The 56,750-nt window shown below is 42.1% G+C and overlaps 1 protein-coding gene across 1 annotated transcript; it reads right to left on the bottom strand.

Annotated features, from left to right (window-relative positions):
- Positions 1-10,104: 10,104 nt before the first annotated feature.
- Positions 10,105-49,890, bottom strand: LOC119649443 (clavesin-1). Its single transcript, XM_038051594.1, has 4 exons — positions 49,741-49,890; positions 16,523-17,139; positions 16,348-16,464; positions 10,105-10,555 (listed from the first exon to the last, which is right to left on the bottom strand). Coding segments are annotated over exons 1-4 (990 nt in total). The 5' UTR covers positions 49,742-49,890; the 3' UTR covers positions 10,105-10,300.
- Between the last annotated feature and the right edge of the window lie 6,860 nt (positions 49,891-56,750).

The following is a 56,750-nucleotide window of genomic DNA, read 5'->3' as shown; positions in this document are numbered from 1 at the left end:
CCGTAAAGCAGACCGGATTGCGTTGCACACATGAGAAGACCTCTCCTGGTAGTTGTAGAACCCCCAATTTTTGCCATCATCCGACTTACGGCTAAAATTTGTGATGCAGCCTTATCCGCTGCTGTCTTCATTTACTCAGAAAAAATCATCTTTAAGCCGAGCGTCTAGCGTCTAGCCGAGACTCTTCTAGCATGTCGTGCGTTAGCAGATTATCGTTGAAATCATTCCAAACATGTGGCACTACGATGGATCACTGCGCTACTCTCACCGTGATCTCCATTCTTCGAAGCCTCATAAACCAGGGAATGGATAGTTCCTCATTATCTGCAAGGGGTATTCTAGCGCATTCCCATTTTTCGAAATTGAAGGTATTTTTAACATCAACCGTTATAAAAAGCCCTATTTTTTAAAATCAACAGTAATGGACCCCAGCTCGTTGAAACGCAATCACGGCCCATACGACAACATCCTTTAAGATAAGTTCCCCAACGCACGCATCACTTCGGCAAGTCTACTCCGATCGTGTCAAAAGTACACAGACAGGAATTCAGGGTCTCAGCTACCCGTTGAATGCGATCCATTTGTCGGCGAGTCTTCTTTTAACTAATCTTTCCCTCATTATTCGGGTGTTTACCTTTTCCCGATCATTTAAATGCTAAGCCAAACGGCGGAGCCTATGACGCTAGGTCCCAGTTCTAAAGTACATGTGTGGATTTAAGATAGTGCCCGCTTCAGCTCCTCCAACCCCTCCTACATAGTATCCTCCAGTGCGATTCTACCCATCCGATGCGCTTCTTTGCAGTTTAGGCCCCGAAATGTTAGCATGGATCCGGTGTTTAAAACTACTAACCCTGTTCTCGCCACCATTTTCAGGATCCGCAGCTCCGAATCCAAGACAGCCTCCCCCAGACCATCAACGCTGCTTGGAGGATTCGACATTTCATTCGGTGTTTGGTAGACAGTGAAAACTATTATCCAACCCCGAAGTCGGGCACCTTCCCAAACACAGAAGGCAGTGATAACTGACAAGCCGAGCGACTACGTGGCTACGTTCTTGTTCCGGTACTGTTCACTAATAAGCATGGAATCAGCTCTTATTCCTTCAGCGAAATCCACTAGCAACTCGTGAGAGGTTGCGGTGTGGTTGCATGTTAGTTTGTAGGATGCGTACCATATAAACTACATCCTACCCTTTTCCATTTCTGCCCTGACGACCGAATAGCAACCTTATCCCTGCGGCATGTTGCCATCCTATTTGCTCCCCGATAATTTGTAGAGAGTTACCCTTAGTCAAGGCACTTATGCCCATAGTTTAAACACGTAGGTCGGTAAGCTCCACCACAACGAGTTTTATGTCTCGAGAGTTCGGAGAAGTGATTCCTATCCGGATGTTGGTTGCCTCTCACATTCACGTTAAATGGCCTCTTTCATTTGGGTCCTTTTCGATATGGAAGACACTTCGTTAGCTTGATCATAAGCTGCACTATAAAATGTATCTCGCTGAGTACTTCTCCTATCCTTCGGTTGGTTTAATGAGCAAAATTGCTGATCTAGTTTCGCTTAGTCACCTAGTCTTTCCTTTTTACTCCACCATTTGTACCCGCCTTAACTTTAGACAGACGGTTTTCATTCCATGTAGCGGGTTATTTCTTCTTATCTTTTTTAAATTAATATCGGCTCAATGTCTATCCATCTGTCTGTCTGTCACACGCACTTTTTTCATAATTGAGTTTAAGGGGGGTCCTTATAAGTGCAAAAGGGGGGTGTCAATTTCACTGATTATAGCCATGTTGGGTATCAAATGAAAGGCCTCGATTAGTACTTTCCAAAGGCACTCTAATTTTGGAGGGTCAAAATTGATTCTCTCAACCGAAAATTTTTACATAAACTCAAAATTATTTCTTCCGTGTAAATTTACTGCAACCCAAAATACTATATATCTCTTTAAGGTGAGCAGTTTGACATTCTAAATATATACATACATTACAGGCTGTTGATGGGATAGTTCTGCACTCAAATGTACTCACAACAAACAAAACCTTTCATACCGTGAAGGATTCACGACTTGTTTGAATACTAGAGACTTTTTAGGTGTAATTTCTTGAGATGCGTCTTCCTCTTTTCACTTTTCCCCAGTTCGCTCTACAATGGATTAGTGGCGGTCTGTTTGGCATTTACGGTGTTATCAACGGGAAGTACGACCGCTACTGCTTTTCGCACGTCTTCTGTTGCTATCCATATCCGCCTGTTGAAGGGAAGGCAATCCAGCACTGTTCCAATTCCATCACCCCGCTTTCTACGCCTTTACGGTCGTTTTTCAGGAGCAAGTTGTAGGTACCACACTCGCTTCACAATTGCATGCATTTTCTGATAAGCCGTTCCTCGTCAGCTCTGCCAGTCAAGAATGTACGTCTACGCTTGACTTCCCCGGACCTCGCGCTCATATCGGCACTCGCTCGAAGGGACAGTCCAATAATATCGGTTCAAATCATACTACCTGACCAGAGTCCTGAAGAGACCACAACTGACACCTTGACAATGCTTCGTGGACTGCAGTAGAAAGTTGTCGACGGTTCCGGAGATTCCTAGGATGTGCCAACGTGTACCGCTCACTCGCGGTTTGCTATTCACAGAGGGTAGTACCTAGGACGTAGGGCTAATGGAAACTAGAGAACTAAAGGTATTTACTACGAGACCTTTTTTTTTTTTTGGGAGTAGGGTAGATGAATGCGTTTACGCATAGAGTGTTGGACTCCCGCAACACCACGCTGGCGGACTACCAACTAACCACCTCCCTGTCATCAGAGAACTAGCCTGGAACCGTTTGACACATTACTTCGGGCTAGTCCTCCCGCTCTCCCGGCTTTGGGAGCCTTTAAGTCAGGGAATTCCTTTCACCAACGGGAGGGGAGGGGAGGAAGGGAGTTGTTGTTAGTTCAGGGAACCCCTTACCGTCCGATCCCTCCGCCGGTCGAGTTCAATCTTCTTCGCAATAAGAAGAGCCCGAACATAATGCGCAATACGATTCCAGCTGCCAGCGCTCTTCAGCATCTCTCTGTTGTCTAGAGAGAGCTCCCCTGTGTCTGCATACAGCTGCTGGCGTTCAACGTCGTCCGCCACTCCATTGCAGAATACACAATCAGGAGATTGCGTCTTCCCAAACCCATGCAGGTAAGACTGAAAACCTCCAAGCCCACTTAGAAGTTGGTGAAGGAAGTAATCAATCTCACCGTGCGTTCTGTTCAACCATGGGTCTAATTTGTCGATGAGCCGCGCAGCCCACCTGTCCCTTGGCTCATTTTGCCAAGAAAGTTGCCACTCGGTAAGGGTGCGTTGACGTTCTTCACAGGTAACCACCTCTCTTAAGTTTTCGCCCTTACGGCGGTAGATAGCTTTGCACTCCTTGGCAAGGACGGCAACGGGGATCACCTCCGCGATCACCATCACAGCCAGTTCAGAAACGATGCGATAAGCAGACGCCACTCGCAAAGCTCCCCGCCTCTGCACTTGAGCAAGGCGTTTACAATGCACTTCCTTGTCAAGGGCATCAGCCCATACCTCCGCACCGTAGAGAAGAACCGACTGCGTTGCTCCCATGAGGAGACGTCTCCTAGTTGATATAGGGCACCCGACATTCGCCATTAACAGACTCAAGGCTGCGACTCCAGCTGCAACCCTGTCCGCTCCTGCTTTGATTTGCTCGAAGAAGCTCATCTTCGAGTCGAGCATTAAATCAAGGTATTTAATCGCTGGTTTTGACTCTATAATCAATTCGCCGATCAATATGGGACGCAAGGTCGGGATTCTCCTTCTGGTCAGGATGACTACTTCGGTTTTTTCCAGCGCAAGGTTGAAACCGTGAACAGTCATCCATCCACTTACCCGTTGCATCAATATGCCAAGTCTGCTTTGCGCCTGTTCAACAATGCGTCCGGCACCACGCGCGACTCTTCGGGCATATTGAGTTTCAGCAGATTATCGTGCTACTCCCGACGTGATTTCCATCGTCCTTCGGACCTCTAGCGTCTCATAGAGCAAGGAGCGATCTTTCAGATAATCCCTCAATATCCGCAAGAGGTAGCTTGGCACGTGAAAGGAGTTCGCTAGTGTGCCTAGCATACTCGTATCTTTCCTTCTTACGAAATTGGAGGCATTTCTGACATCAAGCGTTATGAGGAGCACTATCCGTCAAGATCGGCGCCTGTGTGCCCCGGCTTGATTAACCGTATCTACGACCTACATAACAGCATCCGCTGTAGATTTCCCTGTTCTAAACCCGAACTGCCTTGCGGATAAGTCCCCGGCAGCACGGATCGCTTCAGCGAGTCTACCCCTAATGAGCTTCTCGAGCACATTTCCGGCGGTCTCAAGCATACACAGCGGTCGGTATGCAGACGGGAGCTCCGGGTCTCCTTTACCCTTACTGATCAACGCGAGTCTGGCCACTTTCCAGCGACAAGTAAAAATGTCCTCCTTCAAGCAGTCGTTGAACACTTCAAGCAGCAATTTTGGCCGTTGGCGGAACACCAGTTTGTAAACTTCCACCGGGATGCCATCAGGACCTGGCGCCTTTCTGTTTTTCATAGTGAGAACCGCTTCTTCGAACTCTCTCATTGTGAAAAGGGAGCAATCCACGACGCTTTCCGCGCTATTTACATCAACCTGACTAGGTTTGCAGACGGCCTGTTATTAATTATTAGAAGACGGAAGTGAAAAAAAGGTTGACAACACAACGAATGGCTAACCTTAGAAACACATAACATAGCCTAGTAAAAGAGGAGTTGAAGCTTCTAAAAAAAAACTGGAAAGAGCTGAAACACTTTCCCAGAAATCAGCAACAGTGCCGCATAGGTAAAGACAGTATATAATCGTCGAATGTAAGAGCATCGATGAGTTGACTACTAAAGGCAGATTTGGTAAATCCCTGGAAAGAGAATTAAAACTGAAAGCCCTACGTGTACCGGAGGAGGCAGCACAAACTGGTACCGGCAGACAATGTGAAAGTATGCCGTGTTACTGGTACTGAATTACGGACCAGGTAACATTAAAGGATGCTGCAGTCGTCTTGCCTTAACAAACCCCTGTAGAGGTGCGGACATCACTAATCGTATGGGAATTATGGAGATGAGACGTGGATGATGACCAAACAACTCGCAATGTTATGAGCGTGTGGAGAAGATACCTTTCAAATATTATGAAAGGCTGTAAGGTAGGATCCATAAGAACGAATTGGAGAGATCTACTGACGCTATACTCTTCGTAGGAATAATAGAATAATAATTGAATATAGGGAGATTCTTAACTCTCTAATGATGGATATTAGAGGATGCAGTCCCAACACAATGATGTTGTAGTTCTTCTACTGGATAGTCGAATGACAAACTAGTGTAGTGATGTCTTAGACAATTCCTTCCAGAATACTACTAGAAAGGTTTATCGTAACTGGGAGTTGTGAGTCAATGTGCTGTTCTGAAGTGAACATGATAAATACTTCTCTCCGCTGGCCTCAATCAGGAATTTGTGCTACCTTTGAAGCGGATGCGACCATTGTAAGGTTACAGCGGAAATCGAGACAGCAACATATAAATGTTCCAAAAGCAAAAAAACGTTAGTTTTCTCGCAGATGCTACAATCTTAAAACAGTCATCAACTGAATTCCCGCTTATCGCAATAAGTGCTGACTTTCTTATCTCCCCGTCATTTTTCACGCTTCATTGGGGTTGACTCCGTGTCGCTTTTTGATTCCTATAACTTTGAGTCATTGAGTTACATTGTAGAGATAGATACAAACAAGGGAATAAAACTATCTCCTCTATCGCTACCCATTTCACCCACATACCCACAACAGTCACTTGCCAAACTCCCCGGCACTCGGCTTCAGCTCCCCCCACCCCGACACTTTGATAATTCAGAATCGATTACAAGCCCATTATCATCGATATAGTCTGCTATTTACTGAAGGAAAAATCAAAGGAAAACACCCAAAGCATTTATTTAATTAATATTTCTTGTTTATCGATAGCGAACAAATGTACAATGAAATTGTACAATAGTTGATAAATATTGTTGGAGGCGGAATTTGTAGGAAATTCATTTCTAAAAGATTCTGGGCTGTTCGTACATTCGGTGTCGCTCTTCTTGCTGACCATATTTTCCTTGTATAAATATTTGTAATTGGACAATATAAGTCATGTTGGTGGTCACGAAATTCATCAAGGGAATCATGAAATGTCTTCCAAAATTTCCGCGATGTAAAATTTGTGTAACAAGACAAGAATTTTTTCAAAGGACAATTGAAATTATACCGACAAAGTCTGTATTTTAATTAATGAATCTAAGGTGGACTCAAACGATAAAATATATAATTTAGAAGCACTGAAGTTACATAGATTTCTTCGAGAGTTTGCAGAAAAGACCACTAGAATCGGGATGGGATGTATTTTTCCTATCAGGTATCTCCTTCCACCCAGTCTGCCAAGTCAATCATTATTAGAACGTCCTTCCCCAGCTCGTGATGTTGAAAACGATGCAATTTATGTCGTTCCAAGTTTCATTCACCAAAAGCATTTTGTGGACGAATATTCCTGTGCTCCTGGTAGAGATTCTTCAGTGAGTAACGTAGTCCCTCTGGCTATCCCGTGGTATTATTTATCACGGTGGCGATCAAATTGTCTACCATGTGATTGCGAGCTTTCTTTCCGATCAGCTCTTCCTTTTTCCCTTGCGGCCCTCCCATAACATACCTACTTACAAGTGTATCTTCTTCTCTTTCTTCAGCCTTTGTCCCGTTAACAAGCGGAGTCCGCTCGTCTTGATCGGTTTCGCCATTTGACTCTATCAAATGCCTAATCTAGATGCAATCGCGAGGCTTTCAAATCCCCGCACAGCGTATCAAGACACCGTTGTTTCGGCCGGCCTCTTGGTCGTTTATCATCTACTTCGATGTTCAGATCAATCTTGGCAAGTGAATTCTAGTTAGCTCAGTATAACCCCATATCGATCCCGGATGTCATTCATTTCGGATATGAAAGTCCTGGGGGTTTAACGTGAGTACCTGCCGTGTAAGCATAATCCCACGCTTGAGCTCCGAGAAGCTCCGCCCGCGATGTAGGCATAACCACAACCACTTGAAAGGAACGACAGAATCTTTGATGCCAGCAGTTTTTCAAATATTTTGATGAAGTAGGAAGCTAGCTTATTGTGCTACTTGCGTCGGATCTTTTCCCGATTTTGTGACCGTAATTATAAAAGAGGTTCTCCACATGTTCGGGAAGCGACCAATCCGTGTCGTCGTGTTGAAAATCTCAATCAGATGCTTGACAGCATGGAGGGCGAGTTCTTTAACTATTTTGCCAGTAATTTGGTCGTGGCCACATGCTTTTTAGGATCGAGTTTTCTGAATTTTTAACTCTGAAGCGGAGGTTGGTTTTAGCAGATGAGGGTGAGCATCGCAGAAGTTGAATTTTGTTTTTCATTGGATTGGGGGTAAAAACATTTTCTAATTGAGTCGCCTGTGCAGCACTTTTTTCAGCATCACTCCGGAGCAACTAATCAGACTGAGACACCGGCTATCCTGCAAATACACTCAACGTATTAAAGCGCCGGGAATTTTTAGTTATACCATAAGACAACGTATTGATGGTCACTAGCTATTCAACATAGTTAGATCTTTCGCTCTCCTTTGATGGCCTCTAACTACTCTGATGCAAAGTTTTGTCACAACCAATTCTTAAATACACTGTTTCAGGGTTAACCTTTACAGTGCCTTTACCAATCATCCACCTCTCTGAATGTCAAACCTCAGCTTCCAGAACCCAAAACCCATTCGCACTCCGAACCTGTGTTCTAACAAACCTAGAACTCGACCGATCGCCGATTAATATTTTGTAAAGTAAATTAAACTTCTAAGGTGTGTTTCGTCTATGCTAGCGCTAGTCATGCTTGGTTTTATCAACTGCAGCTCATTTTTGTCTGTTCAGTAAACAGGCTAAAAGTTCAATAACATGCCCGAAGTGCACGTCTCATGAGATGTGGAGAGAAATGGTGAAAACGTCCCCGGTCCATAAATTAGGATATTGAATTGAATTCCTCCCCAGGCCCAGATTATAGGAAGATGAAGCTAACCTACCGCGTATTAGGTGGGAGTGGGTCTCCTGGTAGATGAGATCTGTAAAAAATAAGAATGAATCTACCCAAAAAAACACAAATTGTGGAAGTGTTTCAAGAACATAATAACCAATGAAGGGACTGTGACTGACCCCCTATTGAGAAACGAAATTAGCCACGGCATGACGAAATGAATCACCACTTGACACAATTACTGACCGAACATGATGGTGACAGCTGTTTCTCTTCCGATTGAAATTGGAAGGTTCGCCGTTTCGCACTGAATGCGGTGGTGACCCGGAAAGGCAGAGCATGTCATATTCTACTGTCCATGGTGTAACCCAGACAAAAACCTAGGTAGGAGATGCACTAAAAGTTATCGAAGAAGTGCTTAAATCAGTGAAAAATTGTGGCATGATTAATGCGTCGGGGATGGCCCTCTCTCCACCCTCTCTAGTCAAGTCTGGGAAGGTTAGTTGTTCAAAATGCAATCTTCCTCGCAAAGCAAACTTCTTTGCGGCAGTTCCACGCGGATAGAGGAGGGGGAGATTGATATTAAGTTTAACGGGTGTAAATCCTACATACTGCTGCAACCTGGTGCAGCAACACCTTTCTAAGATCCCCATATCCATTTTGAAAAAAAGTCGGGAAACCAGAAGCTGAACTCTTTAGGAATGAAAGATTTTGTGTATTGACCATCCATTAGACCATCCACGTCTAAATGACACTGACACTCAAAGTCTAACAATGCAAGAATTTTGCACAAAAGTGATAAATTTGACCTATTATAACTTTGTTAGTAATAGTGCTATTTCCACCAAACTTAGTAGTCTCATGCATGCATGCATAGTATACCTATATTACTGCTGATGATTCTATGGTAAACTTAATAGGTAATTTCTAAAAAATATACTTATAATAAATGTGGTAATATACTATCGTTAACTTTATTTAAATAGGTATAGATATAGAAAATATTTTGAGATACCATGGTACCATGTGTATGGAGCCCCATTTGAGTTGGGTAGTTTCTGAGAACAGATCATTGAAGTAACGGACCGCTTTCTGCCCCCGCACTCCTCTCCTTTGCAATCAATGTCAAAGCTAATACCGGATTCCGAAAGTACTAATCGAGACTATTAATTTGATATCCCATACCTTCCACACACTTCTTTTCACCTTTTGTGTGCTTAAACGCAATGCGGAACTATGTTACTCACTGCATGCAATGGAATTCACAGGTCCCAACCTGCTTCCAAATTTCGTATGATTAGGATTAACCGTTTCTGAGATAAGTATGACAGATAGACAGATTGGCAGACAGATGGGCGGACAGACAGTAAACCGATTTTAAAAAGTTTTGTTTTCCAAAAAAACTTAAAAAAAATACAATTAGCACATAGATAGACCAACTTAAAAAAAAGTAACTCCCAAAATGTTCATGTCAGTCCAATTCAGTTGTAATCCACCAAAGGATTGTCTAATGTACCACAAAAATGACCTAAATATAAAACAATAGAAAATTTTTTTAAATATATTTTATTTCACTAAAAATTTACAAATATTTAAACAACAGAAAATCCCATCAAGAAGAACAGGATCACAGATCTGGTAACTTATTCCACCTAAGGCCGGCACAATTTTACTGTACGGAAATACAATTAAAAATAGAGGCTACACTATATTCACAACAATCAAACTGAGCAGCTACAATTAACAAGATAACTATTGTATATGCGAAAATGTATCTTTTTGAATAGATGCCAGCTATTGCAAAGTACACAACAATGCATGCATTCCAAAGTGCTCGGCTTTCAATAAAGTACAAGTGGAAATTTAGAAGAAAGTCTTAACGTAAATTAGTCTAGAAAGTAAGCTTCCGTATACTAATTGCAAATAACACAATCAACTATTCAATACAACAAGTGAGAGAGAGATAATAATTAAATCTTAAAAGCACCACTGCAAATAACGCAATAATAATTTGACTTTAAAAGGTTTTCCTCGTCTTCAAACAAAATCATTTATCCCAAATTTGATTGAACTTACAAGCGAAACAATATCCCTGTTGCAACGAAACAATTTCAAAAAGGTCTAAACTAAAACAAAAAACAAAAATTGAGAATCAAAAATAAAACTTCAAAATTGTCCTAATTATAATTTCTAAACTTAAACAAGGAAGCCCCATGCCCGCTTAGTCGACTTCCAATTTACGAAAACTTCCAACGATTCCTACATCCATATCAGCATCACTGTTTCCACCGAAGTTTGCAGATTCTTTGGTTACCTCAATTTGCATGTCGTCCAGAGCCAGGATGGCTGCACGTCTCTGCTTGAGCTTCTGTTTGAATTCGGCGATCATTTCACTCAATGGAATAGTACCCCCGTATTCAAGTGGGAGAATAGCGGGGTCAAATTTGGATTTGAGTTCTTCGACGCTTTTGTGGAGCTGGAAAATGTAAAAGTGACATATTTAGTGAAGAAATAATGAATGTGAATCAAATTTTCCTTAGCTATAATACCTACTATCGGTTTAACTAAGCTGCCCTATTTGTGACCCCACATTATTGTGCCCCCTTAAAAACAATACCTTACTAACCTCAGTTAGAAAACTCGGTTTACCCAGGACTCAGAGGTTCCTATGAGGCCCGGAATGGAAATTTCAATGTAATAAAAAGACCCACCTAAATTTCACCCCAGACCCGTGTAATTTTCACCCCGAACCCCGCTTTCTTTATCGTATTCACCCGAATTTTCTCACCACGACCCTAGCTGTGCCAATAAAAATAATAAAATGCTGCAATGACACAGTGATCATATAAAAGTCACCTGACCAGGACTACCAGGTGCCCCATCGTAAATATCGTTCCACCCCGGGAGACCCGAAAGACTAGCGCACGCTTGTGGTCATACACATTTACATCAGGAGATGTTCCTGGGAACGTAGAGGCAAATTAAAACTGGAACTTTTGAGCTCAAAGTCTGCTCTTATAATTTTAAAATTTTGGCATGATAACAACTGACGATTAACTTCATTTGCGAAAAGTTCAGCCTGGTAGCTTCGCAAGCTGAGTATAATAGACGCAGATCTCTCAAACCAGGTTTAAAGAAAAAGAGGATAAAAATCATACACGATACCTCTACAAGGCTGAACAAACCACCTGGCCAAAACTTTTAACTTAAAAAAAGCGTCGGTTTCTACGTCGTGGTTGTCTCTCAATCGGAGAGTTATCGTACTTGGAATTGAGGAGGAGGGATGAAACCAAAGGAAGGGAAAAGAAAAGAAATAAAAGAAAAAATTTCTGTGTCGACATGGGCCTAACATGTGGCTGGAACCCAGGTGGAGTTTGGTTTCATCGTTGACAATATATGTCAAACTCGGAGGTCATTTGCGATCCTTAGCACTCTCGTAATACTGGGAACAGCATTCCCGGGACTGCCGAGTAAGCAGTTCTGACTCCCTAGCTGTAATTATCTGCAGTATTGCCTACAACATCGCTACAAAGAAGGTATATAAACAAAAATCACCTAAGTATCCAGTTCACAACTTTTGCTGAATGTAATGATAACTCCATGCTGAAACAGATGGAAAACCATTACTCGTCAACTAGACGTTCTAAAATATCTGCAATAACCACGGTTAAGCTCTTGAGTGTTTAATGTAGGTACCTGTCGTGAAGACTTAATCCTACAGTCCTCTTCAGACACGGATTGATTTTATGACCACAATCAGAGCCCCGCTAAGACAAGCAATAACGGTACCAGTCTATACGAAGTGCATGGCTTACCTATGTAGCATTCATTCTGGTGGATGCAAGAATTACCTAAATCTCTACCGAACTATGGAGTACGGCACCCGTGTTGATACGCAACAGCACGTCGAGGCCCGAAGGTCTCTTCTCGCTTGAGCACAACCACAACCACCATGAAGCTCCCACTAGGGGGGCCAACCACAAACAACCGAGCTGAATTCACATACAACGGGAGTTCACCCGAAATATGAATGTCCCTGGTAAGGTTTCGGGACCAAATTGCCACTTGAGATGAGTCCCCGTTCAGACTCGGGTCTGATCGCTCTGATTGGGCCTTTGGAGCATTCGCCTACTGCATCACGTCTCCCGGTGCCACCACTATAGAGGTTCTCCTCGACCACTTGGTTTTGGTTCAGCCGACAGGATTGCAGCCCCGTCTTCCTCACCGCCACCTCTGAGCACCTGCAATAACCACAGAGAACTTGCAACAGATTTGTGGATGGAATGGAGGGCAACAAGGCTAAGAATTTGAAAAGAATTCTTAGCGAAATTCTTAAGCTGGCCGATTGAATCGTAGGGAGGAAAACATGGGCTGAGTAAATTATCATCCACTCCCTCATCCCCTACCCCATCAAAAAAACTGCATGATTGATCTAATTTCTCCCCAAGTTTCTCTTCTCCGGATCCCCGAAAGAACTCCGGGTTGTGGGGGAATGTCCCTCCGACCGACCTAGTTACATGGCTTGGGGCATAAGACCCACCATCACGGTCTCAGCGTGTTAGGTCATAATGACAAATGATTACCTTCACTTGCCTGCTTGTTATAAACAAAACTATGAAGGACAATACTTTTAACACTTGACTTGGAAAGGTGAAGCCAGGACTCAAAAGCGAAAATCTTCAAAAGGCGCTGACCTGGTCACGTCACTCTGTGGAATTTTTCCCCACTAATACCACGATCGCCACCTGCCCCTTCGGCAAGTGGATATCCCATAAGGAATTATATCACGAGCGAGAGTTAGTCCCCACTGCCTTGGTAGGGATCAATCTGTGTCCACTGACGCCTTCCTGAGCATTTTCATCGCTCTTGCCCTTTACTTATAAATCTCTCCCTTTCAACGTTCTTCGTCTGTGTCTAAGGAAAATGGACTTCACGTTGCATGCATATGCTCATTAACTCGTCTGCCAAGATGTCGATCCGCAATATTCCCGGGACAACCTCAGACCGTTCTGAAGGCAGAATATACCCTTAGTAGTATTCTAGTAATCAAAGGCCCACAAGTATACCGCGGCTCGCTTACATTTGGCATCATCCTTGACGGAGCCAAACTTTCTACTAATGCTTTGTTGTAAACATAGTGTCTGAAACTGAGCTTAGTCTCTATCATCATCAAGTAATTGATGGCCGGCATGAAAATAATGATGTGATTCCCAATTTTCGTACGAATCTAATTTCGCTTACAGCACTGGGTGATAAGGACTACTTGCGTTTTTTATTCCGCAAGTGTCAGGCTAAAGCTTTCCAACCATGTGTAAATAGCACTGATTGCTTGGGACGAGCTCAACAATTCAATATCTTCAAGAGCAGTAGTTCATGTAAAAAGCTTTGCAGGAGATCCACAGAAAAAGATTACTCCAGAGGGGCGCCATCGGCACCATAAAGAGAAAACCTTCTTTTTCTGCAAAATACCTGTCGATAAGAACAGCGTGATAGGTGGGAGTACCAATCGTCACCGGAGATTTCCCTATTAGGCTCTAACTCTCCAAACTGAACGCATTTGCAATGTCCATGTTTAAACACTGGCCCAATTTATTGACGGTACTACACTTTCCATGAGTCACGTTATCTACAAAGCTAAGAAACAATTTGGTAGCAGCCATTTCAATGGTACAGGAAATATCCCCTCGGTCATACACGCTTCGAGCAATTTAGCGATCATTATACCCTTGATTTCACAGTGAGTTTTAGTGCCTATTTTTCCTCTACAGGAATTGCTGCCACATTCAGAGATCCTCGGAAGCTTTCAATGATTTTCAACAAGAGAGTAGAGTATGCCATCTAAGGGGATGAACGGTCTCTGAGTCATCCATCACAACTTTATAGGTGTTCGCCTTCAAAGTTTTGTCCACCTTCAAGCAGAAATCCTTAAACAATGTCTCTTACCTCTTTAGATAGTCAGACTGAAGTTTTCACGGGCTTCTTGTGCATATCGGTCCTAACTACTGCTCCCTGATCCACAAACTGATCAGCTAATTTTCGCACCAGCAGTTAGATCTTCCATTGGAGAATTATGCATCTTTCTTATCACGGACGAGTTATATCTTCTGTCGATGCATTGTATCATATGGAGAGCTCATTCCGTTGAGACGCCAGCTTCATTTGGTTAGTTTTAAGGACCACACAAAGCTACTGTCCGGTTGACTCCTGGCACATTGTATCACTTGCTGAGCGGCATTTGAAGCTTAATGAAGTCTATTATCCCAGATGGCAGACAACCCATACCATTCTATGAATCGACACCTCTTTTGAGTTTAAAGTATTAATTAAGCACAGTTTGAAGGATATATTTTAACCATATCAGGAAATGAAATTACTTCTCCTAGAATTTCAATGAATAGTCTCTCTTTTTAAGGTTTTATGTAAAACAAAACCGTATTGAAATCGATTTACTGCCTGTCTGTCTGTTTGTCCGTCACACGCATTTTTCTCGGAGACGATTTTAGTGATTCACACAAAATTTGGTGAAAAAGCGGGAACTGTGAACGCTCACGCAGACAGTGAGTTACACAATTCTGTGTCGAAGTTAAGGTGGGGGCCTCCATACATGCAAAAGAGGGGTGTACATTTTTTTTTCATCAAATATGGTTATGTGGGGTATGAAATGAAAGGTCTCGATTAATACTTTCCGAAGCCGATGTTAATTTTGGGATTTATTGGAAAGGTTGGGAGTGCGGGGATCGAAAGTTATCATTTCTTCAACGGACCCATTCTCAGAAACTACTCAACCGAACAATCTGAAAAAAAAATCAAGAGGCTCCCACTATATAATGCCTAGGTTTCGAAATACTCTCCATACCGATATCTGGTTAAATAAAGTTAATACCGGTACCCTATCTGCGTCCTACAATACACGAACGACCTGATCTACTATACCTCCACCAAATCTCCATTTCAAATAGCACGGCTCCGAAGCTAAGAGCGTAAAGTCCGCCACTATTCCAATACCTTCGAAAATGAAAGTACGACTTTTGCCAATCTCCCCGCATTGATTCCATCCTAGTTCGTCATGTCCTCAAATTCTTCACCAAGTGTCAATCTCCCGCTGATTACCCAAACCGTGCAATCGGAAATCGTTGAAGACAACTTTCTTCGAACTACTATGTTCCCACAATTTCTCCTAACACTCCAATCTAAAAAACACCCCCAATTAGAGTAGACTTCTGCACAGGTAACTACTCCCAATACCAATTTTATAACCCCTCGCATCAGCTTCTAATCTCAAAACCTCTTTCGCTGCCCCCATTCTTCCCATAACCTCGAAACTGGAAATTTAACGAGGACATTTACCAGATCTTTGCAGATTTTGAACAATATAGATCTTGAGATTCTGTATAAAATCATGCTCGACTTTGAAATTCCATCAAAAATAGTACGAATGAAGAATCTGACCATGGAGAACATGGAATCGCAGGCCAACATAACAACAGATTCAAGTTTGAAGCAAGGCGATGATTTCGTTTCCACTCTCTTCAATATAGCGCTAGAGTTTGTCCTCCCAAAAATTCCATACGTGAAGAGTAAAGTTCAATGCATACGACCCAAAGAAAGCCACTTAAAAGACGGGAGCATATGATATATGACCACAACAAGTTGCTGTTAGTATTGAACAATTGGAAAACGCAATAAACGACCCGAAAGCAAAGTATTCTAATAGGCAAGACTCGATTGGAGCAGCCACGTCATTGATGATAACCATCAACTCAGGACTAATTCAATCAATTAAAAACTCTGCTTTGGTCACTGTAGGCCAAAATAAAGCAGTTAGCGGTTAAAATTTGTAGGCATAATATGTTCCCGGATTGATAATTTATGGTCACGCTTTTCCCAAAGTAAAGGTGATACCCCATCTGATAAGTCTTTAACCAGATCGGCAGTCACAATCTTTATAGCAAGTGGATTACAGAGTGTCTATTAGGGGAGACAGTTTCTGTTTAATTGAGGCGCTCCTTCATCAAGTTGATGCGGACCTAGCACTCCCTCAATCCTTAAAAGTAAAAACAAAGAAAAGGTTTCACCCTTGACTCCTTGAGAAGCTTAATGAATCACATAAAACCGTTATCGTTTTGATGCCAAAATTGAATTTATAAAGTTGAGGATATAATATCCCAGAAACCCAACTGTTTTAATAAATTTCGATATTTTGCAATAAAATTTGGGAACTTTTAAAATGTCAGAGTTGCTACTTTCAAATACTTCCTAAATACTTACAATGATTCTCTTCTTGAGTTTATCACTTAAACAGGAAATTCCGAATTCGATTACTTTGTTAGCGTATTGTGGGATGTTAATGAAATGCGTTTCCTTATGACGCATTGGTGTTGAATTCTGTAAAAAGTAACAAATTGAGTAAAAAGTTCCAATCTCTACCAATTGTACAAATTACCTGTATACACTTAACAATATTCCTTAAATCCGTAATAGACCACAAACTAACAAATCCCATATTCATTCCCGACTCATCATTCACGTAAACATACCCAGCCACCTGTGACTCCTCATCATCCAACAACGCTTCACAGACCAGTGAATGCATCCGCGCCATTTGCGCCGAGGTAAACTTGTAAGGATCAAACTTTCCAGCAACCGAGATGATAACTTGTCTCCCCTGTTCATCACGTTGAGGTAGGGGTACCAAGTAACCATTATCGAAAATTTCCTCCAAAGCAGGATCCTCAATGTCCAACCTCCTGAACCAGTCCGGATACAATTGACGAATCGTTAGATATCTTTCGAGCATTTCACATGCTGCAGGAACAGAGAATTTTTTGGTACGTAGAAAACGTAGTAGGAACACTGCGTCCGTCCGACATTTTTTAATGTGCGGATGTTTTGAGATCCATTCACGTAATTGGGCAAGAGCCTGTTTACGAATATTATCATCTTCATGGAGTTCTTCTTTTGCGACCTTTTTCATTTCTGAGCTAAGTTTACAAACGTAGGGATCATAGTCTTCGGGGGTGGTTGACAGGTTGAAGGGACGAATTGTTTCTGTTTCCAACACTGAAAATAGAAAATGAAAAAATTACGAGTCAAATAAGAGTAACTATTAATTTCGTATGCTATGGTTCAACCAGATTTCCCAGAATATCTGGGACACTCCATCGTTGAATTTTGAAATATTTAATCCAAAAAAGCGTTAGGTGCTAAAGACGCCTTTAAAAGGATGCTTCTTAATCTAGTAGAAAGGTATAATACTCCAATCAAGTTCAGCTGCGTTGGAAGTACCACGAGTTTGGTGTCAGAATTGAATGGCGAACACTTTCCAAGATTCATCACGAAATCACTCAAACCAACTCTCCTTTAGTATAACTTTAAGATTATAGAACTTCGCGTATAGAATCATCGTCACCAAATTTGAGTTAATGACGTGAAAAAATTTTAGAATCATAAAGGATGCAGTTTAAGGAGCTGAGGCATACAGTCACCGATCTCGATTAGTAGTGCACCTCATAACACAATGTCAGAAATGTCTTTCATTCCATAAGATGGAAAACCACACCAAGCACACCACAAAATTCATTCCACGTGCCGGGCTATCTCTTGCGGACATTGAGGAATTATCAGAGAAGCTGCTTCTTAGTCTATGAAAGGATGAAGGCCAGGTCGAGATTATCACAGGGATCAATCTCTCGAATTCTGGAACGCTTCCTACTCGACATTTCAGAAGAGTCGTGCCCGGTCGATCTGCAGATGATGCTGTGACATTTGTGACCGGACGCACTGTTCATCAAGCCTAAAGCAGATTTGACATATTGATGCTTCGGGTAAACGGACAGATGAGTGCTGATAGTCTCGGAAAAAGGCGAATTAGTCCTCCTGACTATGAGTAAAAGAAAATCCCGTCCCTGGTTGGCGATCGGCGAGTTGACTGTAGAGTAAAAACCAATTTGAAGACTAGCTATTTTGAGCAAATCAAACCAGGAGCCTACAAAGCTGATAGACTGATGCTCTTGAAAAAAATATATATCATAAGTGCCTTGCGCAAGTATAGAGAGGGGACTTTGCGGGTGACCGCTGCCTAATGTTCTCTTTCAGAACTGACTCTGATAGTGATGGTTAAAGAGACCCCCGTTATTCTTCTCGTTAGGGAACGTAAAGTTATCTACAAGCGCAAGGGAGAAGACACAAGGCCGCTAGTTGCTCGAGGTTTATCAGAGACTTAAGTGGTTGAGTCGATTGATTATTGATTTTTCCTTTAACTGCTTCTAATCGGACATTAAGGTTTTCAGTTTTAACTGCACAAAATTGGGAAGGCCAGATCCCCTGACTGTGTATTCTGCAATCTGGTGGTGGATGACACAAATCACCTTGTGGAAGGTGGAATGCGATTTGTCAACAACTTGATATAGACACATGGGCACTATCCCAGATGAAGCTGCGTTGCGTATTACCTTTGGGTTCTTCTTCTCGCGAGATAGAGCGCTCCGTTGGTGGAGAGACCAGATGACAGAGGGTTGCATGGACTAGCAATTCCCTTCAGCTCTCCTCTCCCTTTGATGAAAGGAATTAATAATAATAATCGTTGGCGCAACAATCCATGTTGGATCAGGGCCTTGAAGTGTGTTAGAGCACTTCATTCAAGACCGCAACGGTACACTAGGAGGCAATGTGGTCAGCATTGCGCTCGCCCGAGATTATTACCCTGATTTGACTCAGGTACTCATTCACAGCTGAGTCGACTGGTATCCGACGTCAAATCACGATACAAATTCCACTGCCACCAGTGAGATTTGAACCGCGACCTTCCGTACGACAGCCTTGTGCTCTAACCACTCAGCTATCCGGACACATGATGAAAGGAATTCCCTGTCTTAAAGCCGGGGAACGGGAGGCCTAGCTCGAAATAATATGTTAAACCGTTTCTGGCTACTTATTTGATAAAGTCCAACACCTTGTTTGAAAACGCATTCATCAAGCCTATCCCGCCAAAAAAAACAAGTCAAAAAACACAAACTACTCACTTTATTGTTTTAGATTTCAGTAAATTTGCACAATTTTGAGCTACTATAACTTTGTCAGCAATAGTAGAATATTCACAAAACTTCGCAATATCAAGCGTTATGTCATAGTTTATACTACTACAAAGCTTTTTTCTAGGATGGACCCAAAAGTTGTAGAGCGGTGGGGATTTCCAGCTCAATTTTCCAAAATTATACTCGTGCTATTATTACCTTTATTGTAGCAGATGTCAGTAAACGAGGTATTTTGGCCTAGACTAGAATGTAGAGGCAGCTCCTTCATTTTTTCAGATTTTTTGGTTATTTAATTTCTGAAAATGAGCATGTACAATAATCATTTTCTAACCGATCTTCTCCACATACTTGAGGAGGGCGATCAAACCCGAGTCTGCGAGAGACTTATCTGAAGTGGGTGTTGATACAAAGCCTCACCGGAGGTTATCTAGTACCGTGGGAACCGAGAAACCCTATGATACCATTTGTTCCAGGAGAATTCCTGATTCATTGCGTTTGACTTCCTGCCGCCCTACTACTTAGTTCCGGCAGAGGTGTCAGGTAGGCCTAGCACCTAGTGATATGAATGCCGAGGCTGAACTAATCAGAAACTTGTACTGCTGTGCCGGTTCTGGCGGGTATCTGAATGTGGTCTCTACATCAATCCGTGTCCGAAAAGGATCATGCAATAATGCCTACATAGCAGGTACTCACGTTAAACCCCCAGGACCTACCGCACTCTCTCGTTTATAATTATTGTCGAAAATGCGAAAAATACTAGTTGAAACCTTTTATTTAAGGCCGTATATGCTTATATTTGGTCAAAAAATGTACACACTTTTCTCATCCATACATGGACGTTCACAGCACCAAATTTCGTGTCAATGGGTATTACCGTTTCTTGGGAAAATGCTTGTGGCAGGCAGGCGAACAGACAAATCGACGGACAAATAAATAGACGGAAGCCTGCGGAGTTATCGGATCTCTCATTAGCCGCATACCTTCGTGCGGATAAGGGGGCTAATGCATTTATAAACCAATATGGACAAAGGGAGAAAGAGCAAACTTATGGCTCAAAACCCCAGTACTGGCAACTTTTAGTAGTGAGTAAGCAGGCTCCCGGGCATCGACATCCCTCGAATGCTACGTCGCTCCCAAGAACAACCATTACAAAAGCGTACAAAGTTGAGAACGGTGAGCGCCATAAGCCGGATAGGCACCAACTGCATCCAAGCGTAAAATTCTTAGGATACTTCTCAGGATCGAAAGCCGTATCCGTCCGGGGAAAGCGCAACGATCCAAAGCAGAAAGAGACCTGAGCCAAAAAAGAGTTTCCTAAATATCCCGGAAAGTCCAGAAAATGAGATCACTCTGGAAAGGCTATTGAACTGAACCCTAACCTAGAAGAGCCGCCCTTCATTTTGTTTTGAAGCAAAATTGGTGAACTGTCGGAATTTATCGAAGACAAGTAAACATGCACGGAGCAATCAAGCACATCAAGGTGAAAGTCATCAGGTTTCTGTACAATAAATCATGGTTCAATACGAAACAATCCAATAAAACCCCTAGAACTACTCCTTTAGCAGTAACGCAGTCGCCGGAGGTGACATCCAACCGTATACCCGCAGAGGGGTGTAGAAACAAGATGGTTCGCAAAACACCTTGGGAACCAGCAATTCATCTTAAGGATAAGCATTAAAACCTGGGTAGGTGGTAAAACATTCAACAAAAACACTAACGCCGCCAAGGGAGCTGGTGTCCAATCAAAAAGGACGGTTGTTACACTAACGTTGAACCAAAGAAAGCTACAACGAAGACGGAGAAAATAAGGGTCCGCCCGAAGTGGTAATCATTTCCAGCACTGGTAGTATTATTTCTTTCACAGTCGTACTAAGAAAGTTGAAAGCTGATCCTGATCTCAAAGACTTGGGGGGAATGTCAACAAGATATGAGGAACTAAAAGAGGATCGAAGGATAGAAAGCTTCGGAGGTCAAGCTAAAAATCTACTTAGTGATAGTGCTGCTATACACTGCAAAATAAAGGTCTCTACTGTCTTAAGAGAGCACCCCAACCTGCAGTGCTTACAGGAGGCCTCCATTGTAAATCGCAGAAAGGCGTATGGATGCACACAGACAACGACCATCCGACTGCCAGCAGGCATGGTGCACAAGCTGCGGGATGTCGGGACAATCGGTGTAAGATGTGTAGTTTGCCGGCTTAGAACAATCTCTTTGAAGATGAAGAGTCTCTTGTATGATCATCTAGCGAAAGCATGTACAAGTGTGGGTGAAAATGATTACATTGCTCGGAAATGCGACATGCTGGACAATGGAAAGGAACAGCAGGCATACTGGTAGAGCGGTCAAAGCCCTGGCTTCAAAAAGGCGCGAACTATGGTTTGAAACTAAGGGGTTCATTCATTATTTCTATAATTGTCAGATTTTTTATTATCTTTACCAAAAGTGTCCGGATAGCTCAGTGGTTAGAGCACTAGGCTGTCATACGGAAGGTCGCGGTTCAAATCTCACTGGTGGCAGTGGAATTTGCATCGTGATTTGACGTCGGATACCAGTCGACTCAGCTGTGAATGAGTACCTAAGTCAAATCAGGATAATAATCTCGGGCGAGCGCAATGCTGACCACATTGCCTCCTAGTGTACCGTTACGGTCTTGAATGAAGTGCTCTAACACACTTCAAGGCCCTGATCCAATATGGATTGTTGCGCCAACGATTATTATTATTATTATTATTTACAAAAAGCCGATTAGACCCGGACTACCCCTATATTTGACGGAGGACATCACACAATGATTAGATATCGATTTTATTTAGTCTGGATGACTGAGTGGTTAAAACGCTAGACTGTCGTAGCGGAAAGTCGCAGATCAACTAGGCAGGATGCTGCTCTCATTGCAGTGCTCTGAATAAATAAACCCAAGGGCTGCAAATTGAATAATGTATTCAGATCTACGCCGGATGTGGTGTTCATGGCACCGGTGAAACCCAGGCATACAGTTCTTAGCAGTTTACAGTTTACAGAGAAAACTCTTTTGTTTCACCTTAACCCAACCCATTACAGATGCATAAGCAATCATCTGCAACATATATCCACATTACTACCTGAGGCCTAAGCCTCATGTCGAGGCAAAGGTCCGCCTGCACAGCCCATAAGCTATGAGAGCTCGTTTCATCTTTACCTCTACATGTTTGTTCCAAAAAAGCTTCTTATCTAGAGTAACTCCCAGGTATTTCACTTCTTCGGAGAGTTGAAGGGTTGTATCCCTCATTTCTGGCAGGCAAATACCATTCAGTTTCCTCCTTTTTGTAAATAATACCATTGTGGTTTTATTTGGATTTACTGAAAGTCCATGCCTGAGACACCAACTGTCAATCAAATCAACGGCGCGTTGTGTATTTCTACACACCATTCCGAGATCTCGACCAGCAGCTAGCACAGCCACGTCATCCGCATAAGCTTGAACGTGTATTGGCAGATTTTGCAGTTCGTATAGTAGTGAGTTGTTCAGCATACTCCAAAGAAGTGGCGATAGCACACCTCCTTGAGGGTAGCCTTTCGTCGCTTCCGTTGTTAATTAGCTATCAACACCCACTTCAGCACACAACAATCTCGTCCGATTTCTCTGAATATCGCCACACTTGGTGGTGTAGCAACGTCCATGTCCTCATTCCCAAGAAACTTCGCCTTGTTTCGCAGTGCCTTCCATTTTCGTCGGCTAGAAGCCCTCCCGGGTTCACGGAGTCCGAGCTGCATGGATCTATCTTCACATACCGGCATTAGACCAGTTGCGTCCACATTACCAGCGTCCCTTTCTTCCGTTTTTCCAGGTACAGGCGGAGGAGAATGTTCTGACAGGCAAGCCTGTAGTCTCTTCTCCTTTGAGGCTGAAGTTTCCTTTTGCCGAGCCTTCCTTTCCCGTATTTTAGAAGAGTTTGGTAACAGTGTCACTAACCTACCGACCGTAGTCAGATTTCCAGTTGCTCTCATTAAGAGAGTTGCTGTACTATCGTTTTTGGCTGACCGCGTCATAGACACCGGTTGTAGGTTTTCCACTGAAGTGGAAAGCGTGTCTTCCACAGATTTCTCCGAAGGGGAACATGAATTAGGTGACGCCTCCAAAATCCGCGCCTCGGCCACGACCTGATTTCTCAGAGTTGCGGGTGGATTCGAAGTCTGTGACTTCTTACCACTTGAGAGTTACAATCCTTTGTTTCCATCTTCATGTGTGTTTGGACACTCCTAGTGTAGTAGTAAACTACCATAAGCACTCCCACAACGACAAGGTGGTGTCCAAGGGGGAGCGATGAAGGTTTTATGCAGATTGAAATCTACACAGAATAACAAGCTAAACATTAATTGAAGCAGCGGCCTAACACCAGAGCCTATATGATGGTTTAAAACAGGACAAGGAAATCTGCATCAACACCATCTCACTTTAAACTGGAAGATAGCGAAACTCCACGTCAAGCTGGAAGAAATCTCTTCCGTGATTTCGGGATAAACCGAGCCGCAAGCCATCTTTCGAAATATCTGCTTGTATGGAGATATCCTGATTCCTGTACTACCAAATCAAAGTTTAAATTGGGTACCAATTGAGTCCTGTGCGCCATTGGATACCTATCCTTTCGGGCACATGCCGCTATTTGCTAGTTGAAAGTGCACTAAACTTACTGGTAGTTATATGTTCAAACTATATATGTCCCTTCTATGTCTGTAGATCTTTCAAATTATATACACGATGTTGTATTGCAGATCATCTGAATAACTTAAATAATTTGAAATTATTTTAGGCGGAAAAATGGTTAACGATGGAGACTGCCAAATATATAGCAAAAGGGCTAATCTTTAATTTTTAGACCGGCAATATGTACTTGGAATCTTACAACCAAGAGGAAGGAGTTTTCCGGAGACTTTCAAGCAGGGACTGCAAAAAATTGCACCTTTCAAAACCGAGCTCTCGTTAATTTCAAAAATCGTATCGAAATTATCCATCCAGACAGCTAATGACCTGCTTTCATTTCCATAGCAAGAAAGTTTCGAAATTCGTTGGTTACTAGCCCACAAATTGCTGCACTCCAAGGCAAATGAAGCGTGCGAGTTATGACATACCAAAAAATAGTATGCAATCGTATATCCGACTACATTCATACCCAAAAGCCATTCCCCCCAAGTATGTTACGCAAGAGAACTACAAAACCCTTGATACCGAAAGCGCCCAGTTTCCGGCCTCCAGCTAGTTTTTTTCGATAAAAGATAAAATAGACACCAAACGCATACGAACGCCTTCTCCCAAACCCCATCCAATGACATGCCCTTGTACATCATCTACACAATTGAACAATTAAAATATTTAGATGGCATGACTGCACATGAAAATTGTCCAAGCTAATGTACCAATTTCTCCCCAAATTATTAGTACATATTTTGCTTTGTTTTATTTTCGTAATTTTCTGTTTTTTGTTCATCCATTTGATGCAAGGCAGCGAATATATTTATTCACTTCACGTACCGGATTTATGGCTAATCGTCTGAACATATCTAAATGCTTCTTCCCGTGGTGTTACCGCATATTTACATATATCGACTAACCCAAATGAATAATGCGACGATAAAAACACGATTAGGTGATTACATTCACGTGCTGGGATATGAATTCAGATAGTGCGAGTACTTCCAGCGGATTCGCTGATTTCGACATACTACATATCGGAAGATCAATCAGTAAAATTGAAGATTGGAAAAAAAAGATAGATGTGGGTATGCTTGTGCTCATACGGTCAACTTAACATAATTTCGACGTTATGAAAAGACTTTCGCATTTCTTTTTGCGAAGTTACATAACAACGTCGGAGATGGTGGTATACCATGTCTGGCTTGAATGATCTTCGACAACGACTTTGAAGATTAGATAATAATCTGAGTCAGCAAATGTGGATTAGTAAAAATGTACCTACTCTTTCAGGTGAAGACATTTAAGGAGGTCATTCAATATGAGTGGAGGACCAGCCACAAGCGTTTACATAAAAGCTTCAGACTAATGCGATTTTATAAGTGCGAGATGCTGTTATTATACATTAGATTTGTTGTTGAATTAGGTTAAAGTTAAGCTGAAACAGATAAAGATACATTTCTTGTTTTTTGCTTTCATCCTCTGGAGACCCACATTATTTCATCGCATGGGATGTCAACAATTTTAAAGTAAAAGGAGTTTCGCAATGATGACCAAAAAACTTATTCCCGAAATGCGGTATTTGCTGGATCAACAATGACTTACCCAAAAATAGGAAACTTTTTCAGTCATTTTCACTAGTAATCGACAGCTGCCTGCATCTTATTTTTACTCTCTAACCAGCTTCTTTTAGAATTGTTCACGTCCCGATAAAATCTAGTCACAGACCCATAATGTTATCTTTTTCGTAATTTGTGACCTTCTCACTACCGATTTGGACTTCTGTTTGACATGACGTTTTAAGGCTCACCCCATTAGAAATTCCTTACGCATTGAGTATGCATATGAATTCCGTTTAAAGTGATTTTGAAAAGTAGAAACATCAACAGCCTCGCCCATATTCCAAAGTAGCTATGCAGCCATTGACATAACGGTTGTAGACCCCAGAAATTTTGGCGGAACTAAAGTAAAGCGCAGGTCAACTACAACGGACAATCTTTACGAATTTTCACACTTCGATACAATTCTGCACTCATGGTCTTCCGATCTTTTGTAAGAAACTAGGCCTATTTCAACTTCACACACTATGTCCTAACCGACGTCGATGGATTTTGTAACGGTAAAGCGACACTCTGACCAATCTACATAGATATATGCCACTTTTTACTGCTTCATTCAAAGTAAATCTTCCTTAACTCCGCCATGCTATTAGGGGGGGAGGAGGGTTTGAGGCAACGTACTCTGTACTATCTTCAGTAGTTATTCCACTATGCTAAATCCTATGTGATCTTTCTTGAGGACAGGTCCCGCGACAGGCCGAGAAAATGCATACAATGGCGTTACAAACATGATGATCGGATTGAATCACAAGCCTCGGAGAAATGCTAAGGCGTCCACCTCAGTCACCGCAGCAGGACGGGCCCCGGTCCTGTCGAGAAATGGGCAAGGGTTCTTGACGCATGGACGGCGTCAGGACGTAAGCAAGTTAGTCCGAACAAAACGAACAAAACAAGTACGTGTCTGTACGCTAAATGTTTTTACCCTAACTGGAACGAACGAAGAACTCGCAAGAGCCCTTCGGAAAAGGGGCATTGATATCTGCGCGCTGCAAGAAACCCGATGGTCTGGTGCCAAAAGCTACCACATTGAACGGGAACGCGGTAAAAATGGATATAAACTTATCTATTTTGATCTCTCAATATGAATTTGGCATTGCCATCTCAGATGATTTCCGGGATGCCATTAAAAAAGTCGAACAATTTGATGATCGACTGATGAAGCTCACCATTATATCAGCTGATCGCACTAGTCACTTCTTCACCTCATCTTTCTACATTTTATAGTGGGAACATAAAATTTTACCACTGTCACTCATTGCAAAGCCGTTCCCTATGAGACCATCGCACCTTAACATCGGCCATTGATTACCGTCCTGCGAATTAATCCACCGATAAAACAGCGTGAGGAACGCACTGACCCGCCGCGCATTAAATGGTGGCCATTTGGTGAGGAGAAAGAAGAAACGATCTCACTCACACGATTAGGAAAGACACGATCCACAAAGCGGCCTCTGCAACCCTCGGAGTCACCAACCCGGGCAAGCGGTACATCAACCGAGATACTTGGCTTTGGAATGATGATGTTGAAATGAAGGTCGGTGAAAAGAAACGCCTCTACCACAAATTTCTCGACGATAAAACACCGGCTAATTGGCAAATTTATAAGAATGCCAACCGAGAAGCTGTCATCCGAGCAAACCATTACAAAAATCTTTACGATAAAATCGACACTCTGGATGGCAAGAGAGATCTATATCGACTTGCTAAAAGCCGTAACGAACGTACACAGGATATCGAACACTTCTGTTTCGTTAATGACAAGAACGGTACTTTGCTTACCAACTGTCGAGCCGCAACGGATAAATGGCGAGGATACTTCAAACAGATTTCAACTGAAGAATTTGTTCATCCCCCACTTCCACAATCATTGCCGACATTTGGACCAATTGCATCTCTCAGCGCAACTGAATCGAAGAGGCAATAAAACGAATGAAATCGAGGAAAGCGACAGGGCCTGACGACATCGCATCTGAGCTCTGGAAAGCGAAGAGCTGGGACCCAACACGGTGGCTCAGTGAATTCTTTAATCGGGTTAATCAGGAAGGAAGAACACCATCTGACTGGCAAGAAAGTACCACTGTTCCAATATAGAAAAAGAAAGGTAGTCCAGCAGAATGTTCAAATTACTGTCCGGTCCGGTTACTTTCCCATACCATGAAGATTTTTGAACGCATTGTTGACAACCGTATTCGCGAAATCATTGAAATAACCGTGAATCAAGCCGGATTTGTCAAAAACTGCGGAACTACTGACCCAATACACACTGCGCGGTTACCTATAGAGAAACACCGTGAGAAACATCGTCCTCTTCACATTGCATTTCTAGATCTAGAGAAAGCGTTTGACCGTGTGAGACATGAACTTATCTAGTATTCTTTACGACAACACTTAGTACCAGAAGAACTCGTGCCCTGGGTTCAATTGCTCTACCACGATCCAAAAAGTAAAGTTCGAAGTATGGCGGGTATATCAAAACCGCTTCGTATCTCTGTTGGTGTTCATCAAGGAAGCGCCCTCTCACCACTCCTCTTTGTTCTTGTTATGGACACCGTCACACGGGATATCCAACGTCCAGCGCCCTATACACTGCTTTATGCAGATGATGTTTTCCTAGCATCTGATAACAAAAATGATCTCGAGCAACTTGTTCAAAAATGGAATGATCGCCTCATGTAACATGGTCTCAAATTGAATCTAAACAAAACTGAATTTTTGACGACCGATCCCCACTGTCAGCGGCAGTGATCTGCCCAGAAATGAGCGATTTAAATACCTCAACGCTATCAGCCAATGGAGAACTGCATTATGAAATTGCTTCACGCATTAACGCAACTTGGATGAAGTGGCGTTCCACAACTGGTGTTCTTTGTGATCGACGTCTCAACGAACGTCTCAAGTCGAAAATTTACCACAATGTTGTCCGTCCTGTCGCTCTCTATGGTTCTGAGTATTGGCCAACTATAAAAGACAATGGACGACGCCTTGCGGTAATGGATCTTCGTCTCCACGTTGGACTAGTGGCGTGACACGTTTTAATCACATCCGAAATGAGGATATCCGCGATCGTTACGAGGTCGCACCGATCGTGGAAAAGTTCGATGGTATGGTCACGTAATTCGTGCTAACGAGAATTCACTTGCCAAGATTGGTCTGAACATCGAAGTCGATGGTAAGCGACCAAAAGGCAGGCCTACACAACGGTGGCTTGATACGCTGAATGGGGATTTAAAAGCCTCGAGATTACACCCATATCAGGCATTCGATAGAGCCAAATGGTGAAACCGATCTCGACGAGCCGACAGCGGTTGTGAACGGGACAAAGGCTGAAGAAAAAAAAGAAGAAGGTTAGCCATAAATCCGTAAATATGGGCGCCAGGCATGCGCTTTGAATACATATATTCCCTACCTATTCCTATTTTTTGTCCTTTTAGGCGGTAGGGTTTGGCATCACAATAAGTGCCTCATATCAACTCCCTGTTTCTCTCCATATAAGGCATAGGAGGTACTTAAAGATTCTTGGCAGGGTTTCAAACCAGCATCCCTTTCTTGTATGGACTACTTGACCTAGCAAAATTACGCTGCCTAGTGGCAATTGGAACTACTGACTGACATAGCAAACGGTATGACTATCACTAACTCATTTTCATCATCATCAACGGCGCAACAACCGGTATCCGGTCTAGGCCTGCCTTAATAAGGAACTCCAGACTCATTTTAGACAATAATAAATGAAGAACTTTGTTGGCCTATGCCCGTGGACATGATCATGAGATTTCATTGACAGTGGATAAGTCACATTTTGAAACGGCACCAACTCCACTCCGGGCTATGCCATGCAATGGTTGACAAGTGGATTGCCCTAGAAGTATGTAGTGCAAAGCTTCTTAGAAAATAGTGGAAGAATTAAAACGCGTTGCTAAGAAACGGCAGGCATGGCGCACAGGTTTGATTAATGGCCTGTGCTGCACATAGGACTTACAAGGGTTGATTTCTCGGCCAATACAGGTAGTAATCTGCGCTGATAAATGTTATTCGGCGAAAGTTTAGAAAACGTCTTAGAAGATTTGAGGCTATAGGGTTAGTGAACATAAAGTCCATTTCAAGACATCCGCAGTCTTCGTATACATTGTTAACGAATTTGAACGAAACCCGTTTCTCTGAATTGAGTCTTCTACTGCGATAAGCCCCTATATCACAAAAGGCCGAGTTACAAAACGTACTTCCAGTAACAAAGTAACTTTAGTCCAGCTTTAGTTTCTAGTTTGGCCAGCCTTTTGAAAATTTTGTGCTGATTTTGAGCTACACTCAGATCACAAAAGAAAGTTCCTTAAGTTCGGCTTCGGTTACGCGTCTTTCAGCCCGGTGTCGGTATCCAAAGGCCGAATACTGTCAGATTGGCCTTGATATTGACTTGTATGAATACTTCATCCTTGATGTAAATGAGGGCTGACTTTTCCTATTTTTGATATTTTCACGGAGAAGGGAATAGAAAGGAGTTTGGCGCCTTGCATTGGGATTTACCGAAAGCTGCTGCAATTCACACCTTTCCTGTGTACATTATTATTATTATTCTGTTAAGGGAAAGTCCTATCGCGTCCTTGAAGAACTATTGTGCCCCTTTTACTGGTTATAGTGTAGCTATTAATCATAGTATCTCAAGCAGGCCTATAACCGTTAGGAACTTTAGTATGTTCCCTGCTTCCTGATCTTTCAGCTTTGCATTTGGTATTAAGTGTTCTCCCAGATGCCTCGACCTACTTTGCACAAGTGCCGGACACTATCCCAGGATGCGTATAGAGGTTTCGTCCTCCTCCTCACAAAACCTGCAGGCAGTGCTCGTAGATACCCTTGCTTCCCTAGGTGATAGTTCAGCCGACAATGACCAGTGAGAATTCCCAGTATGATTCGGAGGTTCTTTTTGGTGAGGTTTAAGCAATCCTTTGTGCGTATGGGTTCGTATCCCTCAATAAGCACCCTGGACTGCTCTATCCCCGGTAGGCCCGCCCAGTATAATTCCCTCAACCGTTCCTCTTCATTTCTTAGATTCATAGCCATGAAACCGTTTCCGATTCCACAGAAGGGTTCTGGCCCGTGTAAAGGCGTCCCTGCTCCCTACTTGGCTAGTTCGTCCGCTGCCTCGTTGCCTTCCAACCCAGCATGGCCTGGAACCCAAAGTATCCAGTTGGACGAGCCGAATGTATTCAGTCTCTCAAGACATTCCCATACCAGTTTAGAGTTCACCTGGTTGGACCTAAGTGCCTGTATACATTAGTAGCATTAGCGTTTTGCAGTTTTATTGGTTTGGTATTGGTTCCAGTGATTTTCGATTTATTAATAAACACGCATGCAACCAGAAGTTAATTAATAACTCAGCACCGTCGCTTGTCTCGGTGTGGCTTTGTTCAAGGAAGTAGAACTTACCGAAATTAGCTTTCATTTTCCAAATGACAACAGAAGGCAATTCGATTAATAAAATGGATTCCATATACATATATCCAACCGATATGGTTCGAAACTGAAGATGCTGGTATTGCCGGATGGCTAGCTGTACCTCAAATTGCTTTCTGAAATTTTCCCCAAGGGATAAGGAAGCTCTTTGAGGGAACAATTCTAGTCCGAAGCACGGTTGTATATAGCTTAAACCTGCACTCGTCAGCTGTATATCAAACTGCTTTCTGCTATTGGTAAAAATAAAGGAGAAACACAGTCAGCAACTACCTAACACTAACGTCCCTTTATATCCCGGAAGCTTACTACGTTGCAACATTAAATTGAACCCTTAAAGAAATTAAGGCTTTCTCGAATTCATCTTAATTAAATGTTAATTGTCTGTAGGGCAAGTCCAAATGAGGAAATAGGAAAAATATAAATAAAACACTGGATCATTAACTTAATTGTTAGTTACCTTTTTCCAATGTTAGGCCCTTATAACTTTATATTTATTGTATTTATGGCCAGGTGCAAACTTTTTTAATTTGCATCTCATTGCATATAGTTTAATTTTAATTCCCATAAACCTTAATTTAAATAAGTCTCATCACATAATCTAACAATACACATGTTAATAATGAATTTTTAAATTAGATATTTATATAAAACATAATTTAAATAGAATACAGAATATGCCCTGTGAGCTGTTTACATTACTAGATTCTTTTCTAAACCTCCCATTTTAAAACCATTTTTTAATTTAATTAGAGAAAAAAACAATTGTTCTCACCAAAGCAGCATTTTCAGTTCAAGTAATGCAATTAATCGAATTAGACTTTTTAATTTTGCTTTTCCCAATTCGGATAATGTGATGTTGCTTAGTTTTAATTGTAGATCGCACAATCTACAATCAAATAATTCAATTAAGAATTCAATAAATAATTGCGTATTGCCTCAAAATGAAACGCAGAAAATTCATGTTCAACGAGTCTAATTAACAATTACTGATTGAACAATGTAGATAATTCCAGCATTCTTCAAATAATGAATTCAACGTTCACGCACCCTGAAAGTTGCTTCCTTAGGTAAAGGGTAATGATACGCCACTCATTTACAATGTTAATTAATGACTTTCTTTGTTCATTTTACCGAAAACTTCAGCAATACTGATTGATTAAGAACGATACTGCAAACCCACTTCCCTCATTAAAATGGAATACCCTAAAATAGCGATTACATGGCGATATGCATGCTCCAGAATGTGCAAATTCAATTATAATTAGACTCCCTAAAAAATGTTTAACCAAACGTAAGTGAAATTGAGTTTTTACCCCCTAAAAAATTCAAACACGGAAGGCGTTGGACCTATTTAGCAGGAGCTCCGAGCAAAATAATGTTTACTTTCGTTTCTAAAGCTCTTGCTTGGATTTTTTCTTGCATCTTGGCATACCCAATAAAAGAAGCTGACTTTCTCCCGAAGGCCAAAAGTCTACGTCTAATCCAAAATTTTCGGGTTTACCAATCTATCTTTTATTGAAGACTGCTCCGTTGCAAAAAATCTCTACTTAAAGTAAACAACAGCACGATAAGTTTGGATCTAAATTGATACAATGGGGCTCCTCTTCGGACACCACCTTGTCTTGGTGGGGGAGCTTGTGCTAGTTTACTACTACACCAAGAGTGTCCAAAAATACACGAAGATGGAAACAAAGGATTGTAACTCTCCAAATGGTAAGAAGTCACAGACTTTAAATCCACCCGCAACTCTGAGAAATCAGGTGGTGGCCGAGGCGCGGATTTTGGGGGCGTCACCTAATTCATGTTCCCCTTCGGAAAAATCTGTGGAAGACAGGCTTTCCACTTCAGTGGAAAACCTACAACCAGTGTCTATGACGCGGTCAGGCAAAGAGGATTATACAGCAACTCTCTTAATGAGAGCAACTGGAAATCTGACTACGGCTGGTAGGTTAGTGACACTGTTACCAAACTCTTCTAAAATACGGGAAAGGAAGGCTCAGCAGAAGGAAACTTCAGCCGCAAAGGAGAAGAGACTACAGGCTTGCCTGTCAGAACATTCTCCTCCGCCTGTACCTGGAAAAACGGAAGAAAGGGAAGCTGGTAATGTGGAAGCAACTGGTCTAACGCCGGTATGTACAGATAGATCCATGCAGCCCGGACTCCGTGAACCTGGAAGGGCTTCTAGCCGACGAAAATAGAAGGCACTGCGAAACAAGGCGAAGTTTCTTGCGAATGGGGACATGAACAGTGCTACACCACCAAGTGTGGCGATATCCAAAGAAATCGGACGCAAGAAAGCGGAACTTTCAGTGGAAGGCGAGGACAAGCTGGTGACCCCGTTGAGTTAGCGGCGGTTTTCATATTAGACTGGACTTATGTCTATAAACATAAGAGCTAGTCAAATCAACCTGCAGCATGCCAAAGCTTCTTCCTATCTACTGGCGGCAAAGCTGGCAAAGTTGCAGGACTGTCCTTATATATTTCTGGTTCCAGAGCCACGGGTACGTTTTAATAGAATCTGTGGTATTGGATCAGGCAGGGGGGGCCAGGATCTTCTTCGAAGAAAAATCTTCGAGACCGGGAGCCTGCGTTCTGATGTCAAAATTGTTAGAGGCAACCATAATGAGACAATTCTGTTCCTAGGACCTTGTTGATTCTTTGTGGCCTCCGCCGACACAAGAACTAAGGGATCTGGTAGTGTATGTAGAATCAAGAGGCCTTGAACTTTTAATAGGTTGTGATGCGGACGCTCTGCATATTTGTTTGGGCTGTAGCAAATGCAATCCCAGAGGAGAGAAGCTGTTTGATTTTATCACTTCAGCTGGTCTGATGACCGCCAACGTAGGGTGCGCCCCTACGTTCGTGGGACCAAGAAGAAGTGAAGTAATTGACTTAACAATCTGCACTTCAAAGTTGTTAGAGTTGATTAGAAACTGGCTGAAGTCTCACTCTCAGATCACCGTTACTTAGAATTTAGTCTAACTATTCAGGGGAACAGCTTGTAATACAAAGACGGAATCCTAGGAAAACGGATTGGACAAAGTTCGATGAACTTCTTGGCGACAAAGTTGAGCACCCTAGGCGACTAAGGACTCCTTTGGCGATAGAAGATCAATCGAAAACTCTGAATCGCACACTTTTAGAGTGCTTTGAAGAGGCTTGTCCTATTTCCCGAGGCCAAAGTGGTAAAACGGTTCAATGGTGGAACTGAGAACTGCAGAGACTAAGGAAATCAACCAAACGACTTCTAAATCGTGCTTGCAAATGTAATAAAGATGAAGACTGGCTAAACTTCTGGAACATCTACCCAGCGATGCTAAAGGAGGGTATGGAGCACTTAGAGCAACTTCTAAGAAATATTTTTCCAGGATGTCTTGCTCTGGGGTACGTGCCTTCCTCTTGGCAGAAAGTGAAGGTAGTCTTCATACCAAAACCTAGGAAAGACTACTCTAATTCAAAGAACTTCAGGCAAATCAGCCTAACATCATTTTTACTGAAATGTCTGAAGAGACTGGTTGAGCGTCACATTCGCGAGAAGGCGCTAAAGTCGCAACCCCTAAATGAAAACCAACATGCTTACCAACGTAGAAAGTCCTGTGAATCTGCTCTTCATTCTTTGGTTTCAAAGATAGAGGATGCAAGTCAGAAGGGTGAGTACGCGATATGGGTGTTCGTGGACATTGAAAGGGCTTTTGACTGTGCGCCATTCTAAAAGCTCTGTGATGCCGCCAGAGAGCATGGTGTTGACGAAACTCTAATAAAGTTGATCTACGCTATGCTAACGCATAGCGCTGAAGTGGGTGTCGATCGATAATTAACAACCGAAGCGACGTAAGGCTGCCCTCAAGGAGGTGTGCTATCGCCACTTCTATGGAGTATGCTGATCAACTCACTACTATGCGAACTGCAAAATCTGCCAATACACGTTTAAGCTTATGCGGATGACGTGGCTGTGCTAGCTGTTGGTCGAGATCTCGGAATGGTGTGTAGAAATACACAACGCGCCTTTGATTTGTTTGACAGTTGGTGTCTCAGCCATGGACTTTCAGTAAATCCAAATAAAACCACAATGGTATTATTTACAAAAAGGAGGAAACTGAATGGTCTTTGCCTTCCCGAGATGAGGGATACAACCCTTCAACTCTCCGAAGAAGTGAAATATCTGGGAGTTACTCTAGATAAGAAGCTTTTTTGGAACAAACATGTAGAGGTAAAGATGAAACGAGCTCTCACACCTTATGAACTGTGTAGACGGACCGTTGCCTCGACAGGGGGACTTAGGCCTCAGGTGGTAATGTATATGTTCCTATCATTAGGCCGAGATTCGGTTATGCATCCACAGTATGGTGCTGTTAAGGTGAAGCAAAAGAGTTTTCGCTGCAAACTAGCCACACTGCAAAGAACTGTGTGTGTGTCTGGGTATCACCGGTGCCATGAGCACCACATCCGGCGCAGATCTGAATGCATTACTCAATTTGCAGCCCTTGGATTTGTTTATTCAGGGCACTGCAATGAGAGCAACTCATACACTAATGCAATTAGATCTATGGGAAAGCAATGGACGTGGGGGGCACAAAGCATTGAAAGAGTCATTGGGAGAACTGAATCTAGTTTTGTAGAAGATATAATGTTATCTTGAAATGGGACGAACCAGAAGAATGCGTGTCTGGATATACTGACGTCTTCCACACCGATGGCTCAAAGGCAGAAAATGGTTCTGGAGGAGGAGTTTACCTCTCGAATAAAAACGAGAAGTGGGCTTTTCCTTTGGGACAATACACAACGGTCTTTCAGGCTGAAGTATATGCGATCCTAAAGGCTGCAACCTAGATGATCGACGAGCGGTCGACGGGCAGGCGCATCGCTATCTGTAGCGATAGTCAAGCTGCATTGAGGGCGTTGAGTAGTACTTTGATCACTTCAAAAATCGTTCGATTGAATTCTGTTTCTAGATTCAATACGGTGAATTTACTCTGGGTACCTGGTCATTGTAGTATAGAGGGAAATGAAATCTCGGATGCCTTAGCAAAAGAAGCTTCAACTTTCCCCATGCCCGGACCGGAACCAGCAATTGGGGTGTCGATAGCATTGGCTGATGCTGCTATCAAAAACTGGGAACATAATAACAGGTGGCGAGGCCTTAATCCTGCTAGACAGACCAAATTCTTCCTGTCAGAGTCAAATAAACATACTGCATAGTTTATCCTGTCGAAAAGCAGAAACACTTGAGAAAGGATTGTGGGCATTTTGACTGGCCATAATTCACTAGCTGGGCATATGTTCAGAATAGGAATTATCCAAGATGATACGTGTCAATTCTGTAATGAGGGTGCGGAATCCACGGAATGTTTTCTATATGGGTGCTCCGCTTACGGACGCATCAAACATCAGATTTTTGGTGCCGATGGGCGACAACTGCAGCGGATAGCTTCACATACACTAACGGAAATCCTGCGATACAGAAACGAATCCGAAATATTCCGTTGGACGGGGGAATGAAGTACAATGGTCCACTAAGGTCTGAATGCTCAGAGGCTTTGGCTCTCCCCCACCTCAAACACACACACACAACTTATCGAGATTTACCGGAGCTATATCTCTTTGGGAGACCAGCGCGTGGTTTTTATACCGAAAACAATCCACGGAGGACTTCCGACCAATCAGCCTCTGCTTTTTCTTAATGGCGCCTTTCTCTGAGTCGCAGCATGCCCACCTCAATGGCAAATCCAGAGGAACTGGTCTCCACAAGGTAATTGGCATGGTTGAGCGGTCACTACAGTACAAGCTTTACACTCTAACTGCCTTCCTGGATGTAAAGAGGGTATTTAACAACATTAGTACCAATGCCATCAAGCAAACCTTGATATCTTATGCATTGAATAATATCCATGTTAAGAACCAGGATAATACAGTCGGATCTGGGAGGTAGCCACTTGACCAGAACTGTGAGCAGGAGCGCGCACCTCTGGTTGATAGCGATGGATGAAATTTTATGGATATTGAAAAGGAGCGGGGTGAAGGCGGCTTTTACTGACAACTTAATGATATTGGTGTCCGGGATTTTTTCCTCCATTATGAGTGACATCATGGAAAGAGCATTGAATGAGGAATGCCTAAGGACAAAAAGATGCAGAGCCGACATAAATCCAATCAAAACAAACCTGATCCTATTTACCACCAAGACAAGGGTATCCGAATTCCACCTCCCGCGGCTAAATGAACAAAGATCGGTTCTTCATCCAAAGTAAAGTATCTGAGTTTAATCTGGCCCCCATGAGGAGGAGGGTTTAATCTGGCCTACATGAGGATAGACGATTCTGTAGCCTACATAACGACGAAATCTATGAGCGATACTATGACCGCCAAGTTGTGGATAAAATCTGACTCAATAGGTTACGGCGGGCGGGTCACTTAATCCGTATGGATGAGGGTTTTCCAGCCCGGAAAGTCTATAAGGGCAATATCTATGATAGGAAAAGAAGATTAGGTAGACCCTTCCTGAGATAGAGCGATGGTATAAGTCAAGACGCCAGACAGCTTTTAGGGATATCGAATTGGTAAACCTTGGCGCAAAACCGGGATGCCTGGAGTTCCTTATTAAGGCAGGCCTAGACCGGATACCGATTGTTGCGCGATTGATGATGATGAAGAAGACCTGTATGGTCCCCTATGCCTGCAAAAAACCTTTCCAAGTCATTGATGCCTCCTCCTCAGGATGGTGTATTACATCCCATCCTTACGTGCGGTACTATTTGGTACAGCGCAGAAACGCGTTGATTAGTCCCAGTGACACGCTCCGGGAGAAGAATGAGCGGCCTGAAGGACTGGCCAGGTGAGGCTCTGTTTTTAGCAGTCCTTCGGTGGGCACAGTCCGTATCCTGCTGGCGATGGTTAAGGGTGGAATCTACTGGGACCACTTAGCACCCACGAACCTCAGATGGGTCACCGTGAAGAAGGGTTACCGTGTGTGTCAAATCATTTTTGGATTTGGCACGCCTATAAGGAAACCCGATCTTGAGGACTCCTATGCCAGATGCATTCAAGACACTTTCAAACTAGATACCTAGAGTAGCTAAGAACCGGTGTCAAGCCATGTCTCGTTGAATGCTTGAAAAATAAAAACTTCGCTCGTATGATTTAACATTAATTGGTTAGTACTTAACCAGATAGGCCTAAGGGAAGTAAGTATTGGCTCAAGGTCTAGCACTGCTTCCTTGAAAGCACCTCTTCAGAACTTTGTTCTTTTCGTCTTAATATCTTCAAAAATAACCCAAATACATATACTTTTTTTTCACTTATTCCAGCTAAGTACACTAAAGTATGTTTCAATTATTTCGCCCTTGAAGCATGCCAGTAAGCCCGATCCTCGGCAATACATAGAAAGTGTTGTTAATTTAACTTTTTCCGGCCGGAAATTTGTATAGTTGAGTCTTTACTAATAATACGTTTAGTTTTGCTTCTATGATTAACACAATCGCACTCAATACTTCCTATAATCTCAAGAAAGAGCCCATAAAAGTGTTTTGATCCTACGCATGTCATAAGAGCTCAATTTGCTACTTCGAACGCACATAAGAGAACCACCTTCATGCATCTGAACATTCATGCACACTTGTGTACACTACAATCATGTATTCAAATCAAGTCGAACGTACATAGAATCTTATTTGATATGCGAGACAAGATTATTTTTCATTTTCCAGACAAATCGGACATTGGCTCATCTACGCTTCAAGACGACATTTCATACATTACACCGTCATATTACTAGCATGGAAAGATTGTATATGGTCGCTTACGTTAGTCTTTCTGTTCAATATTTGGGTCACGTTCGTGAAAAATGTACATCTCGAAATCATTGAAATTGATAGGATAGGTTAGGTTTCAGCAAGACACCATATGCGAGCACTATTGACCCAACTCAAGTCCACGGTGCCCTTCCTTACACATTTCCGTAAATAAAAAATACGTTCACTACTTAGAATTCGTATGTAATTTGAATTTGTTTATTTAGTCAATGGCATTCATTGTCGACAGGTAAAATTGATAGCGGACTGCAGGTGAATTACTCGTGGGTGCTTTTAAGCTACCGACACTTGATAGGCAATGGGACCGAATAGGTATCTTGTTTTTGGTACCAATTCCGTTTACTGCCCAAGCTTAAAGTAAGCCATTTGTCATGATTAGCAAGGTAAATAGAGATAAAAACCAATTTCCGGTAATAAACATCAAGAACATGGTGTTAATGGTTCAAATTTTCCATAAACTACTCAACAAAAAAAGATTGACACTAAAAGAGTAACGACAAACTAACCAAAGGCTATTCAAATTGCATCTTACACAACCGCTAATAGGTTCAACTAGTTGACCTAATCATTTTTACGGCGACCAATTCACCTTTAGGTTATATTATTAAAGCTTTTCAAAAGTATCTGCAACAAACAGTGTGACTGTTATGCAATAAAATATGGGTTATGCATGATCACGGCCGGCCAAGTTTCTCGCTTAAGTCTTTCGTTTTCGTCGTGGATTTTCTATTTGAAAAGCATCGTGAGTCACACTATTGACCTGAAAATCTGAAATTTAATTCCTTTTTTGTGCATTCTCGGTTTAATTTGGTTATGTTGACATTTGGGTTTGAGGGTTTTGTTGAGTTGAAATTTATTATTATTATTAGCGGAGCCCATGCAGGCATATTTTTGCATTTCGATAGGCCAAACTAATGCATCTGATTATCATTGAATATTGAAATTAATAAATTTGAAAAGTTTCTAAGGCAGAGATTTTGCAATTTTTTTTTTTATATTGTATTAATAACTCTATTCTAATATGGATTTAAATATCTGGAGAATTAACTAATTCAGGTGTACCCCTTTTTTGCACTAAGTCGTGGTATTTTACTATTGTAGTTTCATCAGAAAATTTATCGGCCCCTTTTCAAGCAAACTTTTAGTATATTTATCACTTAATTAAGAGCGAATTATAAATTCTTTTTTGCTCTCATGTCCTATTATAGTTATGAAATAGCTGCAACTGTTAGTTCAGTTGCGTTACAAAAGCTAATTTCTTAGATACTATAATTTGGTAAAGTTTCTTCCAAATTGATCTATTTGAAAAGTGCATGCCTGCGGAGTTTAATAATTTTCCCATTGGGGTTAATAGCTAGAAAACCATTAAATATTATATCCAGTGGTGAAAAAATAGTATAAAAAAATGGTTACAGATGCACCGCTGCAGCTGAATTTTCCACGAAACTTACATCATTTCTTTCTCTTTTGCGGATGTGAGATGTAGCGTACCACTAACCTACTGTTAAAATTAAATGGTAACGTTTGTCTGTGGGAGACCACAGCTTCTTATAAAATTCGTTTGGGATTTTCACTATCACATCTATTATGCAACTTTCAGTTCCACACTTCATGTTACTTAGTTACATACAAGTCAGTTAGGATACCATACATGACAAATATGTAATCATGAACTCAATTGGTCAAATTCTATCATAATTTCTCTTACCACTCATTTAATTAGTATAGGAACATTGTTAGAACAATTAAACGAGCGGGAATGGCGGACACTCCGGCAAAGAGTAGTATAGGTCCCAAGGCAGAAGCGTGGTTTGACACCTACAATAAAGTGAAACAGCTGGAAATCGGCTTCTGAACCGACATCAATACCTCTGTTACTAAATCCAGCTTCCACCTTCACGTGGTAGTCACTGTTAGTTCCTTTTTAACGAACAACTATAGACGTGTTTAAAAACGGAAAAAACTGCACTAACTAACCCTCCTAGTTGAGGGTTGAGTACAGGGATCGGTTTCCTGGAGAAGAGCTGCTACACCATATCTTATGGCGGTTATCTGCTAGGTTTCTTAGTCAGCCAAAACATGAAAGCGGGTGTTAAGCGGACGGCAATGCACTGAACACATACAGCCAAGAAAATTTCAAAAATAAGCTTCAATAACGTTCACGCTCTTACAGAGGAGATAGCAGAGTCAGAGATGGATAATTTGTGCAATTTAAAAGAAAAATCTAAAACCATTTCCTCCTTTACTAAGACTTTTTATTGTCAGCAAATATGCATATTTCGACGACTACTTGTCACCTTCATTAGTAGATATAGATACAAAAAACTTCTAGTAAAGGAGCAGGATTTTTGACTTATCATTACTTTTGTTATAGAATTTTATTAAAACGCTCTAAAATTAGGTTTTTGTTAATATCTTTAACAAGCAGAACAAACCTTTCGAAGTCTGCCGCAGATAGGATGTCAAAGCCATACGTACTTGGAGCTTCATCAGCTAAATAGACACGGAGCCAGTATACAAGCTATCGCTTCACGGATAAGATTATCAATGGCAACCGAGTTCAAGAGAAAACTCCTCCGACGAATTTTTGGCCCCCATCGGAGGATGGACAATTCCTTAGACTATATAATAATCCAATTTGAGCGATACTACCACCAAAAGCCGGCATAATAGGCTATAGTATATAGCTGCCCATGATCTACTTCAGAAAATCAGTGGGGACAATATCTATTGCAGTAATAGAAGAAGCAGCAAGCCCTGCCCCAGATTGGCAAATTGGTAGTCTAGAATTCGTTACTATGACAAGCCTAGGCCAGACACCGGTTGTTGCGCTCTTGATGATAATAATCCTACCAAGCCTATCATTCCCTATTATAAGTAGGTCTTAACTCTAACATTATATCAGAGCCATAGCTCCTCTTCATGAGTCAAAAAGAGTCAAGTTAAGACCTTAGTTTTGATCGTGCATTAGAACTCAATACCTTGTTTGTCAAATTTTTCATCATCTTCCTTTAGGAATTTAATGGTTATTTGAACTATACCTTTTATAATGGCAAAGAGTTCGGTTGTCCAGCTTTTCACAACGAAAGGGTATAGCACTCGAACAAGCTACACAATTTACTGTATTACTTACAATCTGATGAGGTAACAGAGCAGAAACATTTGACGCTGAGGACACAAAAAATGCTTCATGTATGACTTGAACAGCAGACTCCTAAAAAGCTGGAGTGATGATCAGCTAATTGGAAGCTAATTACAGAACCTCACCCACAAGGACCCTTCTTCAGCCTCCTCCCCAATCCTTTGCAGTCTCTTTCTTCCTTGGCCTTTATCCTGTTTAGAGGCGAGGTTGAGTTATCTCAATCAAATGTGCCATTTTCTCGGTCATCGGTTTGAGCCGGTTGGAGCCGAGAAGTTCCCAAATCACCATCGACCGAATCAAGCTATCGTTATTTTGATCGGCCTTTTGGTCGTTTCCCATAGACTTCGATGCTAAGGCTAATCTTAGCAAGTGAATTCTTGTTAACACGAATTACTTGACCATACCATCTAAGATGTTTCTCTCAGTAGAGTTACACCAAAAAATCCGCTCCTCGCTCAAATCCACCCGATAGCAGAAGTGAACCAAGTTCATTTTATTGAAAGAATTGCAAATCCTGTCATGATCCGGAGAACTTAGTAGCAGTATGTATCGCTAGGCGGGTTGCAGATTCGGCATTGTATTGCACAATGAAAGTCTAAGCGGGGGACCATAGTTTAAAATCTATAGCTTTACAATAAAATTCTATTCTGATTTCTACCATAGTTACCCTTGAGAAATGCAAAACAGTAGTAGTAATTGGGACTCTACAATAAACTGATAACCTAATTTATGGGAAACCGATAGCCATGGAGCATAAAATTTGATCTCAAATCGAAATACAACTACAAAATATCAGGCTTCAAACGCATTGCACTAGCTTTTACTTCGAGCAGATATTTGACCCTACTGATCTAACTAATCTTCGACCTCCGGAAAGACCTCCATTTAATTCTTTGAGACGCAACCGACCCCTTCTAATTATTTCAAACAAAAAAGGTTCTGAACGATAAGTCACAAACTTTGCCACTATACCGAGTTTCTATCTCATTGACTTTCACCATCCTCTTCCCTACGTTTCCGCATTCAGGTAGGTTTTATGATGTCTTTTGCTATATGGACAACAACTTGGTTTAAAATGACGACATATTCGGCGATAGCCTCAGCAGATCCACTAATGGGGTGGCTGAGAGAGATCCCAGCTGAAGTTTTCTTGAAGAAATTTTAATTTTTTTTGTACAATTTCGAAGGAACTCATAAGTGACATTCTAGATCCACCGCTAGTTATAATACTATCAATTTGGCTAAACAAACGTTATCAGTTAACCAAAAACAACTAATTTTATGGCTGAGACAAGAAGAATGTGCTTTAAATTCATTATCACTACATTTAATACGTCCAAATGATAAACCTACAGCAGCGAGATGAGCACAAAGACAAACACAAACACTCATGATGCGCCCGGGAGTCGAACACAAGGCACAAGGGGGGGACTAACACCAAATCACCATTAGTATCATAACATCTAACTGAGGGAAATATGCTGCCGAAGGCGATGAAATCCATAAATATAAATGTAGAGCTATGCCCCAGCCGGAGAATTCGCCACATTTGGAAAGCCAGGTTGCTCACTAATTCTACTTTGGTTCTTAAAAGAGATGAGAAGTGAGTCCGTATATCTTATTGAGCACTTCCTAAAAATAGACCTAAAAGGCGCCAGGGATAAGAGAGCCCATAAAAAGAGAGCAAAAAGAAATGGTTGAGAAAAAATGAATAGATAGACGCATCTAGTATCAAAAACCGAAAACCTTTCGATATAGGAGATTAAGCTAAAGGAGCAAGAGAAACAGCGAAGAAAAATCAAAAGAAACAACCATGATCAAACGCCTTTTACAATAAGACAATCGAAAATGAGGAGATAAGGAGAGGTTCTACAGAGCATATGCTTAAACCAAAACAAAACAACATACAACTTAGAGGGTATCTCTGTCATGCAAACTTGATGCATAAGTATCCTTGTTGCGCTTAGGTTAGAAAGAATGGGAGCCATGGCTTTTGCAAAGTAGTACGAAGCATCTTCAGCAAAAATTGTAGAATTCCAGAGATATTTCTTTCTAATGAGATGAAGCTTTCCCATCCCCCAATCAAACAGATTATTGCCAAAATCCAACTTGACATTCAAATCTGTCATTCTTTTGAAGGAATATCTCCTAAACTGGATTAATCTGTTGATAATCTTTCCACTGGGAAGCTCTATTCACAGGAGTACGCCGTTCTTTTGTGCACTATCCTGTTGTGATGGTCATTACTCAAAGTCTGACAGACTGGATCCTACTTATAAATAACTTCCGAAACATGAGAGCACTGTTGACAACAATCCAAAGTTAGTTTAACATTCACTCAGTGTTATCAATCAATATCAAAGGAACGAACGATCTAGTCAATTCTCATTATACTGCGTCACTAAGACCGTAGAGAGAACGAACATTGTGGGTGGCTTTGTATACCAAGCTTGCTGGCCCTTAAACGTATATTTCATTTGCTTGCCTGGGAATGGATTACTAACTGCTAACGAGGATTTGGATCATTAATAAGTGGAGCCTGCCTCATGGAGAAACACCCTCTCCACATTGCATTTATGGATCCCCAGAAGTTGTCTGACCGTGCATCATACAAACTTATCTGGTATGCATTGCGGTAACACCTAGTGTCAGAAAAACTCGTGCTCTGAATAAAATTACTCAACAGCGATCCGAAGAGCATAGTTCCTACAGAGTGTGGCAGGTATATGAAAACCGATTCTGACCAATCCGCCGGTGCCTCGAAAATTGTTACCTCCTACGGCATACCAGCCACAGATGCCGTGGCCAACTTTAAATTACCTACATTCTGACAACGGTACCTAGAGTTTTCGCAAGTAAAGATCAACCGTATCGCCACGGATATCAGCAAATTTAACATTGTAGTCCCTTCCTTAGAATCCTCGGTGTTAGACTATGTTGTTTATACGGTTGAAAAATTGCCGCCCTTGAATAAGTGCGGGGAGCTGAAAAGACAGCTCATAGTGGGTTTCGCGGACATTAATGAACACAGATCAACAAAAGTGCTGACCTAACTCGAATTAGGCAATGAGAATCCCTGAGTTCTTCCCCACGAAGTGAAATGTTTGGCAAGAAGTCCGCTTTTCAGAGAGTCCATTGAGTTTCTTTGGTTTCGGAGGCTGCCCGCTCGAGTTTGTACTATAGTGAAGGTTGTGGATCGTGTCAAAATAACGATCCTGGCCGACATACCTAGCAGGATAGTTGCGGGATGCAACACCTGGCCCGTTTCAAGCGTACCCAGCAACGAACAACCGTAAACCAGCAAAACAAGCGCCGCAGAGGCTTTCGGGGAATGTTTGTTTAGACTTGAGAGCAGTGTTTGTAGTAGAAACCATCATAAACCATAAACCATTATATGACGTAGGAAAAAAAGTAATAATAGACGAAAAACTTGTTTCTACCATGAGCGTTTCGAGAACAAAGCTCTTAAATGCCAACATTCATGCCACTTTCTGAAACAACCAGGGAACTAGAGTCGTCGTCCCCTAATAGTGCAGCAGGTGACGACGCCCTGAACTGCACAGGCTAATAATCCGCTGCAAACGAACAGGCATAAAGTCTCTAATAGATACCGAATCAGGCATGTCAGTTATTCAGCGCTCAAATGACAGTAAAACGAAAAGCTTGCTGACCTCAAGTTTTTCTCCGCCAACAATACAAAACAATTAAGGTCGATTTTGTCTTACGCTATGGTACTTTAACATGGCCGAGATTTCTCGATCGGTAATCGAAGCGGATTTTCTAGAAAAAAATAACTTGTTCGTTCGCGACAAAAGGAAACCCCTGGTCTGTGCAATGGCGAAAGCATTTCAATGACAATACTCAACGGCAATTCCCACAATTAACCGCCTCTACCAACTTTACAGAAGCACAAACTTACAACATAACCCACTACATTATCTCCATAGACACTCCGACCTCTGAACGTCGTCGATGGTTACCACCCGAAAAATAGGCTTTAGCAAAAGCTGAATTCAACTACATAGTGCAATAGGGCCTTTGTCGACCTTTCGACAACTCTTGGTCAAGCCCACTTGGCTCATGTTAAATGGAAAAGCAGTTTTCAGTGTCAAGTGCCAATAGACTTGGACGATATTCTCAAAACTGTCATTTGTACACCATTTGGTTCTTTTGCGTTCTCCCATATGTCCTTCGGACTCCGCAATGCAGCGCAAACCTTATAGCGTTTTCTGGATGCTAGATACGCGGCCTACGTTTCTGCTATGTTTACCTGGACAATGTTCCGAAAACGAGGAGGAGAAAGTTTTTAAGCTACTTCCGGCGTTCAGCATCAGAGTAAATTCGAAGAAATGCATTTTGAAAAGGACAAATATTGGAGATATCTAATCGACCAAAATCGAACCAGATCTATTCCAAGGCGGGTTGAAGAGTCCTGTAAGAGTATCTCTTTGCTATTGAGATGTCTTAACTGCATATGAGTGTTCGGTTGTATTGCCCCTGCTCACTTGTCCTCTAAGTCATATGAAATAGACGACGTTGTTTGTTGTCATTGGTTGAGAAATTTGGCATTCCACCAATTACATTCAGTTTCCTGGTGTTTCTTTGTAAATCTGCCGCTGTTTTCATACGAGAAATGAGGCGATCAGCTTTTGAAATCCTTTTAGACGCACATCAAAATAGTATTTCATTTTAAGAATCTTCTTTTAATCTTCCCATATCAACTTCACTCGTTTGAGTAGTTTTCCATGTACATTTTTTAGATTAACGGAAAGCGTTTTAAGCAAAATGATAGAGGCGGTAATATCGTTCACTTCTCACCGACGGTTACTGCCTTTGCACTCGTGGAATGCACAACATTGCCTTTAAACTCAGAAATGTCAAACAAAGGTCCTAAAGTTAAATTGGCTCAATTTCCGGAGATCTAAACTTCATTTTCGTTCATCCTAATATAAACACCGTGTTAAGACGATTCAATTTGGTTTACAGAGAAGCCCAGCAAAAAAAAGAACCCTAAAAGCATTGTTCAATAGGTTGATCCAGGTACTACAAGTACGGAAGAAACAGCGTGAATGGTTAAACAAATCAGTAGGACAACAAAATCTTGAGAGAATTGCCTGCAAAAAGTGGACCTCACAAGAACGTGGAAGCCTGAAAAAAGGTGGCACCTAAGGAAAAGAAAACAAAAAGGACGATACAGCCTTAGGTAATCATCATCTCTAAACGAGTTGAAGAGTCATACGTAGATATTTTCAGAAGAGTGAATGTGCCACATTAGACGGAACCTAAAAAGGCCATATTGTTCCGCATTCAAAAGTTATAACCCCAGATAAATGGTTACAAAAATGGAACATTCCTAGGACAGAAGAGAGATATAAGTTTGACCTTACTGGTCTTCACCAATCAGCAACAAAAATGCTACAAAAAGCGTACGATAGGACATAAAGCGCAATCATCATTCTCCCAGTAGGATCAGTATCTACACTGTTAGCTGTAGGGAGAATAAAGATAGGATGGGTTATGTGCCGGCTTAGGGAACAAGTGGCCCTAAAAGAAGTCTCAGATGTTTTGGCTTTAATCATCTAGTAAAATCACGTACCAGCGTGACTATAAGAAATGCGAAGCGGGTCATATGACCGGGACTTCATCAAAATGTTCGGATCATATTTGACCAGATGGTATATGTGTGGGTCATCCGTCTTAGGGCACCATGCTGATTGTCGAACGTGAGACCCTGCTAAGAATACTATCAGTTTAAGTGCCTTTAATTTTATATAAAAGTTTCCATAAACAGTCACATTCAGTTTTCGAAAAGAAATCACTTTCCCTGGCCCTGAAACAATCATACCTTTCGGCACACTCACCAATCTGATTTAGTATTACTTTTAATTATTGAAGCGGATCTCAGTTCTCGGATCTCGGTTTAAACTCATGTAAACATCATGAAAAGTTCATTACGACGAGAAGTAAAAGCACGAACCTTTTCCAAAGAAGAATCTTATGCAAAAAATACCATGTACCCTCGACGTTTAGTCCATACATACCAAACGAACACGAGGCACGGCCAACAACCCAATAATCTACCTTTCCCTTAGAAACCCCACACCGGCTCCCATACGTACTATCATTTCGAGATCTTCTACTTCACTCTATATGAAAATCGAATGTGCAACGGTAACTGGAGTGGAGTACAAACTGTAATTATCGTACTTTTCATAAGTAACAATAAATAATTGTACTCGCAGCTGTTGGCCTCCTTCGGTTCAAAAAACCATCCAAGATTAAGCCGATGAAGAAGCGAAAGAAAAAATCAACGTAAAAAAACCAGTTCAACCGAAGTATCTTTTTTTAATAACAACAATAAGAAAATTGTGCATGAAGTCGTGTCGCAGCGACGAAGAAAGTGATGTAAAAAGACAACAACAACCACAAATTTCTTCTTGCAGCAAGTACGAATGAGTAAGTGTGCAATGATGAAATCAGCCAGCCATGCTACACCGCGGCTTGGAGCCCCGGCTGCGGGTTGAACGCTACCTTGAAATTGAAATTTCCTAACCATCCAACCGATGAAGCTATAATACCAGTACCAAAGTACCACCACACGCTTGTCCAAAGCAAGGCTCGCATCGTGGATAAACTTGGAGTCAACTGTCTTATGTGCAAACGCGCTCCACAGTGGAAAAGTGAAAGCGAAAGTCGAATTGATTGCAAAAGAGACGATAAAGAAGAAATATCATAAAAAAAAGTCATAAGTTGGTAGTTGAAAAAGAAAAATATGAAAGAAGAACGGAAATTATCTAATAATAGGGGGCAGTGCTGTGAATCGTATCTGTTTGGACCGTTCAAGATGGTTTGTTGGATGATTTTTCGGATTTGACCTGACTATTGCGAAAGCTTTGGTCATTTAAGAGTTTGGCAGGTAGGGGACTGGTAGTAGCGCATTTCAGACCATTGCAAGCCGCCTACAAGAAATGCGCTAGACGATCTTCTTGAATTGCATAAAAAGATGGAAATTTGGTTTGGTAAGAATTGGGTATAGATATAGATACTCTACCCAGCATAGACCTCCAACTGATCAAAATCAAAAGAAATCACTGACAGTATATAAGAGCACCCCGGAAACGATCAGACTGGCAGATACCCATATCGTGCACTTCCCTACTGCAAAGTACCTTCCACCCAAAGCAAAACCGCCTCAAGAAGGAAGATTGGTGGAAGTACCCTGACAGCAGTGGATATGCTCAAAATCTACCTACAATGCCTTAAGGTCCTACAATGCCTTAAGATCCTACAATGCCTTAAGGTCTTACAATGCCTGTTCTCTAACGTTACACTATTAGAATATTAATATTTTGCCGTTAGTTTCTTTTTCTCCTGGTTACAGTTTAAGGATATTCCAAACACTGCATCTTCACCAAAGCCCCCCCCCCCTCCTCCATGACAAGGGAACAACTACACCATCGCCTCGTCTTAGTCTACACTATACAGAAATCTATATTTTTTTAAGCTTCCTCCAACGAAAATACCAATTTTCATTACAAGTTACAACTTCAAAGCAGTATCTTTGCAGACCAGGGAGTTCCTCAGATACTTAGTCTATTACTGCTATTATTTGCTCTACCAAATACCAACCACATTCATGAATATGTACATAATCAACAAAAAAATCACTTAGCACTTTGCACAGTATTTGTTTTAAACATTCTCAAGAACTTTTATCTCGAATTTAACTACCATTTTCGAATCTTCTTCGGAAAGTATCTTTTATAGAAATCGAATCCTTTCAACTTATGTAACTTTCTTCCAAAACAATTTTTCTGTTTCTTTAATCCTTTCTCCATTATAATCACAAAATCTATAATTTTTCCATAAATCTTGGAAGATTACGAAATTTTCTCAATAAATCTTTTTAATCTTTAAGAAAAAAACAAATTTTCACACTCACTTTTTGCGTTATTTTCCCTAAAATATATTTAAAAACCGAACGGGAGTGGTGAGGTTTGTAACTGAACTAAAAATTCACTTGTTTATTTCGGGATGGATAAAACCGAACTGATCGTGTCCACTATATAAAATAAAGATTTTATTTAAAATTCAGTTTGGGGGCATGAGACCAGTGAGTAATAGTTATTGCACCAACACATAAAGATACAAGAGAATTCTTGAATTCACCTCAAGTTACGTACATGTAGAGGGCACGCATATAACTATGGATATGAACATGCAATCATGGTGGGTAAGGTGTGGGGAAGTTCGAAATGCTTAGCATGCTGAATGGGTATTATGTGCACGGCGGGTTAGATTAAGTATCGAAACGGTAAGATCTCTCCATACAGTTTGTGCGGATTATCTTAACTCACAGATTGTTTTGATCGGATTTATCGATCTATCGATGTTACTTCAAGATGATTAAAAGATGGATGGGGCTGAATGATAAGTTCCGGTTATGTACGTGCGGAGGGTTGAACTAGGAGTAGAAGAGACGACTTCTAAATCATGGTTGTAAAAGCGACTAGATAAAAGACCAGTTAAAATTCCGGAATCACAGCGTGAATAGAAAAAGCTAACTCCTTTAGAGCATTCTGTGAGGACCTGGAAGGAAGGCTTAACAAGGATGAGTCCGCCAAGTTGGGCTCTCTTAGAAAGCCGGATAGTACTTTCACGAACTTCAGAGTTGAGTCTATACAGACTCTCTTGGAAGTACACCACCCGAGAGAACAGGTCTCAGAAGAGGGAAAAAGTGAATTGGTGGTTTCTGCAAACCCTTCAACACGAAGGTATTGCAAGAGGAATTGGGACACTCCGAGAGCGGTTGTCACCAATAAAAAGGCAAAAGCGGCTATGCTATCATTTGAACATTTCAAAGCACCGGCAATGGATGGCATCTACCCAGCGATGCTAAAGGAGGGTATAGAGCACTTAGGGCGGCTTTCAAGAAATATTTTTCGTAGATGTCTTGGTCTGGGCTACGTGCCTTCCTCTTAGCAGAAGGTTAAGGTAGTCTTCATACCTAAGCCTGGGAAAGATAACTACTCAAATTCAAAGAACTTCAGGTAAATCAGCTTAACATCATTTTCGCTCAAATGTCTGGAGAGACTGGTTGAGCATCACATTCGCGAGAAGGCCCTAAGATCGCATCCACTAAATAAAAACCAACATGCCTACCAACGTGCAAAGTCCTGTGAGTTAGCTCTTCACTCTTGGGTTTCAAAGATAGAGGACGCAACTCTGAAAGGTGAGTATGCGATGGGAGTGTTCGTAAACATTGAAAAGACGTTTGACTGTGCACCCTTCCAAAAACTTTGTGATGCCGCCAGAGAGCATAATGCTGATCAAACTTTAATTAAGTGAATCTATACTATGCTATGCTAACGCAGAAATTGTTATGTGCTGAAGTGGGTGTGGATCGCTACCTATCAACGGAAGCGACGATGGTGTGCTATCGCCACTTCTGTGGAGTATGTTGATCGACTCACTAATGTGCGAACTGCAAAATCTGGCAATATACGTTAAAGCTTATGCTGATGACGTGGCTGTGCTAGTTGTTGGTCGAGATCTCGGAACGAGGTGATTGACAGTTGATGCCTCAGGCATGGACTTTCATCATCATCATCAACGGCGCAACAACCGGTATTCGGTCTAGGCCTGCCTTGTGCCGAGGTCCACCAATTCGATATCCCTAAACGCTGTCTGACGTCCTGACCTACGCAAGGTCTGCCTCGTCTTCTTTTTCTACCATAAATGTTGCCCTTATACACTTTCCGGGTGGGATCATCCTCATCCATACGGATTAACTGACTCCCCCACCGTAACCTCTTGAGCCGGATTTTATCCACAACCTGACGGTCGTGGTATCGCTCATAGATTTCGTCGTTATGTAGGCTACGGAATCGTTCATCCTCATGTAGGGGGTCAGAAATTCTTCGGAGAATTCTTCTCTCGAACGCGGCAAAGAGTTCGCAATTTTTCTTGCTAAGAACCCATGTCTCCGAGGAATACATGAGGACTGGCAAGATCATCGTCTTGTACAGTAAGAGCTTTGACCCTATAGTGAGACGTTTCGAGCGAAACAGTTTTTGTAAGCTGAAATAGGCTCTGTTGGCTGACAACAACTGTGGGCGGATTTCATCATCGTAGCTGTTATCGGTTGTGATTTTCGACCTTAGATAGGAGAAATTATCAACGGTCTCAAAGTTATAGCCTCCTATCTTTATTCTTCTCGTCTGACCAGTGCGGTTTGATATTGTTGGTTGGTTGGTTTTCGGTGCTGACACTGCCACTATATACTTTGTCTTGCCTTCATTGATGTGCAACCCAAGATCTCGCGCCATTCACCGCCTGCTCGATCTGGATGAAGGCAGTTTGTACGTCTCAGGTCGTTCGTCCTATGATGCCGATATCGTCAACATAGGCCAGCAGTTGGGTGGACTTACAGAGGATCGTACCCCTCGCATTTGCCTCAGCTTTACAGATTACTTTCTCCAGGGCGAGGTTAAATAGGACGCATGATAGGGCATCCTCTTATCTTAGACCGCTGATGTCGAATGGTCTGATGCTGCTTTTATTTGCCCTCGCACATTGGTCAGGGTCAGCCTAGTCAGTCTTATCAATTTCATCGGGATATCGAATTCTCTCATGACCGTGTACAGTTTTACCCTGACTATGCTTTCATAGGCGGCTTCAAAGTCGATGAATTGATGGTGCAACTGATGTCCATATTCCATCGTTTACTGCACAGAGAAAATCTGATCTGCTGATCTGGAATGGAGCCTCTTTGGTATGGACCAATGATGTTCTGAACGTATGGGGCTATCCGACCTAGCAAGATAGAGGAGAATATCTTATAGATGGTACTCAGCAACGTGATATCTCTATAATGGCTGCACTGTGTGATATCCCCCTTTTTATGTATGGGACAGATAATGCCTCGTTGCCAATCGTCAGGCATTGATTCGCTGCCCCATATCTTGAGCACAAGTTGATGAACCACTTGGTGTAACTGGTCGTCTCCATATTTAACTAATTAGGCTGTAATTCCATGGGCTCCTGGCGACTTATGATTTTTAAGCCGATGAATTGCATGAATTGGTGGTGGCAGTATTTGTCCATCGTTTTCAGTTGCCGGGATCTCCAACTCGCCGATGTTCGGGTTATTCAGTAGTTCATCAAAGTACTCAACCCATCGCTTCAATATGCCCATCCTGTCGGCAGGATGAGCATCGAGGTGTATAAGGCTTCATCCTGCTGACTTGTTGGTAAAACTTGCGAGCCTGGTGCGGTTGCTCCCTGTACTTTTCGAGTTCACAGACTTGTTGGTTCTCCCAGACTTCCTTTTTCCGTCTGTGAAGTCGCTTCTCCGCTCGACGGAGTTCGTGATAAGTCTCTGGTCGTGCCCGCATTCTTTGAGAAAGTAACATTACACGGTATGCAGCATTCTTCCGTTCCGTTGCTAGCTTACATTCATCGTCAAACCACCTGTTCCGACTTTTCTTGTGGCTGGAGCCAAGTATATTTGTGGCCGTATCAATGATGGTTGTGAAGATCATTTGTTGATGCTTCATCTCCAGGACATCTGTTAGATGCAGTTATTGCATCATTCATTTCCCCCTTATAGGTATTACGGAGGACTGTGTTGTGAATGGGTTCAGTATTCACTCTCACCTGATTGTCCGAGGGGATTGTTGGTGGTGTCGTAATTTCGAGCCCGGAGCACTATGCCAATGAGATTACTATCCGAGTCTATATCGGCCCCTAATTTGTTCTTACATTCATCAAGGCTGAGAGGTGACGGCGTTCCATCAGCACGTGGTCAATTTGGTTGAAAGTGGTTCCGTCTGGAGAGGCCCACGTATGTTTGTGGACCACTTTCCGCGCAAACCAGGTACTTCCAACAACCATTTCGTGCGATACTGCTAACTGAATAATCCCCAGTCCGTTATCATTGGTATCCGTATGTAAGCTATGGGAGCCGACGTATCGACTGAATACGGGCTCCGTTCCTACTTGACTGTTGAAATCGCCAAATATGATTTTGATATCATACTTGGTACAGGCTTCGAGGATCCGCTCAACTGCCTCGTAGAAGGTATCCTTCTCTGACTTTGCAGTCTCCTCTATAGGAGCGTGAACGTTAATGAGGCTTATATTTCTAAACTTGCCTAGCAAACGCAGAGCCCTATATCGGGAGAGGGTATACGCTAGCTGCTTGGCAGCTCCATCTCTGTAAAAGGAGCGCACATTCCTTGAGAAAATGCACAAATCCTTACTGCGTTATCGTTGCCGGGTTCGTTGTTTTGAAATCCGTCCTGTCCGAGGCTCCTTCTGTGGCTTCGTAACTTCGTAAGGTTGCCAATCCTACCCAACCTCCAACCTGGAGGACCAGTTGGTACATTTTGTCCATTTCCCGCCTTCTTCTGCAGTTTTCTCCGTCTGCAGTTTTTCATGAAGAAAGAACTCCCAGCGATCACCACGTGGAGGTAGAGTTAGGGTTTGGTAGTAGAGCTGTTGGTGTTGGTTCATCAGGCGTTTCCCAGGTTTTATGCTCCATCGTGGGTACCAATCCACATTTCGCCCTAGGACCTATACTACGCTTTGACCGCCACGTTAAAAGTGCTATATATAAAAATGTAGGTGGCCAGTGCAATGAAGAAAGTTACAATCTGCAAAGCACTTGGGATTCTGTTTCTCAGACTATACTGCAATTTCACTTGGAAGAAACTTTATAAAATCTTTTGAAATTTAATCGCCGACTTTTATTTTTTTTATCATTAAAAACGCTTGGAAATTAGAAATTATAAAAAATTAGAATTAGGCTAAAAAATTGTTTTTTCTAATTTTCGAGCAGCTACTGTACTTTAGAAAAGAAGGAGAGGAAGAGATGGAAGGGAGATAAAACTGGAGGTTATCGTCACCTCCAGACGTGGTAAAGAGTCATATGCTGTCATTTTCAGGAGAGTGAAGACAAGCCATGAACTTATCAATTTGAGAAATAAGGAGACCTTAGCTCAATAAATCCAAGAATGTAACCGCCGAAAAATTCTTGAGAGAATTGAAAAGTCCCTAGGGCGAGAAGCGAGCATAAGAGCTAACACACGGTGGCGTTGACAAAAGCGCCGCTTAAAAAAGCCCATTCGGAAGAATAAAATTATTAATTCGCACAGATTTGTAACCATATTGATATAAACCCTTGGTGTGGGGTCCACAAGGTGTTAGTGAAAAGGATGCGAAACGCACCACAGGCAAACTGCTCGCTCCTCCTGGAAGGGTCGTGGAGGCAATAGGCATGATGGTGAATCTGGCAAAGGACGGACTGGGTTCTGGCAGCTACTGTGCGCTGTTAACATTGGTTGGATTGCAACTGGAACCAAATTAAAAGGGTGTTTCTTGACAAATGTTCCCGAATATTTTCGAGTCTTTTAGGGAGGACTTTCTGGTACGGGACGGATGAGGGCCCCCAAGGAGTACGTCAGCACAGCGGGGATACGAAGGACTAAGTTTTGCGACCCCTACTATTGAACGTCACGTATAATAGTGTCGGCCCCTATAGTTCTGAGTAATGCCGACTATAAAAGACCATGAATGGCGTCTCACGTTAATGGAGACAAAGATGTTGCGCTGGACTGGTGACGTAACACGGCTTGATCACATTCGAGATGAGAATATCCACGATCGATATGGGGTTGCACCGTTAGTGGAAAAATTGCAAGAGAGGCATCTTCGATGGTATGGTCACATTATTCACGCTAACGAGAATTCACTTGCCAAGATTGGTCTAAACATCAGACTCGGTGGTCAGCGACCAGCCGGCCGAAATAACGGTGGCTTGATACGCTGGATGGGGATTTGCAATTCCAAAATGATATCCAGATCAGGCAAATAACAGAGCAAAATGGCGCAACCAATCACGACGATGCGACCCCGATTGTGAACCGGACAAAGGCTAAAGAAAAAGAAAATTGTCGGCTATTATTTATTAAATCATCAAAATTATATTTCCATAACACATGATTACCCAAAGAAGTTCACCCTTAGGGATCCCTTCATCAACTGAATTGAACTTGATGTTTTTTTCCTCAAATTTCTCCTCCATTTTACACATAATTAAAATTCCATTCCAGGATTTGCAGGCGGACGTTACAGGTATTCGTATGACAAAGCTGAATGCTTGGCAGAGTCCTCCATCTTATCCCAATTAGCTCAACAAGAAAACAACATCTAAGTGGAATGAATGGTAGATTGAAACTGTCTGCTAAGTAACTTTTTTTTTACTTCTTTCCCCTATATTTTCAAGACTGGGTAGGCTTAACGTTCTCAACGAACTGTTTACCTAGTGTCCGCATCTTTGACCTGGCACCATCTTTCGCCGTTTGAAGACAGCAGCTGCTAAGTAGGGCGAGTAAATTCCGCTAGTGATAGTCGCCAGCGGGACACAGACTATGCCCGCAGAAAGACTGTCAAAAGCTTGCTTGACAAGTCCATTGGCCCACTCATTCTCCTCTATGGTCCCTTGGCTGGGGACCTAGAGGAAAGTGAGTTGAATGTAAGGCCCCCCCACTGCCCCACCAGACTGGAAGATGTTGCCACTGAGTACAAAGCTTTAATAACCACCTAGCTGTCGGTCAGAATGGCTACGTTATGCTTAATGGCCAGATCATGCCCCACCCGCCGACAAGCTTTCATTATCACTAGCACTTCCTTCTGAAATGCAATAGCAATCCCGCACCGACTCCCCAAACCATATTTTATTTGTTGGTGAAAAAGCGGTTTTGTGAATTTTATCAAGCTTGGTTCTTTAGCACTTTTTGCTCAGAATTTACCACCATACAATAGAACCGTGCATTAAAATGAAAAGAACCCCGGCTTTGTATATCCAAAGAACCACCCTCGACCAAAGGCCTCGAGTACCCTTGCCTTTGTGATAAATAGTATCAGCTCCGTTTTAATAGGATTTATTCC

This window comes from Hermetia illucens, chromosome 2, assembly GCF_905115235.1.
Source record: "Hermetia illucens chromosome 2, iHerIll2.2.curated.20191125, whole genome shotgun sequence".
In the NCBI taxonomy this organism is placed as follows: domain Eukaryota; kingdom Metazoa; phylum Arthropoda; class Insecta; order Diptera; family Stratiomyidae; genus Hermetia; species Hermetia illucens.
This window is presented reverse-complemented; position numbering and strand designations above follow the sequence as displayed.

Bases quoted from the DNA above. Each gene is read 5' to 3' on its own strand.
- LOC119649443 (XM_038051594.1), bottom strand. The intron at 16,465-16,522 runs GTAATTTGTACA...TACTTTTTACAG, and splicing joins ATATTGTTAAGTGTATACAG to AATTCAACACCAATGCGTCA. The intron at 10,556-16,347 runs GTAAGTATTTAG...TACATTTTCCAG, and splicing joins AACTCAAGAAGAGAATCATT to CTCCACAAAAGCGTCGAAGA.